Source organism: Rousettus aegyptiacus, unplaced genomic scaffold (genome assembly GCF_014176215.1).
Source record: "Rousettus aegyptiacus isolate mRouAeg1 unplaced genomic scaffold, mRouAeg1.p scaffold_m13_p_4, whole genome shotgun sequence".
NCBI classification, from domain to species: Eukaryota; Metazoa; Chordata; class Mammalia; order Chiroptera; family Pteropodidae; genus Rousettus; species Rousettus aegyptiacus.
The window spans coordinates 88208153-88262436 of record NW_023416307.1 but is presented as its reverse complement, the minus strand read 5'-3'; the positions used below and the strand labels follow the sequence as shown (position 1 = coordinate 88262436).

Below are 54284 nucleotides of genomic sequence, written 5' to 3'. Positions count from 1 at the left end.
TGACCATCTATGTTAGCTAATTGGCTTTATTCAAAGGTAAAACCAATCTCATATCATTACCACAGGAAGTAGTTTTGGAGCTGATGTGCACAGGTGCCTGTAATGAAAGTTGGGCTTGTACTTTTCTAAAGGAAACTGAGAGATGGAGGCACTGTCTTTCTTGATGATTACATTTTAAAGAGATTCCTCCCAAGTCTCTGATAGTCATCTCTGGGTTAAAAAGCTGGCAAGGGGCTTATTTAGATTTTGAAAAGATTTGTACACATCTTAAAGGGGCAGAGAAAGAATGACTCTAATTGTTTTGTCTTGAAAAACTCACCCTATTAATCATTTTATTTTCTGCATCAAGTCCAAATCAATAGTTATACTATTATAACAGTCAACTATATCTCCATTAATAATAAGCATTCACTTCTGTTTATCTAGATATATTAGAACTGGAGAGAACTTACATTCCAAAGTTAATCAAGTAACATTAGACTTGTGTTCTGCAGTTCCTATCTATAAGTGCCAGATTTCTCTTTGTGTATTAATTCAATGATTTTTTTTCTACATTATCCTTCCAATCAAACCAGTTAACAGACATTTTCATGTCAAATTTAGGGCTTGAAAACATGAATGCATATTGATTACTTTTTGTTATTACAAAAATTATTAATGAAGATGACTCCACTTTTACTCTATAAATAATCAGATTATTGAGTTTGTCAGTCCAGACCTTGTTTATACTGGGAGTACAGTTGACAGCTGATTGACATCATGGGTATCGTTACTGGGAGAACCAAAAGGAAAAGTAGTGTAACAAATAGCATGTTTGTTTTCTAGTAAAATGTGATTCTTAAAATAGTTGAAATGACCCTACTATAAATAGGAAAGCAAAGCAGTCTATGAAACTAGTAAGTTGGCTAGAATACTTTTTTTTCAGTTGAGTTCAGTACCAATATTAGTCTTAAAAACTTAGGTTTGAAGTCATTTGTGGAAAATGCAGTCCAGTCACCCTTAGCTTCCCAGGGGAAGCCCAAATCTAACTAAGTTTTTCTTTTACTTTGATAGCTGTGGATGGTCAGCAGCAGTTAAATGGGTCCTTCTCAGGGCGGTGATAGCCCATCCTTCCTCTGGAACACCTGTACATAGCTGAGATCTTCTGGTCAATAGGTAAGGACTATCTTCCAGCGGGTCCTTTCAGGGCCTTATGATTTTATGTCTCAGGATTTCTAAGAGAGCGAGAGAAGCCTTATTAAGTACTAGATATAATTGAGAGAGGATTCAGTTAAATCAGTCATAGGACATAGCCTTGGACCCAAATTCATAGGCTTGACAAATAGAAGTTCTAAGGAAAGGATAATGTACTTGCTTGTGGGGGTCACTCTAATTTTTAACAAGGTTAGGAGGAAAGCTCTAGGACTTCCTAAGACAGGAGGTTTGTGGAATCTTTGCCAAAGAGTTTTCTAAATTTAATTCATTTGCTCTCTTTGTCTAGAGAGGACCAAGGCTTATAGGAATCTGCAAACATTTGTATAATTCCTAGAAAACAGTAGAAGCGAATGGTTTCCTATATCAAATACGCTCTGCTGTGCCCAGAGTGGGAATAATGTGTATTAAGTAAGACTTTACCATTGTCTGGACCATTTAGACATCAGACACACCATAACTAGACAAAATCTTTTACTTTCTGCAGGTCTTAATGCTTTGAAATCCAACTGACATTAGGTTCCTAGAAAGCTAGTTTGGGAAAACTTTCTGCATATACTTTGTAAAGTATGCTGATAAATAGCACAACTCTTTAATTTTTAAAATAAGTTTATTTTTCTTATTAGGCATAGTAAAAGTCTAGCACCTTTAAAACCATTCTTTTATCCAAAAGATTAAGTTGATGACACAATTTTGTTAGGTAATTTTCATAGTCCAGTCGAATTTATTTTAGCCACTTTTATAGCCTATTTGTCGATTTTCTTTTGTGAAGCATTATTTTGAAAATGAAAAAAATTTTTTATAGTATCAAAAGTGGGGCTTCTAAGTTCAAATCTGCCATGGGTTAAGAGCAGCTTTTGAAAGTGTCAGCACAAATACTGTCTTTAGAAATTTGTCCTTCTGCTCTGTGTGAGCTCTACAATAAATCACTGATATCTGAGTAGGCAGTTGTAAAGCGTCTGACAAAGCAGCTATTAGTTAACTATGAGATGTATGTTTCCATCAATATAAAAAAGTCTGTATTTAAAAAAAACTACCATATTGAATGACAGATATGAAACGTATATTCGTTATTAGTGTATATATTCTTTTAAGTGCAGAACCAAGAATTGCGGCTCTGGTAGTAACTGTTATTCATTTAGCTGCTTGTGCAGACTTGATTCTAGACCAAAAAACAAAATATAACAAAACGAAATAAAACCAAAACCAACACTCAAATTTCCAAAATTTCATAAGAGTCACTGTAGCATAAGAAGCCTTAAGTTGTGCACTTTTATCTCACGTATGTGACCTATCAGTAAATGTCAAACATGCAATATAATAGGACTATCAGATAAATCAAGTTGGGTTTTTAAAACTTGAGAAACCTCAAAGGTAGAAGAGAGCTATAGCCACTTTCAGTTGTTCGGACACCTCTTCAGATCCTAGTTACCAAACCAGAGGATGAATTATTATGGAGAAGTATCATGTTATTGAGCCATCAGAGATTTTGTTCATGTTGAAAACTATTATTTACAATACTGTACAAGTTCCATCAATTACCCAATATTGTGTGTGTGTTTACGTGGTATGCATACAGGCTGTTTTATCTGCAAATGGACTGACTCCTAGTAGTAACACTCTGTGGACTACAGATGCCCCAAGTATTTTACCTTGATTTAGCGAGATTTCAATTTGTACAGTGAGGCCTTATGCCATGAAGGAAAGAATTGTAACAAAGCCAAATCATTGATTTTGCATTTCTCTCTAGTTTCTGACACTACAGCAAATCGTGTACATATTGACTAATTATAGTACCCTCTATTGGGACAAATATATGTTTTTTTTGTTTGTTTTAAAAATGACAAGAGAAAATAGTAGAAGAGTCCCCAAATTCTTTAGGAATCCTTTTTCATAAATACTGGATCTCCTCATAAACAAAAGCAAATAATAATTTAGAAATATCTGTGAGAAGAACAGAAAAAAAGAAATGCAGAAGACATGGATTATGAAAAAAACTTGGCAGACAATAGTACTAATATTAGAATAGTCTCAGGGTTAGGAACTACACTGATTAATGAATCAATAAATTTATTTACTTTAAAATCTTTATAAAGTATCCCATCTTTATAAAATGTACCTTCCTTATTTAAAAAGTATGGGAGTTTTTCAAAATGAGTGCTTTTTAAAAACTATATCTATTTTTCTGATTCTTTTATAACTGATTTGATTTCTTTTAACTCAAGTCTAGAGCCCAAAGTGATGTGTCAATCTGTTTCAACTTAGGGTGCTTTTTCAGCATAGTGTCAGACTGCTACTCTGCCATATCTCGTTTTCTTTTAGAAGGCACACAGTAACCAAATAAAGTGCCCTTTTCTCCATAGAGCTCTACAGACCTTCAGTCTGGAGCACAAAATATGGTAGCTCTTAAGTTGCATAGCAGATCTCTTCCCAGGGGATACAGGAGATATGGAGAAGATAAGAAAACGTTCTTTTCAGTCAGAGAAGCTACCTATAAGGGAACCTTAGAGGAAAAGAAACAGGGAAGATCCAACATACCAACATCCTGTATTACTTTGCCACCAAATGGAAGTGAGAAATTACCAAGGAAATTGCAGAATAAGTAGCATCGGTGTGATCAGTTCAACAGCTCCCATCGCTGAGATCCCTATATCTGCCTGTTTTAAGCCATTTGCCAATTATTCCTTAGCCTTCTGACCTTTCTTGCTTCTTTTGTTCCTGCAAATCCTACATCTTCCAGACTTACTTTCTACAATCCCTCTTCCACCATCCTGGCTTTTTGCAATAATAACATATTGCCGGTCATCTGCCTTTCTTCTCTTTGTAGGCTGTCCAAAGTAGGGGTTATTCCTTTTAGTAAAAAGTTCTAACTGAGCAGCTAACATAGCAGTTCTACACTTATTCATTTTTCATTATTATTTTCTATATTGTCCCCCAAACTAAAGAGCCTCTGTTAAGATTTGAGTAACAATCTGTCCTTACCATTCTCCCATCTTTTCCCTAATTTGAGTTTTGATAGTCTAACTTTGCATCCAGGCCAATATTATTTGAGAAAACCCCAACAAACTGTTGATGGAAACCAACAGGGGATCCACCTATCTTCTAGATACACTACTGTAACTTCTCCCAGCTCATCTTTAGTGAAAAGGCTTAAAGTTCGGCCATTAGTGACCCCTCTCAATGAGTTCTAATGTCCATTGGACTTACAGAGTTGTGTGGGGGCCAGCATGGATAGCTGACTTTCCTTAGCCACCATACTCCTTAATACGGTAATCTGGATGTGCTTGCTCTTTCGAAGAAGCAAAGTATACTGGCTGCAGAATTCCATGCTTTAGCCAGTATACATCTCCATGCAAGAGGCTGTAAATGGAAATCATGCTGCAGAGTACTTCTGCAAACTCCTGAGGTGCAGGCAAAAGAGGTCTTTAAAATGAGTACTATCAGCTGGTGACAAAGCCATGTGAATTATCTAGGGGTCTGGGGAGCTTCTCAATGACAATAGCTTTGCTGTTGATCCAAATAGGAGGGTTTGGTTTTCCTCACATTAAGACAAGAAAAATGTAAATTATGTGGTGCTTTGTGATTCTTCCTGTGTTGGCACTCATCACATTAAATTAACAACTTGTAAATGCCTTTTTCCAAGTGCCTAGTGCAGCTACTCTCCATCCCGTTGTTTTTATACGGGGACCCTTACTTATCCAAGTTCTCAGTTATTCCCAGATCAGGTCTCTTTACCCTGTCTGCTTTCCTAACTGAGTGGTGCATGAGAAGAGACTCTTCAAGGTGAATCTGAGCTAAGACATGGAGTGGCCTCAGAGCTAGCTCACCAGGCACACAAATTTGTGTCCTCAAAAAGGGTAGGCAATTCATTACAAGCTGAAGAATTGCCCTCCCATCCTTTTTATAGGGAAAATCACTAATGAAGGGAACCGCTGTCTAAAAGATCATCACTTCCCCCTTCTTCAGAGTTAGTTTGAGACTGGGAGGGATAAAGAGACACAGAGGGGCAGAGGGAGCAGGATAGTAGAGAAAGGAGTTGGAGGGTTCTATGAAAGGAACGGTCCCTATAAATCTCACATTTCCTTTTTCCTTTTTTCACAATTTTCTTTCTGGCTATTCAAATCATTAAATTTTTTTCTTAGAATTATTTTTATAATATATCTATCGTGTGTGTGTGTGTGTGTGTGTGTGTGTGTGTAGTAATTTGTTTGCTTAGGATGAAGCCTAAGAACCCCAGCAAATACAATCATTTATCTAAATCAAAGGAACCGTCTTTAGGCAATTACAAGACTGAATTCTCATATATCCATTCCAAATATGACAGAAAGATATTAGTTTTTTAAGAGAAAGAACTTTAGGTGGTATTCATGGCATTTCATATTTTCCTACCACGTGGTTATCATAATAGGATTAAGGAGCCTGTATTACTTATGTTTATTTAATAGTAAATTTGTAGCAGATGGTTTATTTGGCTAGCATTCCAAAAGAGCAAGAGCTAGAACAGAGACTTTTTAGTTCAGGGACTCTTTCCTGACTGTTGCATGGCCAGAAACCTCCAGCCAGTTCTCTTAATTTGAGAACTCCCAGACACCCCTTCCTAGTCACCAGAAATTTTAGGGAACTAGAATTCAGAATAAAATCTCCTCCTGACCCAGAAAACCTCTTCACAACTGAACAGAAGAAAATAATTTAATTATTGACTAAGCATTAAACCAGAATGTGATGTTCATTATAGACAATCTGGTATAGGGATTACAAAGGCAGAAAAAAATCTTACCCAGATACAACTCTTTACATACATGTCCTCAAGATAAACCATAACTAGTCCTCAAGCCAGAGGACTTGACAGCACCATTTGTTACACATAGCTCAACCTAAATTCACCTGGCAGTTCAGGTGACCATATGTGTTAGCTGATTGGCTTTTCCTGAAGAAAAAACTAAATTCTCCTGTCTTTATGACAGGAGGTAGTTTGGGATCTAGATGTATGCAGAAGTTAGGCTTTTACCCTCTCACAGACACTGGGAGATAGAGGTCCTATCTTTCTGATGGCCACACTTCAGAGATTGCTCCCAGGTCTTTAATAGAGACATTTCTGGGTGTAAAGCTGGCCAAAGCCTTATCTTGCTATCCAGATTTTACAAAGATTTGCATAAACCTCAAAGTGACAGTGAAAGAATCTACAGTTGCAAATTTTCTAAAGAAAATGCTCTGAAAAGAAAGGGTAAGGAGCAAGAGTCTCTGTTTTTGTAGGAGGGAAACTACTTTTTTTTTCTTTTTCCAATTATGTGTGCTCTTACAATACCATTTATCAAGTGTCTCCAAATGTTAACATTTTATATAACCATGGTAAAGCTTTTAGAATTTTTAAACCAGGAAATTAGCATTAATATGATACTACTATCTAATCTACAAATTTTATTCAAATTTAATAAATTTACCATTAGCATCTTTTTTCTGGTCATGATCCAATTCAAGATCATGCAATGCATTTAATTGTATTTTTCCATGTCCTTTAATTTGAGATATTTTTAAAATCTTTCTTTGTCTTTCATAACATTGAAAAATGTTTAAGCTTTATTGTGGTACCATTGACATACAAAATTTTGTACACATTTAATATATATACCTTGATTTGTTTGTACTTATGCATACAACTCTGATTCCATCACCACAAACAAGGTGCTAAACATATCCATCACCTCCAAAAATTTTCTTGTGTGTGTGTATGCATACATGTGTGTGTGTATGCATACATGTGTGTGTGCAGCTTTTTGGTAAAAACACTTAACATGAGGTTTATCCTCCTAACATATTTTAAAGTGCACAACACTGTTTTGTTAATATAGGTACTATGTGGCACAGTAGATTTCTAGAACTTATTCATCTTGCTTAATAAAAACTATACTCACTGAAAAACAATTTCCCATTTCCCCCAGTCCCCAGCTCCTGGCGACCACCATCTATGCTCTACTTCTATGACTTTGATTATTTTAGGTACTTCATGTAATTGGAATCATATGGTCTATTTCGACCAGCAAAAACAGTTATCTTTAGAATGTCCCTCAGCTTTGATTTGTTTAATGTTTTTCATGATTAAATCAGATTACATTTTGTGTGTATGTGCATGTGTTAGAAATGATGCTTATCTTTTTTAGTGCATTACTGTTAATGCTAAATTTAATCACCTGTTTAAAGTGGTTGAAAGGTAGCAGAATATGATGCTCCAATATATGCCTCTGTGACATAAGGATTATTTCCAGGTAATTATTTTGAGAAATGGAATACAGAGGAGAAGCTATGAAAAGAGAGTAGAAGTTGCCTTTTTTAAATGGACATTTGCATTTATAAAGGGAATCTCTGTTTGTAAGGGTATCTCCTTTTCTATACCAGGAAGAGAAGGATGACTCTAAATTGTAAGAGACTCTTATCAATGGAGACAGCACCAACTTAAATCTTCATGACAATTTTACCCTTGTTGACTTTGTTTTTCCTGATAACTTCCCATAACTGGCCTCTCCCTCACCTTTCTTTCTTTTGCCTAAAGCTGAAGATAGTATTTAAGCTGGTGGCTTTGGCCACTTTGGGGAATTACTAATTTTTTTCTTGGGTACCTCTCGTGTATACCTAAGGTGTAGACATGTTAACAAACTTTAGTTTGTTTTTCTCTTGTTCATCTGTATTTTTGTGATAGGAGAACTCAAAAAGGTAGAAAGAAAATGATTTTTTTCTCCCCTGCACTGGTTACATGATCCAGAAAGATATAGGTGGAAAAAATGTGAGGTGGCACGTTGCAGGCAGGGAAATGTGACAAGAAGCACACGTGATTGTGGAGGTAATAGGGTAACTGCAGACATGGAGACAAAGAGAGAGCATCACATGCTGAGGACTTTGGATTTGATCTGAAAGAACCTGGGGAAAAGTGTTACTTACTGTAGAGGTGTTTGAGGTAGAGTCCAATGGGACAGTGCAGATTTACTGATAAGATGCATTGCCAGGGCTGAGGTGTGGAAAGGGCACTCAAGCCTTTGCAGATAGGTATTTAACACAGATTCTTTGCGATGAACACCTCTGGGGAGGCTGCACTCCCCTCTAAAGTGTTTTCATGCTGCTTCATAGACTCAAACAGAGCTCCCATCTCCCCCAAAGCCTTAGATTTCCCCCTGAATTGTGCCATATTACCTCCTTTTAATGAGATAACAAAAATGCTGGTAAAATTCAGCCACAAAACAAAACTGTTCCAGTTCTTAGAACTGGAAAAAATTGCCACATCTACTGAAACTTGGAAAAATTAAAGTCAGCTTTATCGTTTCTGCATTTTGTGCATTTGACTTTTTCTTAACATTGGTGACTCAAGGGCATGTGCCATTACATGCAGCACAGAAGATCTTCAGAGATGCCAGGACTGAGCGCAAGATAAAAGTATAAGGTGGATCGAGTTCTTTGGGTAACTTCCATGCCTTTGTACTCTCTCTGCTTCCCAGGTGCTGGTGACTTCAGCCTGCCTCTGTGAATTCCCTCATAACCACCAACTCAGACTCACCCCTTTTTGAAGTAGTCAATACTCCCAATTTTCTCTCCTCCTCTTTGTTGTAATCATATCTTCTGTTTTCAGAGTAGCTAATCTTAGAATTAATTTTAATAAAGATTCTTATTAACATCAATAATTTACTATCTGTCAATCCAGTGTTAACCAATTTATACTCATTACTATACATATCTTTCCTCATCCTTGAAACAAAATACAAGATGAAGTAAACACTAACCACATGATACGCTATCGTTAAAAATTTCCCTTAATTTTTAAATTTAAATTGTTTGCACCACATCTGAAATTTTACTATTATCCCATTTATCTCAACAAAAAGCGGCCTTGGTTTAATCTGCTAAAATCTGTGTGTGTGTCATGTGTGCATGTGCGTATGTCTAAAAGAATCTTTTAGACTTATCTTCTCTTTTTTATTCTTACTAATTGTTGTGGTTCTCTTCCTCCCTAAGTTCTCCTTATTCTACTTGCCAGCCACTATTGCTATTGATGGATTTTTTATTCCCCTCTGCAGTCTTCTTAGACATTGTTCATCAATTCATTAGAATGTTTACTAAATGCATACTATATATAAAAAAAAAAACACTGTTTAGTTGAAAGGGCAGGTTCAGAAACAAATATAACAATAAAAATTCATAGAATGACCAAAAGCCCCTATTTGCCCAGATCAGTACTGGCTTACACTCATTTTCCTGGTGTGATTAACCATTTCAATTCTAAAATATGTTCCTGTTTTGTTAAAAATTATGTGGTTACCCCCGATTTATGAGAATAGCTGAAATATATAGCAAGACTTGTTTCAATCCTGTCTGGAAGATAAAGGGAAGACTTTTCCAAAAGGGCTGTACTTGAGAAAAGACCACATGGTGAGGAGACTTTAGTTCTACAGATGAAGAAAGTACAACCAAGTCCAAAGGCAGAGCAGCTGTAAAAACATAAGCATGCTTGGAAGACTCTGCAAATCAGAGCTACTTCACTTGATTTCAACTCGGGAGTCCATCAACTATTTCACAACTCACCTAAATCTTAAAAGTTTTAGTTCAACCTAGCTTAGCATCATCATAGGTTGTGATGTTTAAGATTGATAACATTGTATTGCATTTATATTAGGCTTTATAATGTTTATTTCCTCTTCTCAGGGGCAGATTTTATTCTGATACACAATATCTGATTTGAGAGAATTTTAGTGCTGATTTTATTCAAAGTTGGAAGTACCCCATAATTCTTGGTGTCATAAGCTTGATGTGTAAATTGGGCTCATTCTTATTTTTTGAATATAGGCCTGTAATGATACAAACTTTCCTCTTATGGCCACTTTGGCTGTGTCCCAAGTTTTGATATGTTGTACTATCATTATTTGTTTCTATGTATCTCTTGATCTTTCTTTTTATTTCTTCTCTGACTCTTGATGTGTAAATTGATCAAAAATTCTTCATAGGTATCTTAGTTTTGGACTCCAGACAGGAAGTAACCAGTTCATTGTAGCTCTGAAGAATCTCCGGTTAAGCAAATCTGAGGGAAAAATCTACCCTTAAGTATAAGTAACAAGAGTCACATTTGGACATGATATTTTCTGCTGTCTCACAACAAAATATAGATACAGATTTGTGATTAGGATTCTCCCTCCTAGATGCACAAAATTATCATGTATTGCTCTCAGAAACAAGAGCAGGTATTAGAAAAGCTCGTGAAAACTTTTTAATATTATTAGTTTAAGGAAATACAAATTAAATAATGAGATATGACTACACTCATATTAAAAATGGCTAAACAATTTTTAAAAGACCGAACCAAAGGTTGGCAAGAATGTGGAGCAACTATAACTCTCACATGAATGCAAAATAATATAGCCACTTTGGAGAACAGTTTGGTTGTTTCCTATATAGTTAAACATGATTCAGCAGTTTCACTTCCAGTTATTTATTCACGATAAATAAAAACATAGGTTCACTCAAATACCTGCATGCACTACTTATTAGAGCTATATTCATAATGCCCAAATCTGAAAAACAATCCAAATGTCTATCAACTAATGAATGAACAAACATTATGGTTCATCAATACAATGAAATACTATTCACTAACAAAAAAGGGACAAAATACTAGTACACAATAATGATGGATGAATCTCAAAAACATTAGGCTAAGTAAAAGAAGCCAGATACAATAGGATGCATAGACAATGTTCCATTTATATGACATTCTAGAAATGTTCCATTTATATGACATTCTGCAAAACTATAGAGGAGACATCAGATCAGTTATTTATAGGAGATGTTTGGGGCACTGAATCTAAATTGGCAGTGAATAAAATTTATATATTGGTTGTGGTGCTGGTTACAGGAATGTATGTTTGTCAAAACTCATTCAGCTATACTCTTAAAAAAGGTGAATTTATATTTATATATATAAAGTATCCTCTCATAAACTCAACTTAAAAAATTTACAAAGTCAAATACTATAGCATATTATGTAAAACTGAACTAAAAACATTAAGAAAATGATAAAAGAGATAAAAGAAAAACTGAAAATATTATTAGAAAAACAGGTCATGAGTTGAGAGAATTCAAGAAAGAATTTGAAATAAAAGAAAAAATCATTTTGGGTTTGAAAACTAAGTTAGAAGCAAGAAAAAAGGAAAGAAATTTACAAAATAACTTCTTAAGAGAAATAGAAGGTCAAAAGAATACAATTTTTAAAATCGAAGAGATAAGAAAAATAAACATTTAAGACAAAATTATAAAATTTGAAAAATATAAATATAAATTTGTAATTATATGTTGAAATCACATATCGTGTACCCTAAAATATCATAGTGAGTAGACCTGAGACATAATATAGGAAAATTACTGCATTTAAAAGAAAAGAGAAGAATCCTTTGAGTATTTTGGCAAACAGAATACGTGACTTAATAAGTAGAAAAATTAGATCACCATTACATATTTTGGAAAGTAATACTTTGTCAGAAGAAAATGTGGTAACAAATATAAGATACTCAAGAAAAGAAAATATGAGATCATAACTTGATATCCTGCAGAGAAAAACTTTTATCAGCTTGTGAGACTTAGGAAATATTATATTCATAAGACTTTTCTAAGGAATCCACTAGAAAGCAAACTTAGACAAACAAAATATCTAAAGAGATATGAACTGGTATTAGAACATTAAATATATAGTTACTCATAGAATTAAGACTAAGTGAGAAGAGAAAGAAAAAGGTAAATGTGGTCAAATATATGGTGAGGAAAGAGATTTGACTTTGGGTGGTGAACACATGATGAAATATTCATATGATGTATTATAGAATTGTACAATGAAACATAATTTTATTAACCAATGCCATCCCAGTGAATTTAATAAAATTTTTTTAAAAGACTAGTGGGTCTTAGAGACAGCACAGTATATGGTGGTTATATGATTTTACAAAGAAGATAAAGTACAACCATAAAAAATGGGAGGAATCCAAAAAACAATAAACAAAAAACCCCCCAAACACCATACATACATACATACATACATACATACATACATACATACTCTGTTTTCAGAATAATTGGTAGTGGTGGTATTTGTATTAATATTCTAATTCTGTGGAGTTTGTAGGGTGTGATAATGTAACTTAATTACAGGATATTCTATTTTGTCATCACTGATGTTCTCAAGAACATAGATTCTCAGATATTCAATCTAGAAGAAATGAGATACATATGTCAAATATACAGATTAAGTAAAAAACATATAGTCCTGAATTTGAATTGGAAAATTCAGTATAAACATATGTCTAGTGCAGATGTTCTTATGCTATTATCTTCTTTTTTCCATTAAAAAAACAAACAAGGTATTTATTGATAAATTGATAATTCAAGGTCTGAGGCATAAAATATACGAAGTAAATCTGAAATATCTTAACATAGAGGATAGTAAGAAAGCCATCAATGACTTGTAGGTTTATATCAAAAGGACGCATGAGTCAACTTAAAGGGGCTTTCTTGGGCTAAGGATGGGACAACTTGCATTTCAATATTTAGCATTGCAATTAATTGGAACTCAGCAAGTGAGTTCACAATAACATTTTTTAAAAAGTAAATTGGTCACCTTCTGAGGACATGACTATGATTCTTTATTTTGGAAACTAGGCAAATACAAACTATACCATTGAGTGTAATAGAGGGAAGTACCTCCTTATAAAAACATTTATAGGTAAAATGAACAAATTACATAACAAAATTACAATATCATTATTTTGTAACTTTCAAGGAATTAATGGATCTCTGTATTAAGAATCAAACACTGATTATACATACATGTGTGTTTATATATGTATGTATGTCTACACATATATGTAAAATGTGTATATATGCATACATGTGTGTGTATATGTATGTGTATATACATATATATACACATATATATGTATATAAGACAACTTTTTTGTATAATAATGGGTGGAAAAACCACTATCACTGGTAGTTTTGCACAATAATTGAGCCTGAGTCTAACTAAACCTCTGATTACAGCTGAAAATTTACAGAATATACAGAAAAGAGAACATTTTGATTTGTACCATGTGTATTTAATCAGTAAAATTCAGACCATGGGTGAAATGGCCCAGCTTCTTCAATAGGTGTTATAAAGAAAAGGATAAGTAAAGGGAAAACCTATAGTTAAAAAGAGACTAAAAGACGTATGAGGTAAAAAAACAAAAACAAAAACAAAGTGTAACATTAAAAACAGTTTCTAGGGATGTACATTTAAATGATAAAACTACAAAGAAATGCAAGCAAGGCTAATGACTCTCCTGATATCTTTGAACATTCTAGAACTGCAGAAGTAGTCTGCTTTACTTTAGTAGAAGAGAGCCATAGCCCTCTTGGTTAAAGAGTATACACATGCCTTGCAAGGCAGTACTTGTTCTTCTCAAGATCTGCTTCATTTTCTTTCCTGGGTACTAGGCTAATCACCATGGCCCAATTAAAAAGGGTTGGACATGCTAGAAAGGAACAGGATTATTCAAACCATTCAAACTATTGGCACTTGTTACTATGGCCTGACAGGAAACATTAGAGAATGCTGGTGAATGAATCTCAAAGGTACTGGACCAAAGAACATGGAATATAAGATTGGATAACAGAGAATCTGTTGACATGAGACCACTCTAGTGTGACTGAAGATTTAATGCCTTGTCAAGGATTCCTAGAAATATGGTGCTAGGTAGTCCATGAAATTTTGGACAAAATGATGGCTGACCACTAAATGAAATGGAAATGTTGGAAATGACTTGATAAAATGTTGAGAAAGGAATCAAATTGTTTAAAATATATAAGCATATTTGCATTAAAATTATACCTGTGGGATTTTAATAAAGATAACTGAGTGCTGAATGAAGGGATCAATGCCGTTGAAGAAAGAATTTATTGCTTACATTTCCTGAAACAAGGGGACATGCCATGTCATGCAGGGCCACAGGGGAAATACAGGATTTAGTCAGAAGCAGGATAAAGGGGAGAGTTGAGGCCAAAGCCGTTATTGGGGTTTCTGTAGAAAAGGCAAGTCAGCACAGAGTTTATAGTTTAGAGTTGGCTAACTTGAATAATTCTGGTAGGCTTAGGGGCAAAGGGGCTGTTTTGGTTGTCTAGTATCTGGCTCTAGGTTTATTTAGAACATGAGAAATCTTGGCTTTGTGTATGAGAGTTAGACAAGGAGATGCGTCAGGGCACAGCACTGGATCAGACAGTATGCACATGAAAGGTGTGTTCTAAGCAAGTTTTCCATACCCCAATCCCCAGGAATTAGTTACCTCTGGGAGGAGCTCTCTCTCTAGAACTGTAAGTCCCTTGAATGATTCAAAACATCATAAGATAAAGAAAGTACTAGATTTGATCTAACATATATGATCCAAGATCTCATAAGATGGCTGTTTTCTGGAATTGTCCAGAGAATATTCTCTTTATTGAGCAAAGGAATGTACTGGTAAACAGTGCATCAACATCATTACAAAGCTTGGTAGTGGTTGTCCTCTCTGAGTGATAGCCTGTGGAAGCAGATGCTAGTATGAAATTGGATTTTGGGTGTGACAAATTCTGGACTAGCAGAAACCATGTGGCAGCTCTTAATCATTATAGAAAAAAGATTAACATATTTACCATAAGGAATAGTGTGCGGAGAAAGAAAGATGGCTGTAGCGAGGCTCCCTCCTGACACCCTTAGCAACTTCCGAGCAGAAGTAACTCAGCACGTCTCCCCTTACGTAATCACGTGCCTGGTATGCATGCGCAGGCTTCCATTATCTGACAGTGTGCCACTATTGTTTAACCTTGTATATAAAGATGACCTGCGAGGCTGGCTGTGCTCTCGCTGAAATAAAGAGCTATGTCGCAGTTGCCCACAGCTCCCTACATCTTCTTCCAACTGCCCAAGCCTTGTACCCCTTACTTCAGAACCTCGAATCTGCAGCAACACAAACAGCCAGTCAGATTATTTACTAGGGGGCTTTGAACCTCAGAAATTTGTAGTAATGGCCAAGCGACCATAGAGTTCTGAGGGACAAGATTTGTGGGTAGCTCATGGGGTTTTTCTTGATTCTTTCTCTCTTTCTGTGTGTGTGTGTGTGTGTGTGTGTGTGTCCTTATCTCTATCTATCATCTATCTATTATCTATCTATCTATCTATCTATCTATCTATCTGTCTATCTATGTATCTATCTACTATCCAGTTTCAGAAAAGAAAAAGATGATCAGAAGACTGGTGTCAATGTTGCAATGGGAAATCACAATTCCTGATTTGATATTACTAACTGAACTACTTTTTAGATTCAGGGCAATATACTGAAGAATAGAATGAGTTGAGTTTAAGAAGGACCCTCCTGTGTCACAGCTAGTGTATGTATTGAGTAGTGATTCTCTCAGTCCTTGCCCAAAGGATATATGGCTATTTACCTGAATAACTGCACTGAGAGAAGAGAAATATCCAAATACTTCATAGGATATGTGCTATTGATTCTGAGCTGACACTTGTACCTAAGAACCCATAGCACCATCGTGACATACCTTTCCCCGACTCAATCCCCTTTAGAACAGAAGAACAGAGGGATTAAATAATAATTAATGTTTTGGCCCAAGTCTATCTTTGCAGTGAGTTCAAGTCATACATATTCCTATTGCTTATTCCTTTTTTCTTGAATGCATAATATAGATGAACATTTTTAGCAGGTAGAAGAACCCGCACATTGGTTCTCTGACCTATAGAGTAAAAGGTAATTGTCAGAGGAAATTCTTATTTTTGAGATGATGGGAAAAAGTAGATATTTGTTGCCTAAATGGGGGGAAAATACCACCAATGAGGTGTAGAAATTGCTGAAGGATAGAGGGGAAACACAGCACAATATTATTATTTTTGATTATTTTTTTAAAAATCTCTCCACTTGTATTGACTTTACCATTTTGCTCATGTTACTTGTGCAAATGTTGCAGATGTTTCAGAACAATGATACTTCTGTTTAAAACTGATGCAAAGAAAGAAAAGAAAACAGACTTTCAATGAGAAACTATGTGGTGGGGGATAAAAACCAGAAAGAAATGACAAGAGTGGCAGATTCTGTTGCAAAATTAGTAGGAAAACATGGGCGTAGCAACAATTAGACAATTATAGGATAAGAATTTCAAAACTTGCCTTAGGAAAGCGAAACTCAGAAAGACAAGCACACCAAATTCCAGAAAGATGTGGACCGTGCCAGCTTTTTGCTCACCTTTGTAATCCTTTGCCAAACAAAGAAGGCACACGGTAAATATTTGCTTACAGAATAAATGATTTCCCTATGGTGAAACTGCAAGATGTATTGAATGTCCAGAATAAGCAGGCACTGAATGATCTAGCTTGAATAAGAATGAATTTTCATGTCCAACGCTCAGTTCACTAAGTAGTGGTTTTTGACTGTTAATGTGTCGTTTCAATGATGTTAGCCTACAGCTGACTAGATATTAGTAGACAGATTTTTTTTTTGACTTCTCACTAAAATTTACAACAAATCAATCATATAATCAGACTTCTTGGTTGTATTCAGTGCTCTATATATATGTTTAAAAAAAAGTGTTGCTGAACTCGTATCACTGGGTGAAAGCCACAGTGTGAGTTTTTAATTGCTTGCTAATGGTTCATAGTTGACTTGCTCTCTATTTCAAAGCCTGTGTAATTGCATAGTTACTATATCAGCCTTGGGACTAACTGAACAGTAGTTCCAGGTACTAAGATGATGATATTACCTGGGATGGGTCCACATTTTCCCTGTTACTCAACATTCACTATATGTGGAGTGATAGTAAATGGATCATTGTGCAGAGACCAGAGAAAAGAATACCAGGGGTGCAAAACTGTGCACTTTGGACTTGTATTTCCTTTGCTTATTATGCGCATATATTCATGCCAGACAACATTAAAGAATGCTCGGGACTAATGGTTATATATATATATATATATATATATATATATATATATATATTAAACACTAATTGCACTTATGGTAAGGTACCTCCCTGTCTCTTTAGGAATAGAAAGCCCTGTAGACAACAAATGAACTATCGTTATGTAATGCCCTTCTTTATCTTGGATAACTCTCCTTGCTTTGATGTCTGCTCTGTCTGAAATTAATATAACTACTGCTTTTTTTGGTCACTGTTAGCATGGTACATTTTTCTCTATCCATTTTCTTGTAATCTGCCTGTGTCTTTCTGTAGCCAATATACAGGTGAGTCATGTTTTTTGGTCCACACTGACAGCCTTGGTCTTCTCATTCATGCATTTAGACCATTAATGTTCAAAGTGATTATTGATTAGCTGGATTAATATTTACTATATTTATTAGTATTTTTTATTTGTTGCCCTTGTTTTATTCTTATTTTAGTCATGCTTTGGTATTTTTTGTTTTTTGTTTTTGCCTTTCATGGTTTTAATTGAAGATTTTATATAATTTCATTTTCCGTTCTTTCTTGGCATGTCAGTTATTCTGCTTCCTTTTGCCTTTTTTTTTTAGCAGTTGCTCGAAAGTTTACTATATACATTACAACTAATCCAAGTCCACTTTCATCTATGGCCTGAAAGAAGGGAGCCTCTTTATTAATAGCCCTGACAAAGGCTTCATCTAAGGGGGAGTGGTAGTTTCCTAAGTCAGGCCAGGGCCCTGTTATCAAAGACATGTTCCCATGAGAAAATCTTTGGCTCTCAGTGTCAATGTGACACATGGCTACTTTGAGGCCACATAGCATATCATTCATATTTATTATGCTTTATTCACCTTTTGTAATCCTAGGCATTTTTTCAGATAAGGTCAAGTTCTTTTTCCCCTAAAAGACATTTTCTGATTTCTCTAGTCCTCGTTAATCTCTCTTTTCTTTGACTTATTATAGGCTCTTTTACAGAACTTAGTAATTAATTATAGATATTTTTACAGTGGATTGCACACTGATCTCAAAAATGAAGTTAGATCCAGCTTTGCCATTTTCTAGCTGTGTAAATTTGTTTAGTCAGACTTTCTGGATTTCAGTTTCTTTATCTCTAAAGCAGAGGGATTGTATAATTTAAAATACTCTGTAAAATCTTAAGGTAATATACAAAAATGTATTAAAGTGTGATATAACTTGCTACTGCCCACAGAATTTTTTTAAATTTCCTTATTTTTGTCTTTATTAATTGTGTTTTTATATGGATTTATCATGTTAATTTTTGGTTTATTTCCTTTTTCTGTCTCTGATTGGTTATCCTTTTTTAAAAAAAATCATGTTTTATAATTCAATGTTGAATAACAGGCAATTTATATTAAGGAGTTTTGGAAAAATGAAGTTATTTTGGGAGAAGAAGGTTATTACATTTAGCTTCCGGGATAGGAAAGTTAGAGCCATATATTAGATGGTTAAAAATGCTAAAGACAATTTTCTGGAACTGTTAAGGGGAACTTGTGATTAAGACTATTCTCACCTGCTAGGAAAGCACCTTATCAGTATTCCTCCCCTATGAGGGGAGTTCTGGGCCAAGGCTGCTGCTTTATAAACTGGACCAGTATCATTAATCTGTGACCACGCTGATGTGCTGCTGTTGCCTCTTTATACTACCCTTAATTCTCCATCTTGGTTGTTCTTAGAGGAAAAAAAGAAAAATAAAAACAAAACTCTGTTCTTTCTGTGCTGGTTAGATTTAAAAATACTTTTAATTAATGAAATGGCTTTTGTAGACTCATCTTCATACTATTCTTTCTCGCCAAGTTCTGTAAAATTTGGTTTCAAGGAAATAACAGTTCAGTTGTCCACTAGCAACTGGAGTTCTTTTTCATGTCTCTGACACCAGTGCTGGTCTTGAACAAAGCCTTCCCTGAATTACTAGAAGAGTACCAGTTATAAAGAGCACAACTGCTTCCTCTCCAGATGACTGTCAGATGTGAGATGTTCTAGAGATAGCATGTATTTCCCTGGCAGCTCTTCTTGTTCACCACACTGGACACTATCATATTGTTCCATTGGGAGCTATCTAAATCCGTCGTTGCCCCAGCGGTGCTGGGTAGGCCTCGGTCCTTTCCATCACTGCAGTAAAGAATTACAGATTAGCAAAGTTTAGGAAAAGCAAGATTTATTGAACTACATTTCAAGAGAGAAATGGGCTACACCAGATAGGGCTGTAGCCTTGTAGAGGTGGGGAGGTCTCTCTTATATCTGGGCCATGATGGGAGGTTGCAAGGCTGCTGCTAGCTGATTGGCACCTGAGGTCATTTTGATTGACAGATGGTATAATGAGGCTGAGGTGAAAAGGTCAGAGTACGCCTTACTGCACAAGCATTTGTGGCTGGCCTAAACTGGTTGCTATGCTATGGGCATTTATTTCCTTGTACTCCAGGATAGAGGGGTATTCTTATTTGAAAAATGTATTTTCTCTGGGAGGTCCTAAGGGCAGCTTTTGGGTTGGGCCATCAGTGTCATTATTCCCATGATTATAGAGCTGGGACTTTGCTCCCATTGCTCATGGCTACCTAACTACTGAACAAGATGACTCTAGCTAGGTTCCGTGCCAGGAATCCTCTGACCTGCCCTATGGTGGAAACCAGACAGTAACTTCCATTGCTATTCCTCAGGTTGCTAGTATATCAGGTTAGCTCAGGCAATTGGAAGCCTCCTTGTCTAGCTCTCTTATGTGAATAGTGGCTACTTAGTTTCCCAAGTATTTCTGAAGAGTTTGGTATTCACTCTTAGATAACCCTGCACACTAGGCTGTCTTGAGACTGTCATAAACAAACGTGCTTTGCATGTGTGTCTAGAGGAAAGGAATTCTCATCATCTCAGTAAACTAGCTTCAGCAGTTTGGCACAGGAAGAAACAACAGTGGTCCAAGACATCACAATAACAAAGTTACTTTAGTCTGTTTTTTTCCTTTCCTGATAACTTTTTATAATGTATCATCTGATATTGTGTTTAGATTCCTTTGGTTTAAAATTTGAGGTTTTGTTCAACCCCTACTAGAATAAAAGTCTACTCATTTTTTTTTTCAACAGTGCCAAGGATTAGATCAAATACCTAACTTCTACTTTTACTTTAATATGATTTGGCAAGGAAAGAAACTGAACACTTGGACTTCGTATATCTCTGAACCAGAAGCACATGCCTGAGAAGGGTGTGGATAGAGTCTCTTTTGCCTCTCCCAGTGTAGGTATTCACTGAGAGTTTCTTCTCAATAACTTCTGAAATTGAAGGTGATGGCTGATCCTGTTGGTTCAGTAAATCATCTGCCTGAGGATGCTGGAGAGAAACGTGGGGCCTAGAGAGACCTTCAGAAAACTTTGTTTTGCTCATTTTCATTTAAACTTGTGGAACCTCTATCACCTTGGGAGAGCATTGTAAAGGTGGTTGGATTCCATTTTCTCTTTTGAAATGCCTCCTGAATTTCACCTAATTCCTTTGGAATTAGCAGTTGCGAAAGTTTGACTTACAGACACATCTTCCCAATGTTGAGCTTTTTACTTGGAGTGGTTGCAGGTCTATCCATTCATCCAGAATTCATTGTTGCAAATGCTGGTCTGCTCCTGGGATGACTGCTCCTGGGAGATTAATTTCAGCTTCTCTCCTGTAATCTGCAAGGCCAGAGAGAAAGAAAAGAAAACTATATGGGCATCTCCTTGCCCAAAATCTAAGGTTAAACCTTTTTCTTCTGAAATAAAAAAGAGGCTCTAAATACAATGTCCTGACTTTCAAAATCATGAATATTAGCAATTTTTTAAATAATTTCTTCTATTTATTTTCTACCACTCTATGTATAGCCACTCTCAAGAAGGGAAGTTATCTATTATTATTAATTTTTTTCTGCATAAAGTTCAATTTGTACTTGAATAATATATAAAATTGGGAATTCCTCCTTAGTTTTTATGATTGTGATATTTTTATTATTATTAATGTATACCCTGAAATATTCCTCATTATGTATACATATGTATATTTTTATCCATAATTTTAGTTAAAATATATTTGTAAAAGTAGTAAAGTTATTATGATTAGTTAAGTAACATTAGAAAAGTAACAGTAAAGTGATAATTTTTCATGTACTTAAAAGATATCAAAGTTTCAAAAATATTAATGTGTTATACTAATTTTTGTTGGAATGAAATATCTCATCTTGTATTTTGGGAGCCTCTGACTAATATACTATTGTGGTTTTTATAAGTGCAATGTGATCCTGAAGTAAAAAATAAAATAAAATTGAGAAACAAGCTTTAATTTATCTTAGCTTACACATGATTGTACTCATACCCCCATTTTACCTAGAAAGTTAGCATGTTTCATTTGCGACGTCTGATTTGACGATAAAACTAATTTACTAAAGAACATTTGCCAAACAATGGGGGAAAAAATCAACATATGTCTATGGAATCAAAAGATTTGTTTGTTTGTTTACTAGTTCCTTACCTTCAAAGAAGTATAGAAAGGATTACAGTTTGAGTGAACTAACTCTTAGAAGATATAGTTATTCATTTCTAGGATTTATTGATAATAGGATATCACCCTTGTTGACCCATGATTCCCAGGTACAGAATTTGTCATCAACCTAAAGCTCACCTGTCAATATGATTTCAAAATAGCAGATGGCCTTTTGTTTCTCAAAAGGCTTCAAAATGTGGGAGTTCAGGTTAATTATGACTATATAAAAGATGGATTCCATGAAGTTTGAATATTCATAGTATAAGTATATTACAGGCTAAATGAGAATTTATAAATACAGGTGGTCTCCTACTTACAGAGGTTTGACTTAAGACTTTTCAACTTTATGATGGTATTAAAGCAATAAACATTCAGTAGAAATTGTACTTTGATTTTTAAATTCTGATCATCACCCAGGCTGGTGATATGCAGTACAGTACTCTCTCATGATGCTGGGCGGTGGCAGCAAGACCCAGCTCTCAGACATTGGTATGCATCCTTTGTATTTAACATTTCACTGAAGGTCCTAGCTGAAAGCACAGTAAGGAATGAAAACTAAATTTAGAAAATTTAGAAATTAAGAAAGAAGAAATACCACCTTTTTCATGATACGATTAGTTATATAAAAAATCAAAAGAATCTTCTGGTAATTTAAAGCCAGTAATAAAAATTAGTTGCATTTCACTTATAAGGGGGTGGGGGGAAAGCTACCATTTCAATTGCTACAAGAAATATCAGGTATTCAGAAATAAATCTAACAAAAAAATTAACATAGATCTCTATGATATTTTGGGAGACAATGAAATATTACTAGAAGACATTAACAAATCCTAAATGAATGAAGAGATATACCATGCTCATGGACTGGAAGGCCTCATATCAGAGTTGTCAATATAACTCAAAATTACCTATAATTTAATTAAAATTACAAAAAAATTTCAATAATTATAATGAAACTTGAGAATCTGTTTCCAAATTTAAATGAGACAAAGGTTGAGGCTGAAAAGACAATGTCATGTAGTCAAGAACAAGGTTGAGAAATTTCCCTGCGATATTAAAAAAAATAAAGTTATTTTAATTGAAATAGTGTGATAATGTTTCAAAGTTATAGATGTAGACTCATGGAAAAGAAAATGAAAGAATAGAAGCATTGCTCTCAGATATGAAATATAAGACAGTGTAGCCATATAAATGGCAAAAATATTTAAGAAATTATATTTATATTGAAAAAAATTGGACCCATAACACACTATACATAGAACTCAATTTCGGATTAATTATTTCACATAAGGGATAGTCATAAATTCTAGAAATAATTACAGAATATTTTTAGGGCATGTTGGTGGATTTCTTGGACAAGGCATAAAATACACAAATCAATAAAGGAAAGATTGAAACTTTTTTTAAAAGCAAAAACATATAGAATAATAGTAATTTAATAGTAATTCACATAACCATGAAATAATTCACATTTTAAATATATAAAACAAAATTGAGAGTTTCAGATATATATGAGACTCAAATTTACCCAAATGTTTAAAAAATAAAGTTTTCTTATTTTAAAAGGTTACATATAAATAGAGTACATTTGTGTTTCAGTAGTGTAGTAGGAAATAGTGAGGACTTGCATTTGCAATAATTTGTTTCCCTCTGTTAATGAAGGAATCAACATGTCATGTTAAGGGCTGCAGTAAATATCAGTAGTTTTAATGTTAATACTTGAACAAAACTAAACATCTACATGTTGGTGGACACTTTACATCCATTCTAAAATAGATTAGCTGTATAGGTTCCAAGTAGGCCTTATGGAATTCACAACCTAAGACCGCACATACTAACTACCTGTAACTATAAAGTCTTTTTACTCAGATAGAGAAAAACCAATGTCATGCCTTTGCTATTGTACACAAAAATTTTTCTGAGCCTATCATTTTTATGAGTTAATGAATTAAAGTGGGACAGATATCTACTTCCACTAATAGTGAACCAAGTAATAAAACTAGTTTTTTATTACAAACAATTAGAAAAGCAATATACAATATTTTTAAAAATCTGCCTCAGGGCGTGCTATAGTTAACATGGTGTGGACAAATAGCAGGACCAATGTCTGGGTAAAGAAGAAACCAATAGTAACCTGTAGTTTACCGAGTTTCCCCTAGAGATGTCTGCTCATTCTGTATGAGCTCACTCTGAGAGGTTAGGTGGCTGAGCAGACTTTTTGCAGTACTCACAGTGTAGAAAGACAAAAATTAAAGTCCATATTCTTTTTAGAAGGCGCAGCCTTGATAGACATCTCCAAAATATCATTTGGAACTCCAGGGGGTGAAACCTCATGAGTAAATATGACCTACAATAAATTTTCCTCTACCAGTAACTGTTCAATTTACTCCCAACTCTTATAATAAGATGAAGTTGATTGAGGAGATTATCAGAATGAAAGTGAAGAGGAAAGGAGCGTGATCCTAAGTCTCTAATTTTTTCTAGTTTTTCAAGTACAATGTCAGATACTCAAAGAGAAATTAAAAGTATCCCTAGGCACATGAGGAGGCAACATCACATGATAAAAACCCAAAGGAAACAAGGACAAAAAAACAGATCCACTGGAATCTAGATAATATCTGAAACAACTTTAAATGTTTCTATGCTTACAAAAGCATGCTTCAGAAAAATTGGCATGAAACTGGACATTTTTTGAAAGTGGAAATTTCAAAATGTAAATCACATAAAATAGAGATGTATTTATAGTGAGAAACAAATTTTGACAGAAAATAAGAAACTTGTCATTTCTTGCACACATCACTGAGAAAATGAGATTTGTGCCTGCCTGCTATACATATTAAGTACAGTACCTTGTTATTGGTACTAGGCTAGAAGTCTCTGCTGCTTTAGGAGGGGGCACTAAAGGGAAAAGTGGTCAGTCTTTCCTGAGAGGGTTCAAAAGAGGCAACAAGGAAGAGGTATGTCAAGTTGAGCTGAGAAATTAAAAGCTGTTCCACAGAGGGTGGGTGAAAAGAGAACATGAAAGGGTTCGTTCCAGAGAGATGTGACAAAAGTTCCAGTGGCCTTGTGTGGTTGATGCGTTAGAGTAACCAGTAGTCGAGTTTGGCCTGGATTGCAGAGTGTGGAGAAGGATGGGATTCTGTAAGGCTAGACACATATAATACTCTTCTCAATTATTTGCATTAATCGTGGAGAAAATGGGGAAAATATTATTTATTAGAAACTTGTTTGAGGTAGAGCACACTCTGGAACCCATGTCAATCTCAGAAAAACTTCCAAATCTCCACAGATATTTATTTGACACAGATTCTGTGTAATGGTAACATCACTGAGAAGCTATAATAATGGTTTTCATGTTGCTTGTTATTCACAAAGGTAAAAACCTGTCGACTTGTTCCAGAAAATTGTTGCCTTTCTCATTTTTAGTGAGAAAAACAAGTTAAAGTACAATGATGCTGGAAGCTTCTGAGTAGGACTGGGGAAATGTCCACATTTCTTGGTCCTGTGAGAAAATGAAATTAGTTTTAAACCTTCTATAAGTTATTCCTGTGATCTTTTTCCTTCAGTTCCTAGTGATAGTATTTGAAGGGACATACATCATTGCCAGAATAAGAGAAAATCTTCCCAGACGCACCAGGGTCCAACCACACAGTGGTACACAACTTTGTGTATTTTCTCTCAGTCTGCACTCAGCTACTCGAGCCCTTAGACAACTCTCTGGAAGCTAAAGTCCCCTACTAATTATCTACTAAGACTTGAGCCTCAGGAAGTTTCCTGTGTTCCCGAGTTTCTTCTTTTTTTGGTTTCAGCTATAATGAACAACAATACTTCAATAATAAATAACAGTTCTTGAGGGCTTGCTATGAGCCAGGGAAACACGTGTAATCTATTTAGAGTAATTCAATCATCATGTCACATAAATTTTACCATATTTCCAAATAAAACCTATTTGGTTATTCTCTAACTTCCTTAGGGCAGAGATAAGAACATATGTTAATTAGTGGTAATGTTTTATAACTGCTGGCAGGTTTACTAGTTAGTTATAACACTACCTGCTGTTATAACTGCTGGTGGATGTCTTTGCGATTGCTGTAACAAATTACCACAAACTTAGTGGCTTAAAATAACACAAATTTGTTACTTTACAGTACCTTAGGTCTGAAGTCTACAATGGGTCACGCAGGGCTAAAATCAGCATTGGCACAGATGCATTCTTTACTGGAGTCTCTAGTGGAGAACATTTTTCCTTGGCTTTTCCATTTCCTAGAAGCTGCTTTGTTCTTTGGCTTGTGATCGATCCCTTTCCATCATCAGAGCCAGCAATGGCTGGTGTAGTCTTTCTCAAATTATATCACTCTGACAATGACATTTGTGATTATATTGAAACCACCTAGGTATTCCAGGATAATCTCCTTGTTTGACATGAGCTGATTAGCAATCTTACTTCTTTTCTCAACCTTAAACCCCTCTTTCTATGGAATATATAACATACAGTTTCCAAATACTAGGATATGGACATCTTTGGCGGGGGGGGGGGCATTATTCTGCCTACTACAGTGATGTATTCCAAATGCCAAATTTATTCCATATTTGAGACAATAAGCCCCAACCATAAGCCCCAAACTATACAGGTTTTGAAAGTTTCTGGAGATCTACACTTAACCTTCTTAGTTATATAGATTGACCCTTTTATTCCTACATACCTACAGCTGCAATTTCGTCTCCTAAAAGTACTTTCTTTTCCTCTTTCTCTATTTGTTAGGTGTTTTGAAGACAGAACATTTTATTTATCATAACCTCTACTCCACCTCTTGTCTAGGCCCTTCTCATCACTGGTTTCTCCTAGTTTTAATTCCAAACACCGTTGCAGTTGATGGATTTGATATGTCCCATTCTTCAGTCTCTTTAGAAGCTAGTGAATTCATTAAGCCATTTTTTAATTTATTTAAATTTATTTATTAAGCACACATCATATGCAAAGTACTAAAAAGTAGTAAAAATTTAGGAGTCACAAGGAAAAAAAGTCTTATGATACCTTCCATCAAGGTGTTTACTGCCCATTTAGAAAAAAAAAACATGATGAAAGTGTTACAATTCCATAAGTTGTACAAACATCAGTTAGCCAGAACTATAGAAGATTATGAATAGTTATTAATAGTTATTAATACCTATTTCACTCTTAGAAGTGTTCTGGTTTAAATGATAAATTATATTGCCTCATTTTCTTTCTTGCAATAAATCATGTTAACAAAGGTTTAATTCTTTACTGACATGACCAGCGATATGTGGTTTTATTATGAGCTTAATGTTCATTCCCCTTTTTAATTAATATATGTGAGCATCCTTTCATATATTTTAAAACCAGTTTATTTCTTATTCTTTGATTTTCTCATATCTTTTGCTAATTTTTAAAAGGGGATTTTTGATCTTCTCAGTGATTTCTGATAGCTCAATATGTATTACGTAAGTTAGCAGTTTGTTTATGATATAAATTGCTTCTCTCATTTTTACTTGGTTTTTAATAGTTTATGTTAGGCCCAGCTGTGATTGACAGAAAATCTACAGTCTGTCTCCATGAGATCAATTCCTTAATCATATAAAATCTCTAGCCCTTGATGATGTTCACAATGACACATTATAGCAATTTGAGTAAGAAAAGGTTTTAAAGAAAAGCCTAACAATCACTGCATGACATGACATCGGGGAATGGTGGCTAATCAAGTTTGCTAACTATTAGTTTACACTATATCAAAGATGGAATTTGTCTTCCATATTTAGGTCTTCGAACCTTCACAAGGAATGAATTAGTCCCTGTATTCTCAAAACATAGGGTATCTTTATGATTAGAGCTTAAAGAAGACCCAATGGAACTTGGCAAAAGGGATCCAGATTTTTCTTTGTGATCTATAATATGTTATAGATCATAAAGAGTCAATTACAAATTATCCTTGAGGCACTGTCTTGAATTCAGTTTTAAGAACTAAGAGTGGCAGAAATTAATCTTGTTTCTGAGAGCATTATACACTGACTTGGTTCACCTGGTCTAGGAGGAAAAACTTCAAAATCAACATATACTCTGCTATTGGCTACGGAGGGTAGAGGACATTAAGTCTTAATGTGAGATTTCTTTGTCCAGCAGTCCAACAGAGACACTCCCCCAAAGTCTTTCTCCTAGAGTTTATTCAGATTCATAATCACTGGTCATGGTCCTCCCACAGAAACTGAGTTTTGAAACTAGGAAATATATTTACTGACCTATTATTTTTAAAACTCACACTTCCAGGGGTGATAATGTACCCATAGCTGTGTGAGTATTCAAGGAGACTCATTTTCAGCATCCAGACTCCCCTGTTAGAATTTAGAGTAGAACTGGTATTTTAAGAATACAATAAAACTCTTTAAAGTATTAGGGTTAATTTAAAACAATATAAAATATATCAAAACACCAAACCAAGATGTTAATGTATAAATACAATAGTGATCTAGTAAGTAAGTGCTGAATTTATTTATTTGTTAGGTAAAGAACACTTTCTAGGTCATTGAGAAGAAAAATCCAGGAATTTTACATTAGGAGGAGGAAGTATCCTGTGGATACATTAACTGGGATTTGAAACATACCCTAGACAGGGTGGCGTAAGTTAGAAATCTGTTTTTAATTGATTAAAATGGTTCTGTTTATTTCTCAGTGTAAAGTCTTCCATTAGGTTCTGGGCTGGACCAGACAGCTGGGTTTATCATCCTGGCTGGTTAGATCTAGTTATAGTGAAATACAGCATCCTATTTAGATATGATCCAAGTTCTAAATGGAAAGCCTTTCTTCTTATTATTATGTTGGTGCATATAAGTGTAGAACTAGTGAATCATAATGCTTTAATGACTTAGCTGAAGTGAGATTGTTAAAGGTGTGCTCCAGTGGGAGTTAATAGTGGTACTTCTCAGTGACCTTGTCTTGCCTTTGCAGATGTCATGTCCTCTGACTGGCCTCTGCTGTCTGCATCTGGAGGCAGAGTCCTCCTAAACCTGTTTTGAAGTCTACCATTTCTGCAGAGATCATACATATAGGTGTCTACGATTTCAATGGTAGAATATCATACTTTTGAGACTTAACAATATAATATTTAGAAGGATGGGAGATATGCAAAATAATAATTGTGATTATTTTAATCAAAACATGCCAGTTTGCCTGACATGTACATATTTAGTCCATTTTACTTTGTTGTTGCTGTTGTTTTTAATGTTTTCATAACAGATCAGATCAGTTGCTCTAAAGGAAAGGAGATTTTGATTAGAAGGAGGGAATTAGAAGTGATTTAGTTAGTGTATAACAACTGCAGGAAAGAGAAGATCTGAGAAAGGTGGGAGTTCAGACTTGGGAGAATTCAGAAGGTAAGTGGAGGAAAAAGTGCAGAAAATGGGGTGAAAGACACCTGAAGAATTTGACCCACTTTATAGCTCTCCATGGCTCAACCTTTGGTGCTTCCCTGGACCTTCAGGCAGCCTATGACAATTTTAGAGGAAGACATAGAGCTGACCCCTTCTCATTCTGGACTCAATAGATGTGAGTGTTTTTCCTATTGGCACTTGCTGTTGGTCACTTTGCTTTGAGTTGGGCTTTTGCTTTTATTATTTTTCCTCTCGCTGAAATATAAAGATATGGCTCTACAGTTCAAAGATCAGGCATTTGTGGATCTGGGAGTTTTTTAATTTTTGGCTTCTGGTTTCAAGTTTATGAAGCAGGGAGAAGATGATTATACTCTCTGCCAAGATTTCCATCACATACAATTTGGTGTCAACAGATCTGTGTATGTTTGAGTGTCTTTCCAAAAGCTCTTCCCTGTCACCCTAATTCCATGAGGTCAGACATGTGGTTACCCTGAAAACCTTTTATAGATGGATGACCGAATAATTTCTTGTACTATCCAAGATAATTGCAACAGTGAATAAGTTGTGATGGCCCCGGGCTAGAGGAACATATGGTCACCTTATATAATATGCCATATTTTCTCAATCCCCTCAGAATAAATCCCAAACTTCTACCTATGGCTTATGGAGCCTGTCCTTGTCTCCAGGCTTACCTCTCCTGGGGTTTTAGGGAGCTCTCTATAATCAGGCACATGCTCAAGGCCTCTTGTTTAACTCACTGTGTATCACACCCACTAATTGCTGATGGATTACTTTATTGTTTAGATAATGCCCTGGTAAGTAAATTGCTCTATAGTCTGGTCCAATAAATTTAGGTGGGGGTAGTTTTGATGCCAATCTTTGAGGTTTGTTCTGATGGCAGGGGAAAAATTCTTAGCTTTTTTCCTGGTTCTCGCTAATGTAGTATCTGGCCTAAAATTTAGCTTATTGTTCTCACAGAGCTATCAGCCTTCTCTTAATTATTTACTACCAAAATCTCCACTGTTTCTGAGAGAGTACTTAAGCTTGAACTTTGCCACATTCTGTTTTGAATGAAGTCAATTCTTTTAGGGAGACCTTTGAAGCTATCTCTTCTTATGGGATGCTTCTTACTCTGGGAAAAATCTCTTAGCAACTACTCTGGGCACTGGCTAGGAGCAGTAGCCTCTGGTCTCCTCATCTTGTTTTTCTCAGTATTGAACTTCTGTCCTACAAATGATCTGGGGCAAGAGTAGTCAGAGACCCTGTGTTCTATGTCATACAAATTTTATGTTATATCTATTATATATTGTATTCTTACAATAAAGTAAACTAGAAAAAAGAAAATGTGATTATGAAAATCATAAGGAAGAGAAAATACATTTGCAGTACTATATGTATTTATTGAAAAAAATCCATGTATAGGTGGACTCACCCAGTTCAAACCCATGTTGTTCGAGGGTCAACCACACTTCTTTATTGGATATGTGGTTTGCAAATATTTTTTCCCAGTCTTTAATTTCTTAATCATCTTCTCAATGTAGCCTTTCACAAAGCAAACATTTTAAATTTTGTTGATTAACAATTATTTATTTTTTTACTTTTAAGCTATTTATGTTGATTAACTTGAAATGAACTCATTGTAAAGAGCATATAGTCAGAGTGTGTTATTTTACTAATTCTGTCTTTTAATTGGTGAATTTAGACCATTTACATTTAAGGTAGTTATTGATATGTTAGAGTTTAAGCTTGCTATTATAGCCTTTTGTTTATTTCTTCTGTTTTCTAACCTTCATGAAGATTATTCTTACTTTTTTTATTAATAGACTTTATTTTTTAGAACAATTTTAGGCTTACAGAAAAAGTAAGCAGATACTAGAGAATCTTATATACTACTCACTACTGTCCCGCACACAGTTCTGTTATTAATATCTTGTATTAATGTGGTACATTTGTTATAATGAATGAACCAATATTCATGGATTACTAGTAAACACTCCACAGTTCACATCAAGGTTGATTCATTATGTACAGTGTATGGGTTTTGACAATTTCATGGTATCATGTTTCAGCCATTACAATGTCATACAAAACAGTTTCACCACCCTTAAAAATCCCTACCTCCTCTCCCCAAACTCCTGGGAACTTATGATAATTTGAATGTCTCTGTAGTTTTACCTTTTCCAGAATGTCATATAGTTGGTTTTATATAGTACATAGCCTTCTTAAACTAGCTGTGTTCACTTAAAAAATATGCATTTAAGACTGATCCATGTATTTTCATGCTTTGACAGCTCATTTCTTTTTATTGCTCAGTAATATTTTTTTTGTTTGTATGTGCTGTAGTTTGTTTATGCATTCACCTATTAAACAATATCTTGCTTGCTTCCAGTTTTGGGACATAAATTTCATCTCAATTGAGAAGCACCAAGAAGTACAGTTGCTGGATCATGTGGTTAAACTATATTTAGCTTTGCAAGAAATGTCAAACTGTCTTCTAAAGAGATTGTATCATATTGCATGCCCACCAACAATGAATTTCTGTCACTTTACATCCTTGCCAGCAATTGCTAGTGTCAAAATTTTTGTTTTGTTTTGTTTTGTTTTAGCCAGTAATGTTGTTTTAATTTATAATTCCCCAATAAAAATTTATTTTGGGCATCTTTTCATATAATTATCCTCTATTTCTACATCTTCTTTGTGACATGTATATTCAGAGCTTTCGCCCATATTTTATTGAGTCCTCAGTTTTCTTATTGCTGACTTTTGAGAGTTTTGTATATTTTGGACAAATACCCTTTACCAGACATGCTTTTTACAATATTTTCTTCTAGTCCGTGGCTTGTTTTTTTATTCTAACAGCATCTTTCACAGAGCAGACATTTTAAATTTTAATGTAAATTATCATTTTTTATTTTATGGATCCTGCTTTTAATATCATATTTAAAATCTCATAACCAAACTCAAGATTGCTTAGATTTTGTATGATTTTATCTCCTAGAATTTTAACAGTTTTGCATTTAGTACTGTGAGCCATTTTGAGTTAAATTTTGTGAAAAGTATATTATCTTTAAGTGTATGGGTGTCCACTTGTCCCAAGACCATTTGTAGAAAGCACTTTTCTTTCTCAATTAAATTGTCTCTTCTGCTTTGTCAAAGAGCAATTGGCTATATTAATGTGGGTCTATTTCTGGCCCCTCTATTCTGTTTCATGGCTATAATTGTCTGTTCTTTCACCAATACCATCATGTATTGTGGATTTACAGTAAGTCTTTAGTTTGAATAGTGTCATACCCTGACTTAGTTGTGTTTTTTTTTTTTTCAGTAATGTGTTGGCTATTTTTGGGTCTTTTGTTTTTCTATATAAACTTTAGAAACTGTGTGACAATATCCACAAATAACTTGGAATTTTGATTAAGATTTCCTGAAATCTATAGGGTAAGTTGAAAATAATTGACATTCTGACACTATTAAGTCTTTCTATGAACATGGAATATATCTATCAACCTTTTTAAAATCTTTGATATCTTTCATCAGAATTTTATAGTTTTATTGTATAGAATCTGGACATATTTTGTTAGATTTATTCCTACATATTTTTTATTTTGGTACTAATTTAAATAATATTACTTTTTTAATTTCAAATTCTCTTGTTAATTTTGGGATATAGGAAAGTAATTGACTTTGTATATTAACCTTATATTCTTCGACCATGCCATAATCACTTATTAGTTTGAGTTTTTTTATGTGTGATTTTTAAAGAATTTTCTACATAGGCAATAATGTCATCTGTAAATAAAGACAGTTTTATTTCCTCCTTCTCAATTTATATACCTTTTTGTTGTTGTTGTATTAGCTGGTTTTTCTAGTATGGTTTTGAATAGGAGCTATAAGAGGCGACATCATTGCCTGCTCATAATCTTAGGGGAAAAGTATCCAGTTTCCCAAAATTAAGTCTAACATTTAGTGTAGGACTTTTTGTTGATTGTCTTTATCAGGTGAAGAATTCCTTGTTATTTCTAGTTTCCTGAGAAATTTTTACCATAATTAGGGTTGTATTTTGTCACTTTTTTTTCATCTAATGATACGATCATATGCTTTTTCTTCTTCAGCTTATTGATGTGATGGATTACATTAATTGATTTTTGAATACTGAACCAACCTTGCTTACATGGAATAGATCCTACTTTGTCATGGTGTTAATTCTTTGTACACATGGTCAGGTTTAAATCGATAATATTTTCTTTAGGATTTTTACATCTATTTTCATGAGAAATATTGGCATGCAATTTTCCTTTCTTGTGATGTTTACTTCGTTTTAGTGTGAGAGTAATACTGGCCTCATATTATGAGTTAGAAAGCGTTTTTCCTACTTCTGTTTTTTATAAGAGATTTAAAGATTTGTTATAAGTTCTCTATTAAGCATTTGGTAGATTTCACCAATGAATCATTCTGAGCGTGGTGCTTTCTTTTTCAGAAGTTTATTAATTTTTGATTCAGCGACATGAATTTATATAGGCCTAATCAAATTATCTTTTTCCCTCTGAGTTTTCGGAATTGGTTCATTTCATTTAGGTCATAGAATTTGTGGATATTCCTTTATTATCTTTTGAATGTCCATGGGATCTGCAGTGATGACCCCCTCTTTCATTTCTGATATAGTAATTTGTATCTTCTCTATTTTTTCTTGATTAGCCTGGCTAGATGTTGATTTTATTGATATTTTCGAGGAACTAGTATTTGGTTCTGTCAATTTTTTCAATTGTTTTTCTGCTTTCAGTTATACTTATCTTTGCTCTAATTTTTATTATTTATTTTCTCTGCTTGCTTCAGTCTTACATTGCCCTTCTATATCTAGTTTTCTAAGATGAAAGCTTAGGTAATTGATTTTAGATGTCTCTTCTTTTATAACATATTGTATTGCATGTTACAAGTTTTTCTCTAAGTGTGTACCGCATTTGCTACATCTCATAAATTTTGAATTTTGATATATTTTTATTTCATTTAGTTCAAAATATTTTTAATTTTACTTGAGACTTCTTCTTTGACCCATGTTTTTATTTATGAATATGTTGTTTCATCTCCAAATATTTGGGATTTTTCAGCTATCATCCTGTTATGGATTTCTAGGTTAATTCCATTGTAGTCTGAGCATACTTTGTATGATTCCTATTTTTAAAAATTTGTTTAAATGTGTTTTATGGACCATAAGGTGTTCTATCTTGGTGAATATTTTGTAAGAGCTTGAGAAGAATGTGTATTCTGCTGCGATTGAATGAAGTTTTCCATAAATATCCATAAGATATTTAATTGATGATGTTGTTCAGTTTAACTATATCCTTATTGATTTTCTGTCTGCTGGATCTGTCAATTCCTGACAGAGAGGTGTTGAGGTCTTTAATTGATGCAGTCGATTTGTCTATTTAACTGTGCAAATCTATCATTTTTTGCATAGCATATTTTGATGTTCTGTTGTTAGGGCTAACATGTTCAGGATTATAATGGTCTTCTTGGAAACTGATCCTTTTATCACTATGTAATGACTTTATTTATCCCGATAAGTTGTCTTGTTCTGAAATCTATTTTGTATAAAATTAACACAGTGAATACATGTTTCTTTTGATCAGTATTAGCATGGTGTATCTCTATCCCTTTACTTTGAATCTGTCTGTGTCTTTACAATTAAAGTGGGTTGCTTGTAAACAACATATAATCAAGTTTGTTTGTTTACTCACCCTGACACCTGTCTTTTAATTTGTTATTTAGACCATTCACAGCAAAGTGATTATTAATATAGTTATATTACCTATTTATGCCATGTTTGTAATTATTTGTTATTCATTGCACTTTTCTTTGTTTCTTGTGTTCTTCCCTCTTTTCTGCCTTCTCTGGTTTTAACGAAGCATCTTATATTATTCCTTTTTCTCTCTTCTCTTAGCATATCAATCATACTTCTTTAAAAAATCTTTTAGTGGTTGCACTAGGGTTTGGAATATATATTCACAACTGTTTGTGTCTACTTTCAAATAATGCTATACCACTTCACTGTTACTATAGGTACCTTAAACACAGTGTTCTCAATTAATCCTTCCCATTAATTTCACTTATCCATATGTTATAATGATTTAATATGTTATTGCTCTTATTAATTTGAACAGTTATCTATTAGATCAATTAAGAATTAGAAGAAAAACATTTGATTTTATCTTCATTTTTTTTCTTTCTATGATCCTCTTCTTTCTCTGCTTTCAATATGGCTACCTGCCTGCCTCGCCACTATCCCATATGCAAGAGTCCCATGAGGAAGAATCATCAACCAAGGAGAAATATTTCTGCATTTGAAGCTCTTCCATATCTCAATCAATAATATAATTTCATGTATTTATCAAGAGTTCTTTCTATTAACATAAGAACTTGGATTTCAAAATACAAAGGTAGGAAGAATTTGTAAATTATTTTTTATTTTTTAATAGTACATCCTATCCTTGAGAAATTAAGATAAGAAGAGCCTTGCCATCTAGATGAGGAGAAGGGCAAGTCTAATAAAGTTTCATGTAAATCAGAGAAGATGGGGAAAGAAGAGCATGAAAAATGAATTAGATATTTCAAAATGTTGACTCATATGCACATGTTGGACTGTGCATATTCAGCTTATTTTCAGCCTTCTTATCATCTTCCACCCATGTGGTTCTTATTCTTCAGTTGATTTAAAGAATGAACTTTCTTTCCTATCAGTCTGGTGCTTAGGCTGACAATAAAAGAGGGTTACAGTAAGAAATTATGACATGGAGATGATACAGTAATTATAGTAACAACTTCCGTTGCAAAATGAGCAGAGAAACTATTCTATAACAAAATTTCCAAAAATAGTTTAAGAAAATGTAAATCAGAGAGATAAAGCACCACAAATGAATAGACAAATATCATGTTTCACTCAATTTTGTACCATTTTTCATATTAGTAATTTGCATGCCTGATATATAAGGCATACAATAAATATTTGCTAAATAAATACTTTTTTTGAAATTATATAACTACATAGATTGAAATTTTTCGTGTTTAACATAAGGTAAATACTTCATAAATATTCTGGACTGGATTAATTAATTCTGGAACTTGGACAATAATACCAAGTTCCTCTCCTTTTGTCTAAAGTTCAGTTGATCACAGTGAATTTTAATTTTGTTACTGATATATGCCAAAGGTATTAGCCTTGAGGTTGACTGAATATTACCTGAACAATTTTTTTAACCTCTTCTCACTAATCTTACAAAATACTAATGGGAGAGACTGCATGGTTTATCTAGTGCTCTGCTGAGACTCTTTAACAACACTTATTGTCCTGGGATGATGATAGTGTCACAGGATGAAAGAACCTCTGCCAACATTTTGAATTGTTTGCATACTTTCTAGGCTGTATTGTGAACTGTTTTTCAGATAGAGTATATAATTGTTGAACCACCTGCTGTGGTCACTGTTTATCTTGGAACTGAATGTTAGGTCATTATTGTCAAAATGGTCATATTACCTGAGAGAGTTTGTCATCTACTTTTGATCTACCACTTAGCATTCAGTAAATACTGGGTGACATTAAATCATTACTGTACAAAGGTTGTGAAAGAATACCATGGGGGTATAAAACTCTGTGCTTTGGATTGGCTTGTATTGCCATTGCTTATTATATTCATAGACCAATACCAGAAAACATTGAAGAACCCTAAAAAGTAGGGGTCTTGGATGCTTTTATGAAAACTACTTCACTTATGGTAATGTTTTTTTCCAAGGAACTGGGATGACTTGTTAGAAGTACATGCAAACTTTCTTTCAATTAGTACTTTGAAAGAGACTTTGATTTTCTTTTAGAATAAATCAACCAAACAATATTAATATTTTAATAATATTAAATATTATTAATTTAAATGATATCAAATTGTTTGATGTAATCTTTAACAAACTTATCTGAATCTGTACAAAGCAGGGAAAAGTAAAATTCTTGCTGATAGGAGTCTATATCTAAACACAAATAGATGATATATTTTGATAAGAATGGTGCTGTCTAAGTGAAAAATTTGAAGATTTGCTAAACACTTTATATTTGACATTTCTGAGGAAACTTAGTTTCATACATTCTCTTAATATTTACATGTATATATTATATTTTTATATTTTGATGTCTATTTAGTACCTTTACTATTTTAATGTCTTTCTCTTTCTCAGTGTTTTTCAAACTTTTTGGTCTCAGGAACTCCTTATACTCTTTAAGTTATTCAGACCTCAAATAGCTTTTTCGATGTAATATTTATCAATATTTACTGCATTAGAAACTGATCTCGTTAGAAATTCATTCACTTAATAGAATGATCATAATAATAAACTTACTAAAGGTTAACAAAAATAATATATTTTATCAACACTAAATGTATTTTTTAAGACAAGAAAAATTAGTTAATAGTGGCATTATCTTCCATTTTTGCAAATCTCTTCACTGTCTCTCTATGGAAGACAGCTGGATTCTCATATCTGCTTTTGCATTTAATCTGTTGCAATATTACATGTCATGTATCCTCTAGAAAACGTCACTGCATAATCATGAGGGAATTTCAGAGTAAAAATAAAAGGCAGGAAATATCATAGTATTATGCACACCCATTAAACATGTTTCAGAGATCCACAAGAATTCGAAGACAACTCTTTGAAAACCACTGCTTTTGTCTATCTTCAATCTTATGTTGCTAGATTTTAGATATATTTGTGACAAGACCAGAATTTGAACCAAATTCTATCTCGCTGAAATTATAATATTCCCCTGTCAAAAAAGAAAAAGCTGTTATCTTGAGCCCTTAAAGATGATAGTGATAATAGGAAGTTTTAGGAAGCATGCATCAACGGGCCGTAAATGATCAGAGAAAGCAATGCCTCATATACGAAAAGATGCTGCTTAGTATGCTACCAAGCACAGATGACAAATCTGTCAAACTAAATACCTGGGGCATCTCATGCTTTTTCCTTTTAATACTTCACCTTTTCATTCACTGGCAATAGAGGAAAAGGAACATGTGCAAGTGTCAGCCCTACAGAGAAATTCCTATCTTATCTTTCTGAATAGCTCATATATCCTTAAACTTCAAAGTAACTAATGTTTATTTCCTTACCACAACACATTCTGAAAACATGTAATTGTAGAATTCAACTTTTTATCAAATGCAAAACAGAATTAAGACACTGCACATCTGAAATAGAACTGACTTCATCTATTTGCGTATATGTGCATTTTAGGTGGTAAATGATGATGACAGATAGAAGAATAGATGATAAAGGGATGATAGATTAGATAGATGATAGATAGATAGATAGATAGATAGATAGATAGATAGATAGATAGATAATACTAGTCATGATCGGCTTCTACTTCTTTCAAGGGTAACAATTTTATTAATGTCGTGACTGAATTACAGTGACTCAAGTGATTACTAAAGATGTTATTTTTAAAAAATATACATCAGGAAACATCACAGTGCTTGATAAAATGATGTGGGAAAAATTTAAGACTATGCAGTTACACATTCAAATTATAGATAGCACCAAGTAGAAGAAAACATGAGCTTGAAAGCCAATCAGATCTTAAAGAGTTTACTTAATCTTTTTGTAGCTCAGTGTTTTTAACTGTAAAGTGAGAAGTCTAATCAACATGTTGCAGCATTACTACGAGAATAAGAGGACATGTGTTCCAAAATAACACTTAGTAATGTCTAAAATGGTAGCTGATTATCATTCAGTAGAGGTAGTCAGCATCTACTCCATGACAGAAGTCATGAGAGATAAGGACTCAAATCTATAAAATGTCATTTTAAAATTGAAAGGTTTTTCACTATAATTATCTTCAACTAGCAATGAAAATATTTAAAATATTTCAATATATATTAATAATGATAAAAGCTAAAATTTATTAATACTTACAATGTACCCTGTGCTACTTTAATTTCCTTAAAAGTATTATTTAATGTTTACAGTTGCACTTTGAAGAAGTCACTGTTATTATTGTCATTTTATAGATGAAGAAAATGAGGCACAGGAAAAAACTAAACCAAAGACTTAGAGTTAATAATTTGTAGAACAGGGAATCAAACTCAGACAGTCTAGATTCTGACTCTGATTTTTTTTTATCAGTGTGCCAAATTTTAAATTTAATTTTAACTTTGTGTACAGTAAAATTCATTATTTTGGTCATATAGTTATATGAGATTTAACATATATATCGATTCACATAACCAACAGGAAAGATATGAAAATACAACTCCTCGAAATCACCTTCATGCTGCCCTTTTTATTAAATTCTTACTGCTCTTAAAACCTGGTAACCACTGATTCTTTATGTCTTCAAAGTTTGTCCTTTCCATTATTTCATATAAATGGATTCTTGTGGACTTTTGAGTCTAGCTTAATACATTTCACTCAGCATAATGCACTTGAGAGTAATCCATGTCATTGAGAGTATCAAGAGTTAAATCATTTCTAAAACGACGTAGTATTTTATTATATAGATGTATCACAGTTTGTCCACAATAAACAGTTGAAGGTTATTTGGGTTGTTTCCATTTTGGAATGGATATTAAAAAAAGCTGCTAAATCATTAATATATAGGATTTTGTGTGAAATAATTCTAATCTCTGTTGGGTAGATACCTAGAGCTAAATATGCTGGGTCATATTACAAGTGCATATTTGGTAGAAAACTACCAATTTTCCAAAGAGGTTGTGCCATTTTGCATTTATACCAGCAATATGTAAAAGTTCTAGTTGTCCTGCATCTCTACCTGCATTTATTATTTTCAGTTTTCCTTTAAAATGTGATTCTAATAATCATGAAGAACTATCACATTGAGATATACCTTTGTATTTCCTTAATAACATTTTAACATATAAATTTTGATATTGATTGTAATAAATTATCCTTTTTTATATTGTTGAATTTGACTTAATATTTTGTTCGAACTTTTTCTTCTATATTGATTTATAATTTTTTTTCTTTGTAATGTCTTTCTGATTTCAGTAACAAGATAATGCCAGGTCAGTGAAATGAGTTAGAAAATATTGTTGTGTCTTCTATTTTCAGGTAGCTATTGTGTAAAATTGGTATATTACAGAAATTTGGACATGTTGTATTTTTATTTTTGCTCAGGTAAAATTATTCTCTAATTTTCCCTGACAATTTGTCTGTGACACATAAGTCAGAATTTGTTTTAACACTGAAAACCTCAAAATATTGGTGACAGAAATTGAAGGAGACACAAGTAAATGGAAGGACAACCTGTGTTAACGAATTGGAAATTTTAGTATTGTTAAAATGTCTATACTTCCCAAAGTGGTATACAGATTTTCTGCAATACCTATCAAAATTCCAATGGAATTTTTTACAACAGTAGAACAAACAATTCTAAAATTCATATGGAACCACAAAAGATTCTGAATAGCTAAAACAATCTTGAGAAAGAACAGAGTAGGAGTAGCATACTTCCTGATTTTAAACTGTATTACAAAGCTACAATGATCAAAACAGTATGGTATTGGCATAAAACAGACATTAAATAGATCAATGAAACAAAATACAGAGCACAGAAATAATCATGGCATATATGGTGTAATAATTTTTGACAAAGACAAGAACACACAATGAGAAAGAATAGTTTTTTCAACAAATGGAAAACTTGATATCCATATGCAAATGAATGAAACTGAACTCCTACACCATATGCAAAATCAATTCATAATGGATGACAACTTAAATGTAAGACCAGAAACCATAAAAACTTCTGGAATAAAAACTTCTTTGATCTTAGCGATGATTTTTTTGAAGATTATACAGAAATCACGAGCAACAAAATAAAAAATAGACAACTAATGAGTGATGAGGGTTAAAGACATATTACATAATTATAAAAATCAATTCACCAAGACAGTAATGCAAGATAAATAATACTTAACAGGGCTCTGAAATATATGAGGCAAAAATGATGAAATGGAATAGAGAAATAGATAATCCACATAATTATGAATGTCAATACTTCTTACTTGGTAAGTGATAGAAATATAGAGAGAAAATTATTAGAGTTCTAAAACATTTGGACAATTTCATTTAATTGATATTTGTAGAATACTGTACATAACAATAGCAGAATATAGATTTCTTTCAAATACATATGGAAATTTTACTAAGATATACCATATTCTAGGCCATAAAACCAAGTAAATTTAAAAGAAATCACAGAAAATATGTTCTCTGACCATAATATAATTAAACTAAAAATCAACAATAGAATGATATTAAAAAATTGCCAAATCATAGGAAATAAAAAATCCTCTTTTTAATAAAAATTAGATATATTTAATGTATACAAGATTATTTTAATATGCCTATACATAGTAAATGATTACTATAGTTAAGCTAATTAGCATATCCATCTCCTTACAGTTATCTTCTGTGTGTATGTGGTGAGAGTCCCTGAAAATCACTCTTGTAACAAATTTCTAGTATTTTGAATAATAGTTCTTTTTGATGACATTTTAATCTATTCATACCAATATCCTAGATGAAAATAACATCATTTTTTTTGAAACGACAATTTTTTGTTACCAATAATGCACAAAATGGATCCCCCCAGTCTACCACCAAGCCACTCTCCAAGTCTTAACCTCTCCTGAGACCTGACCGCAACATACAGAGTTGGGTTTTGTTTTGGGCTTTTATTGTTGTTGTTTCACTAGTAAAAAAAGAAAGTGACTGTAATTATGGCTAATTTAAGAAAATACTAATAGTGATTGCAATAATAATAATTTTTTTAAAATAAGCGATTTTTGTAAGATTTTGGAAGCCTATAGAATTGGAGGAAAGTTGAAATCCTAGTTGCCAAAGAAGTCACAACACTAGACAAGTCAGGAGCCAGAAATAAATCTCCACAAGATTGCCAGTATGGGGATAATTCTTCTCTAACTGCTCCCATTCTTTGTCTTTCTGCTTAAGATCCAATTTCAGGGAGAATACACTCAGCCTGCCTTGGGGTTACATTCTCACCTCTTAACTAATAAGTGGTTTTCCCCTGGATCAAATGGCCCATGAAAGACTTCAACTAGTGGGAGATGGTACTTCCCTAAAGTGGACTGGACATTGTTACCAAAAGAAAGTATATTTATGTCCGCTTAGGCAACAGTTGTCTACAACACAGAAAATGCTATTATCTCTCTGACCTTGCCTCTTTCTAAGCTTATCTTTGTAATTGGATGTGGTTGTCTGCTTTACAAATGCTTGAAAAAATTATGTGTGTGTGTGTGTGTGTGTGTGTGTGTGTGTGTGTGTATTATTATGTGTGTATGTGTTTTAAGTTGAAACCTTAATGATACTTTTTAAAACTACTTAGTGTGTCAAAATGGCTGCTTCTAGACTATATCACGTCAACCAGCATGTCACTTCTCATCATTACTTCTCATGCAACTGTCATTTTTTAGGTTCAAAGTCAAGTTCTTCCTATCACAGAACCTTTCCTGATTACTCAAGCACTTGATAATCTCTCTTGCCTTTAATTTCTTGTAGGCTATTTTTAAAATATAATTTAGCAATTATTTATATGTAGAGGAGTATATGTAGTGCATATAATTCTAGTCTAGAAAAATGAATTTAAATCTTGCTTTTCTAATTGCTAGCTAAGTTTGGTCAATAACTTGAACTTTCTAAGTCTCAGTATCCTCATCGTTCAAGCAGATGAATTAGGTGATTTTAAAAGCTGGTAACATTTTAGTAACCTCAGATAGCTATAATAATAAATGCTTTGTAATATTCTTTGCTCACACAATAAAGATTCATTTTATATGAACTATTTAGTGAAACATTACAAGAATGTTAGAAAACTTACCAAAAATACTAGAGATTTATTTTAATGGCATAAAATTAAAAATAGCATTATTTTTCCTCCCAGTGTGTTTTTTTTTTAACAAAAAGGAACCTATTTGTAGTTGAAAAAAATTGAGATATCTTTATTAGTAATGTGATTATCCAGAGGGTTTCTAAAATTTTAAATTAAATTAAACGACCAATGAAATAAAATAAAAATATTGAGAATATGCTTACGAAGAAGTATAAAATTTGTTACTTTGCAGATATTTTTTCAGGTAGAAGTTTACATTTAAAAATAAGTAGACCAATGTAAAATAACCTGCCAGTAAATTGGTGACATTTAAATGAGATCGGTCTTATTCTAATACACTATATACTTGAGATGTGTCTAGAAGCAACAGTGATACATGTATTATGATGTGCAGTAAGACCTCTATAGTATTATTATATTATTTACTTTTCCTTTTTGATTACACCTTTTATGCATTTGTTATTACTAAAAGTCAAAATGTTTAATGTTTTAAATTTTGTTTTGTTTTAATAGTCTATGTTGTTGGAAAATACAGGTCTTATAAGATAGGATGAATTATTTTCCACATTAGTGAAAATGGATTGTATGCAACCAATTTCATATGAAAATGTTACAGTGACAGATACAACCTTTAGTGACATTCCAGCATGTTTATACTTGCAAAAGAGGAAGTCAAAAAGCCAGAGATGAGCTGTAATTTTTATTCATGGTGGTGTGTTTGTTTGGGGAAGTTGTAGTAAGTCCATTTTATATAAGCAATGTGTGTGTGTGTGTTGCACATTATATATATTTATAATCAAATATATATATTGTGTGTATAGATATATTTATAATTGGCAGAACTTTTGTTGATATTTATATTTGTTAGTATGTGTATGTATCTAAGCAGAGAAACAGACTATATCAATCATGGTTCAGACATATTTTTCTTCATGTACTTGTTGGCAACTAAAATCATTAAAATTTTAGATGAGATGTTTATTAAAAAAAACCTTTATCTTCAAATAAAGTTACACTGACTGTGTCAAATGGGAAGTTCAAGTAGTAAACTTAAAATTTGAGTGTGAAATTGCAAAATGATGTGATCCATTCAAAAAAGCAGAAGTGAACAAATTTTGAATGTTGAATCAGAAGTGACACTATTTGCAGCTTCCAAGTAGCAAGTACATGTTATATTTGGACTGTGATGCAACAATACTTATCACGTTGAGGCTTAGAATCCAACACATAATTTTGAACTTAAAAAGATAAAATGGAACTGAGTAATCAGATCTTCTCTTAAAGTCTTTTCCAATCTAATGTTTAAAGATGATTCCAAGAGGTGCAGTGGCGTAGCTAAGACACACAAGTGCAATGCATACACACACTCAGACTCCCAAACATGCACAGACACAAGCTCAGGCACACTTAAACATACATACATACATACTCACTCACACACATAGACACACAGTTACTTTTAGACTGTTGGTACTACAGAGTCACCATACAGAGTACAAAGGAAATCATACTCAGAAGACATAAGAAGCAAATGATAAGATTCTTTTCTTCAAAGAATCTACACCTGAGTCACTATACACTGATTTTTGGTTCTGTTAGTATTGCAAAACAATTGCAAATGCTACTGTAATCCGGTAGGCAGTCAACTTTTATTTTACTAGGTAAGCACATTTTTAGGATGGGTATTATTTTCATAGTTTTAGAGGTAAGAGGTGGACACAATGGTTAAGCAACTTGTTCAAAGTCCTACTCTCAGCAAGTGCTCGAAGCGGTAGCCAAACCTAGGCCTGCCAGCAGGACCCACTGATTAACACTCACACCTCTGGTGAGTAGTCCCACCTGCCCTCAACATGACTTAAGATGCTGCCTCTTGTAGGTAGTTGGTTCTCTTCCTTCATGCCAATGACACTTCTAAACCTTCCACTCTCTTTCCTAGTCTCTCGACTCTTCCTCCCTCAGTACGTTCATAATTCAGCACCACGCCATTCCTCCATCCGACCCCCACTCCCGCCACCCCCCACTTCATATTTCCTTAAAATTTATCAGCACCATATTAATCCTTAACTTTACTTCTTTCCACTTACATCCTAGGTAAAAGGCATTTTTACCTTTCAGCAAAGTTTAATCTCTCTACTTTGGATCATATTTCTTTCTATTATTATTATTATTTTTTTTTAGTGTTTCTCTTTTATTCTTCTACCTACAAGTGTCTTTTCTATTGATTTCTAAAAATGTTACAATCTCTTTTTCCTTGATCTCTCTTGTTCTCAAATCTGTCTCTCTAGGTAGTCCTTGATCACTCTCTTTTCTTTTTCAGACTCATTTCTGTATATTTTGAACATTGTTTTCACCTTTTGAATAATTCTTTAAGTTGTAAAATTTGAGAATGACCACTCTCCTCTGCTTTACTGAAATCTGCTCCCTTGGTTTCTTTAAAACCAATTTCTTTGAACTAATTTTTGCCTCTCCCCCTTTCTTTCATTAGCAACTCCCTATTTAAAACAAAACAAGTATAAACAAACATAAAATCAGGCTCTATCTTTATACTTTACAAGTGTTCATGTTCCTCAATATTCCTTTCTTTAGTTTATGACTCTACATGCTCTCTTATTTTGTTCTTTAAACTTTTCAACTCTACCCCCACACCCATGCTGCTGACTTTCAGAGCTGTATCTCCAACTATAATAATAGTCCTAAATTACAGATCAATATATACAACTACTGAGTGTGGCAGTACACCTGGATGACCCCCAGATAATTCAGGCTTAACATGACCAAACAGAATGTATCACATCTACCTTCCAATGGTTTCAGAAAAATAATAGCAAAAACAACAACCTTAACAAAATAAGCAAAGAAAATATTTCTCACATACGTTTTATCAGTAAATGTCCGTAATGGCCAATTACTTATTGTCCTTTATTTTCCACATATAATAACCAATTTTGTCTACCTTACTTCTTAAATATCCTTTTCTTTCTGTCCATACTTCAAAAATTTTTTTTTACTATTTAGATTTTTTTGTGTTGCTTCTTCTCTGCTTATTCACCACAATTTCCTTGTCTGTATTCCTCTTTTCTGACTTTCCCTTTGTAATATGACTTATTAATATTTTTGGTAACATCCATCCCCTGTTGAAAAAGAAATCTTTAACACGGCATCCAAGTACTGACTCCCGTATTCCTATTTTCCTATGTGGTATCATTTTATACTCCCACTCTTTTTTAAATTCTTATTTTGATTATATTTAACATTCATTTCCCTGAACTCTTTATGCATTCTCAATATTAATTTCCTGTTTCCCATGAAGATGTCGTTTCTGTTGTCAAATTCTTTCTACAGGATAAAATTCTCATAAAATATGGAGTGGACCCTGCACGAATCTGTATTTCAGGTGATAGTTCTAGGAATGCTTTGACAGCAACCGTGACGCAACAGATGTGTATTATGTGTTATATTTATTTATATCACACACACTATAATTCTAACACAGAATAATTTTCTTTCAGTTACAGTTTTAACTTGTCTTATATTTTAAACTGTAAAATGGCAAAAATAAAAAAAGACAACCTTTTTTTATTTTTTATTTTTATTATTACCTTTTGACAGATGTGGTTTTAGAGGCACTGAGGAGACATTAAAAATATATGCTAAAGCTGTTATTTAGTCATCAATTTTAAGAAAGGTAAAATAATGTGTAGGAACTACTATTTAATATGACAAGGACTTTGTTTTTCTCCTTAGGTGAATTATAAAGCCTGCCAAGCACTTGAGATCACTGTAATCCATGTTTTAAATCCAGTAGAGTGTCATCAGATACCACTTGGGCCACGTGTCATACTTGTATGGAGGAATTACTACTGTTATAAAAAAGAAAAATGGCTGTATGTTAAAACCCTTGCTAGTGCAGTTAAACAATAACTGTTCAAATAATTAATATTTGAAAAATTAACTTAGTCCAATATATCAGGGGTCCCAAACCCCAGGCCATGGAGCGGTACCAGTCTGTGGCCCGTTAGGTACTGGGTCACACAGCAGGAGGTGAGCGGTGGGTGAGCGAGTGAAGCTTCATCTGTATCTATAGCAGCTGCCCGGCATTAGCATCATAGCCTCAGCTCCACCTCAGATCATCAGGCATTAGATTCTCATAGGAGCACCAACCAGTCCCTGGTGCCAAAAAGTTTGGGGACCGCTGCAATACGTAATTTCTATTTTCAAAACCATTTTTAAACAGAACAAAAATAGCATAAGTGGGGGAATGCATACCTTTAGAACCAGCAGAAGCTGCTAACACTTCTTGTGGAATCACTTCTGCTACAAGCCTGAGAAGAGATGGGTTGGATTAGGAAATTTTGTGTTTCCTCATTTTCCTTTTCAAGTTGTGGCACTTGCTATGCCTTGAGTGTGCCTTTTGGGGTTGGCTGAGAATCTTTCTTCTTATTAAGTGCTGCTAGGATTTCAATTGATTCTCTTCATTTGATATATTAGCTACTTGGTGAGGAGTTTACTTTAAGAAATACCCTCCAGATACTGAGACTTTCATGTGGAGTAGGAATAGGTATATTCATTTATCCAGATGTCATTGCTGTGGAGGCTGCTCTGTATCTCCTGCGTGATTAATTGTAGGTTCTCTCTTACAGTGTGTAAGACTAAAAGAAAAGGCTATGTATGGTGACTCTTCTCATCTCATAGCTGAGACTTTAGATGCCTCTTATCTCTGATAAGAAAGAAAAGCTCCAAATACGGTGTTCCATGTCTGTTCCTGCCCTTTAAATTTTCATAAATTACTCTGTTTCTTTCCTATCATACTACACTATTTTCTCCAAAAGGTGAGCTATATATTAGTAATTTTTTTTAACTTCGTTCAATTCCTTTTGAATATAGTTAATATGTAAGTTTGGACATTGATATTTTATTATATTCATTCTTCTCATTTAGGTTACTTTAGGTCAAAATTGTTTTTAAACATAGATAGCTTGTCATCTTCCCTAGGAATCTCATATTTTTATTTGGTGGTCATATAAACATGTATGAATATTTATTATGTGAATAAACATGTGTATATGCATGTGTATTGTAACTTTACCGATGAGAGTGACATGACACATTTTAATGCCCCTAAAATAAATTATAAATATTATTAAAATAATCTTTAGTTACTGTATCAGTTTTATAATAATTTACATCATAATTGCTCATATGATTGGAATAAATTCACTCTTATAGAATGAGTCTTTGACACATTCATATTTTATTTTTTTCAGCTACAGGTAATCCAATTTAACAGTAAAATTAAGGCACAAGCTTTATTTTACCTTGGCTTACAGATAGTTGATTTCTTTATGCCATCTCACTGAGAATATGAACATAGTCTGGTTCTGTCAAGGGAAATGGCAATTAAAATTGGATACACCAAGCAATAAAAACCTAACATATGCCTCATGAATCAAGACACCTGTTCAAATTGGTTAGCTGGAGTACTCTCCTTCCCGAGAAATATAGATAAAAACAAATATGTACTGAACCAATTCTTGGGAGACTTAACTCTTCATATCCGGCACTTTTGGATAGTAGGTTATCACCCTCAGCAGTCAATGATTCCCAGTTACATAATTTGCCATTAACTTATATCCTCGCCTGTCAATATGATATCCTAAGAGATGATGGACTTATATATGTCTCATGGTTTCAAAATGTGGACATTAAAGTTACTCATGTCCATATAGAAGATGGAATCCATGGATCAATATCATTCATGACATTACCAATTTATTTATGTCTAGGCATTAGAATAAAAGATAAGTATATTAGTTGGCTAAAAGAAAATCTATAAATAGCACATGTAGATAGCTAATTATTTAGTTAGTATTGTAATCCAAATGTTGTATTTTGAAGTTTGTGAGTTTAATGGACAGAACTCAGTTTTGGGTAAACCTAAGTTTAAATCAAGGTAGGTTATTTTATGTCTTTGAACAAGTTACTTTATTTTCCTAATCTTAGACCTTGCTAAAATGAAGACGTCTGCTGTGTTAATCCCATTAAATGCCATTTATTCTGCTTGCTAAATTCTAAATATACACTAATAATAGTAACGTACAAAAGTAAGTCTGATTATAGGCAAAATAGGCATGATAGTTTCCAAGCAGTGATAGAAATGGTAGTGGTGAGTGAGGAGAAATTTTAATAAAAGAAAATTGCAATGCCATTTATGTGGGAGGGACACTACAGTATATTGAAGCCTTTTTCTTTTCAATTAATGGGCCAGATATTAATCGTATCCACTCAATGTAAATTATGTTAGTTAATTATTTTTATTCATTTAAGACAAAGTCTGCTAGTTTTTTTTTTTGCTTTTTTTTTTTTTTTGCTTACAGAAAGTAAAAGCTAACATCTTTCAAAAGCCTAATTATTTGACCCTTACTCAAACTTTTAGAAACATCAACCCTGAAGGTAGATGGGGTTACTGCATTGATTGCTGTATACTGATTATTAATTCAAGTTCGCTAGCCAATTGTACATAGAAGTTGGAATTTTTTTTTTTTATTACTCTGAATTCTAGAGTGAATCATTTACCCTGACCAGAACTGTATAACCAGCAAGATATTTATGCTAACGATCACCAGGCCTATTGGCTTCTTTGCGATGATGGGGCCCAGACTCATGTTAGTCTACATGAATCTCACAACTAAAACGCACTCCCATTAGTGGACATCATAAGCAGCATCTAATTTTCTGAGGGTGCTGTGATGCTGCTCTTTGCATGATGTTGTTTTCCCTGTTCTGTATCTTTTCTTAATGCTGAGTAAATTTGGGGCTGTGTAAGTCTAATTATATCTTGTGAGTTTGATTGGTAATTCAATTTCAAAACACAGGGAATACAGGGCATTAGCCACAGCCAAGGGGATGTCACCCTACTGAGACTTGGAAGTCCCAGTAGTTCAGGTAAGAGAAAATGAAAACTTGCTCAGTACCACCATCTACTGGAAAATAAAAGGACTCTACTTATCAACCTGCAGAATTCTTAAAAGCAAAACAGTACCTAAAAAAAGCAATTCAATACCTCAAATGCCCAGGCAGAGAAATAATCTATCGAGTACCATGAATAACCAAGATAATAAGGTAGCCAAGAAAGAAAATGAAAAGTCTCTAGAAATAATACTCAAAGACATGGAAGACTGTTTTAAATGAGAGAATTCAAGACAGCAGTTTTTTAAAAAAAAAACCTCAATGAGATACAAGAAAACTCAGAAAGGCAATTAAATAAGCTCAGGAATAAAATTAATAAACAAAAGAAGTATTTCCCCAAAGAGACTGAAATTATATATATGTCTGTGTGTGTATATATACACACACACACATATTCGATAAGAATTCACTTATTGAATTCTTCTGGAGCTGAAGAATTCAATAAGTGAAATGAAGAATGAATCAGAGAGCATGGAAAACAGAGTAGACCAGAGGAGGAGAAAATTAGTGAACTTTAAGATAGAAATCCAGAAATAACTCCAGTGGAAGAGGAGAGAGAACTGGGAGTGAAAAAAAAAAAAAATGAAAGAACTCTATGAGAACTATCCGGCTCCATTCAAAGGAACAATATAAAAGCAAAAGGAGTGTACCAGAAGAAGAAAAGGAGAAGGAAACAGAGAGCTTATTCAAACAAATAATCAACGAGAGCTTCCCAAACCTAAGGAGAGAGCTGGACCCTTGAATTCAAGAATTTAACAGAACGTCTAATTATCTCAATGCAAAAAGACCTTCTCCAAGACACACTTTATTAAAACTGTCAAAAGTTAAGGACGAAGAGAATTCTCAAGGCAGACAGAGGGGAAAAAAAAGACTGTAACTTATAAAGGAAACCCATTAGATTATCATCAGATTTTTAAGCAGAAACCTTACAAGCCAGGAAAGAATGGAATCAAATTATTCAAAATATTGAAAAAGAGAAATCACCAGCCAAGAATAATGTATCCAGCAAAGTTGTCCTTTAGGTACAAAAGAGAAATAAAGGTCATTCTAGACAAAAGCTGAGAGAATTTACCACCATAAGACCTGCATTACAAGAAATTTTGAAAGAAGCTCTTCTACCTGAAACAAAAAGTCAGAAGAATACAAAACTGTAAGACAGACAGAAGCAGAAAATTGAAACTTTATTTCAGAATAAGGTATTAAACAATTATAACATTATATAAAGATTAAAGGAAAGGAGAAGCAGCGTGGCAGCATGACAGGGCCTTCCATGTCTCTCCCCTTGAAGTTACAGGTTAGACAGCTGTAAGTTAACAAAGGATTCCCTGCTCAACATACAAACATGTCCGTGCTTTGGGACATCTGAGAGTGGGCATATCAGAGCAAACAGGGGAGATGGGTTGGGGGCAGGAACAGAGATATAAGTCATGTGCAGTTTAGTCTGGAACTCCCCATGGCCGTAGCTGATATGATAGCAGTGAAGCAGCAGGGTGCAATCCCCCGCTGGGCAAATAGGAGGGGCAGAGACAGCAATCAGGCCTGTGTTGCCTCGCATATTGAGTCTGGGTCCAGGGTAGGGGCAGTGAAGTGGTGCAAAAAGGTCCCAGTGGTCCGCAGGCCACCATCATCAGACAAAGGGTCCAACAGACACAGGAACCTGCCCACTCCATCCCACTGTGGCCCACCCAGCAAGCAATAAAACCATCACTCATCAGATTGTGAAAGAGCCGATAAAAACTTTCCAGTCTACGCATCTGTACTCATTGTGGTTAAAACGACTGGAGAGAACAGAGCTGTAATTACGAGAATTTGCTTCCTCTGCCCTATCTCTTCCTGACCCATCCCAGCACAACCTGGTAGAGGCAGCTGGACGAACTCAGAAAGTAGCTCTGCCGCTGGATTCTGGCTATAGGAAGGCAGGGCTGGGGAGTACACAGGCCAGGAGACCCATAGCCCACCACTTCCAAACCATGGAAGCAGTGCCTTGAGAACCAAAGTGATTGGGTTATAAAGGGAACGCCCATTTCCTCGGGGAATACGGGGCATTTTTCATGGCAGAGGCGCCACTGGCGTACAGATACCGTAAGTATCAGTAGTGCAGGTAAGAGAAAATAAAAACTTGTGCTTCAGCACCACCTACTGGAAAAAAGAAGAAAGACTTCTCTTTATCGACCTGCTAACAGTAGAGTATCAAATACTTTTTTAAAAAAATTATTCATTGTGCCTGATAGATTATTTCTCTGTCTTGACATTGGTGGAGATAATTTTTTTTTAAAAAAGTATTTGACACTCCACTGTTTAGTAGGCTGATAAATAGAGGTCTTTCTTTTATTTTCCAGTAGGTGGCGTTTAAGCACAAGTTTTTAAATGCCCAGGCAGAAAATAATCAAGCATAATAAATAACCAAGGTAAGAAGTTCGCTCGGAAAAAAATTAAAAAGCTCCAGATAATAAACTTAAAATACAGAAGACTTTAATTTAAATGACGGAGAATTCAAGTTTGCAGTTCTGAAAAAAACTCAACGAGATGCAAGAAAACTTTAAAAAGCAATTCGACAAGCTCACAAATAAAATCAACATATGTAACAATTCTTTTTAAGAGGTTGAAATTTTTTTTTTAAAAAAATAGAAATTCTAAGCTGAAGAATTCAATAAATGATGTGAAAATGAACTAACTACTGAGCTTAGAAAAGAAAGTAGACCAGATGCAGGGAAAAATAGAGATATAGAAAATAAAAATTTAGAAATGACTCGGGGAGAAAGAGAGATAACAGAGAGTTTAAAAAGTGAAAGAACTCTATGAAAACTATCTGACCCCATTAGAAAAAGTAATATAAGAACAATGGGTTTACTAGAACAAGAAGAGTGGGAGAAGGAAATCCCATTACATCATCCTTAGATTTTTTAGCAGAAATCTTACAAATTAGGAGAGAGTAGATACAAATATTCAAATTATTGAAAGAGAGAAATCATCAGCCAAGAATAATATATCCAGCAAAGTTATCTTTAGATATGAAAAAGAAATAAAGACTTTTTCCAGATGTACAGAAGCTGAGGGAATTTACCACCCCAAGACCTGCATTACAAGAAATACTGAAAGATGCTCTTTTACCTGAAACAAAAAGACAAAAGGATATGACTAATTGACAGATAGAGAAGGAAATTGCAACTCTCGTTTAGAATAGGGTATTACATGTAACTATAACACAGAGGTTAAGAAAGGTAAAAACAATTAAAAGAGAAGACAATAGCTATTGCAATTTGGAAATTAATGCACCAATTTGTGACAACAAAAACATAAAAGAGAAAGCAGAAAGGGCTGAACTTGTACAGGTAAATGGAGATAAGATGCAATCAAAAGAAAAAGGGCTATTGTTTATATTTAACTTCCTTTTGCATAAACCTAATAGTAAACACCAAAAAAAATCTAGAACAGAGACACATAATATAAAAAAAGAGGAAATGGGGGGGAAAGTCACAGAATACCAAGAAACTAAAACAAGGGACATAAACCCAAAGAAAAAGAAACAATGGAGACACAGTGTTGCCAGAAAACAAAAGATAAAATGGTTACAGGAAATCCTCATATATCAATAATCGCCTTAAATGTAAATGGACTGAACTCATCAATTAAAAGATACAGAGTAGTTGGATGGATCAAAATACAAAACCAAACTATGTACTGCCTTCAGGAGAAACATCTCAGCTGCAAAGGAAAACATAGACTCAAAGAGAAGGGGTAGAAATGATACTCCAAGAAAATGGAATCTATAGAAAAGTGGGTGTAGCCATACTTATATCACACAAAATCATTTTCAAATTAAAAATGTATTAAGAGATAAAGATGAATATTTTATAATGATAAATGGGACAGTTCATCAAGAAGATATAACATCAATATATATATGTACCAAACCTGTGAGCACCAAAATATATAAAGCAGTTTTTAATACATCTAAAAGGAGAAACTGACAAAAATACAATATAATATGGACTTGAATACCTCATTGACAACAACGGATTAAACAGAAAGTGAATGAAGCGATATCAACTTTAAATGACACATTAGACAAAATAGATATAATTGATATTTTTATAGCTTTCTATTCTAAAATGACAAAATATGTAATCTTCTCAAGCGCACACAGAACATTCTCAATGATAGACCATATGTTGGGACACAAAACTAGTCTCAATAAATTTAAGAAGATGGAACGTATACCAAGCATATTTTCCGAGCACAACGGTATGAACCTGGAAGAATTTGAAAACCTAAATAGACTGATTGGTAAGAAAATTGAAACAGTAACCAAAAGCCTACCAAACAGCAAAAATTCAGGACC

The 54284-nt window shown here is 33.8% G+C and overlaps 1 protein-coding gene across 1 annotated transcript; it reads left to right on the top strand.

Moving 5' to 3' along the window:
* The first annotated feature begins 14909 nt into the window (after positions 1–14909).
* AADACL2 (arylacetamide deacetylase like 2) lies at positions 14910–48809 on the top strand. The gene is given in 6 exon segments (XM_036219666.1): positions 14910–14999; positions 43490–43712; positions 46287–46418; positions 46934–46986; positions 48241–48394; positions 48397–48809. Coding segments are annotated over 6 exon segments (1065 nt in total).
* Positions 48810–54284: the final 5475 nt, after the last annotated feature.